The 60,948-nt window shown below is 41.4% G+C and overlaps 3 protein-coding genes across 7 annotated transcripts; 2 read left to right on the top strand and 1 right to left on the bottom strand.

Moving 5' to 3' along the window:
- Positions 1-775: 775 nt before the first annotated feature.
- arhgef38 (Rho guanine nucleotide exchange factor (GEF) 38) lies at positions 776-12,426 on the top strand. The gene is made up of 14 exons (XM_086211651.1): positions 776-1,062; positions 4,662-4,846; positions 5,487-5,604; positions 5,688-5,835; positions 5,941-5,958; positions 6,079-6,278; positions 6,373-6,503; positions 7,159-7,263; positions 7,350-7,466; positions 8,164-8,538; positions 8,634-8,771; positions 9,263-9,464; positions 10,791-11,080; positions 11,766-12,426. Exons 1-14 carry the CDS (start codon positions 846-848, stop codon positions 11,946-11,948), a joined length of 2,427 nt encoding a protein of 808 aa, XP_086067777.1. The 5' UTR covers positions 776-845; the 3' UTR covers positions 11,949-12,426.
- Positions 12,427-12,518: 92 nt separating this feature from the next.
- Positions 12,519-16,033, bottom strand: ints12 (integrator complex subunit 12). Of its 3 annotated transcripts, XM_086211653.1 has the most exons (8): positions 15,928-16,002; positions 15,411-15,482; positions 15,078-15,241; positions 14,812-14,970; positions 14,412-14,593; positions 14,106-14,265; positions 13,794-13,937; positions 12,519-13,331 (listed from the first exon to the last, which is right to left on the bottom strand). In XM_086211653.1, the coding sequence occupies exons 3-8, from the start codon at positions 15,231-15,233 to the stop codon at positions 12,762-12,764; spliced, it is 1,371 nt and encodes a 456-aa protein (XP_086067779.1). In that variant the 5' UTR covers positions 15,234-15,241; positions 15,411-15,482; positions 15,928-16,002; the 3' UTR covers positions 12,519-12,761. The 3 variants fall into 3 exon arrangements, with proteins under 3 accessions (XP_086067779.1, XP_086067778.1, XP_086067780.1); XM_086211652.1 differs by lacking the exon at positions 15,411-15,482 and having other exon boundaries at positions 15,928-16,033; XM_086211654.1 differs by lacking the exon at positions 15,411-15,482 and having other exon boundaries at positions 15,924-16,016.
- A 207-nt stretch (positions 16,034-16,240) lies between these two features.
- gstcd (glutathione S-transferase, C-terminal domain containing) lies at positions 16,241-60,715 on the top strand. Of its 3 annotated transcripts, XM_086210228.1 has the most exons (13): positions 16,241-16,349; positions 16,507-16,934; positions 18,308-18,760; positions 21,174-21,440; positions 24,965-25,058; positions 44,515-44,630; positions 44,974-45,018; positions 45,370-45,498; positions 52,174-52,307; positions 55,287-55,317; positions 57,221-57,290; positions 58,832-58,902; positions 59,753-60,715. In XM_086210228.1, exons 2-13 carry the CDS (start codon positions 16,518-16,520, stop codon positions 59,957-59,959), a joined length of 2,034 nt encoding a protein of 677 aa, XP_086066354.1. In that variant the 5' UTR covers positions 16,241-16,349; positions 16,507-16,517; the 3' UTR covers positions 59,960-60,715. The 3 variants fall into 3 exon arrangements, with proteins under 3 accessions (XP_086066354.1, XP_086066355.1, XP_086066356.1); XM_086210229.1 differs by lacking the exon at positions 59,753-60,715 and having other exon boundaries at positions 58,832-59,144; XM_086210230.1 differs by lacking the exons at positions 58,832-58,902; positions 59,753-60,715 and adding an exon at positions 57,737-58,553.
- The last annotated feature ends 233 nt before the right edge of the window (positions 60,716-60,948 follow it).

Raw genomic sequence — 60,948 nt, forward strand, 5'->3', positions numbered from 1 at the left:
GGGGGCTGAAGCCTATCCCAGCGTCTAAAGGCGAGAGACGGGGTTCACTCTGGGCAGGTTGCCAGTCCATCGCAGGGCCAACACATAGAGACGAACAACCATTCACACTCACATCCACACCTATGGTCAATTTAGAGAATCCAATCAGCTTTGTCCCCAAATTGCATGTCTTTGGACTGTGGGAGGAAGCTGGAGTACCCGGAGAGAAAACCCACAGGAACAGGGAGACTCCACACAGAAAGAGCCCGTGCTTGAACCGGGACTTGAACCTGGAACCTCCTTGCTGTGAGGCCACAGTGCTGACCACTGCACCACCGTGCAGCCCACATAGATGTAATATCTTTCTGAAATGGATTATGTAGTTTGGAAATTTTAGATTCATAGTTCAAGTCATGCAGCAGTAAACATTTATATCTACTAATTTATTCTGTTGATGTATCTTTAAGTTTAAAAAAAAATGTATTGCATCTAACTTGGTTGAGATGTTGTTGCTCATTCAGTTTGAAAAGTAGCATATTCATGACACATGTCAGTAATTGTACCCAGACCAGCTGCAAAAATAAAAATCTAACTTCTTGTCACTGCATTTTATTTCAAGTACTTTCAGTTTTTATCAAATCAAACTTAAGACTTTGGGGGTGGTCATTTCCTCCTGACGGATATATGTTGGTCTAAAGGGAAGAAGCATAGCACCACATTGGAGAGGTGTGGTCACATAACTTTATGTCACACAGTCAATGGGAGGAGCTGAATCACCTGTGCAGAGCAAGCAGTCAGTGCACAGAGAACAGTGCACCTGTGATACCTTCCAGGCTCTCCCCCGCCCCCCTTCCTTCCACCTCACCATGGATCCCAAGGAGGCCAACGGGAATGATAAGGAGAAGGAGAAAGAGAAGGAGAAAGTGATAAAGCGAAGGAATAGACCAGTGTTCCTGCGTTACCTGGAGAGGAGAAGGACGGACACTATTGTTGCTGATGAATCGGCCAAATTTGACATCAGCCTGGGGACACTGGTGAGGAGGAGTCAGTCTGACAAGACGGAGTACAGCGCTAAACTTAAAGGTACATCAGATAATGACTTCCCCAGGGGTCACAACTATGGCAACAATCTATACACACGCGTGAGCCAACACTGAACATTCTTCACATCTTAGGAAAACTTTTTAGACAAATTCATCCAACTATAGATGCACTGTAAGAAGAGTATCCGTGTCTTTCGGACAACCATAATGCTGCACTGCTCTATAGCTGAGGATACTGGGCACCTGTTGTGTTACTATGTGTGTAGCAGGAGATACTCCCACTGGGATGAAGCCACATATGCAAACTGGGCTCCAAACTCAGGCACAGAGGAGTGGCTTTAAAAGTGTTCCAGACCAGCTGGTAAACAGGAACCCGTGACATATGAAGAAGATACTTTATTTTCATCATCTTTTAGTGAAACAGTTTTCAGCTGCATGATCTTTGATATGATTGTGATTTTTATTATCATTATTATTAGTAGTAGTATTAGTAGTAGTATTAGTAGTATAGCTGTACAGAAAGTGCCCAGAAAATTAACCACTGCTTATGGTTCAGCTGTATGTTACCTCATCAGTCAGCTGACAGAGTCACTTCAAAAACTGGCTTCACACGTCCTTAAGAGTAAGTAGCTAGGAATGCTGCACTTCAGGCAAAATGGCTCACAGTGCCAACAGGGGGGTTACTACTAAACATTTGCTTCCCTGTGCTGCTTGTTCCTCGTTTCCTTTTCTATGAAGAATTTATTTCACATGACAGAGTGATAGTGGCACTACATGTGTGGCCCACTTGGTATTCTACTGACAAACACACACTCTTGCCTTATCAGCAGCTTCTCTGTTTACTTGAAATAAAGACACTCTCTGCGCCTTTGCACTTTCTGTTTTGTTGACTAACCAGCATCATGGTGAGCAGGGTTGTCAAAAACACTGGGCTGTTTTCAGTAAACCAATCACCACCACCCTGTTTGACTTAAAGCTCCACACCTGACAAGCGGCATTACATATTTACAGCGGTATTACCATTGCAAATATTGACAGAATGATGACTTCACTGAAAGAGGAAACATGTGAGCTGTAAGTTCTCATCTGGTCATCAGACAGGTTGGGTGAGACACACAGCCATGGCAACATGACATCAATGTGTCTAATTATTTACAGTAGCTCAATTTAAAAGCTCAGATGATGTTTTACAGTTCACAAACTCACACAAAGCATGTATTCTTCTATATATTCAACTATAGTTATAAATCCATCCATTTTCTATTCGTCTCTTCGGGGTTTGTTATGTTTAAAGGATAAATTCTGTGCTTAATTTAAAATAATGCATAAAAAATTAGGAGGCATTTGTTAGACACAATGGATGGTAGCATATATCCGTAAGAATGGGAAGCTTATAGCACGTTTCATACATTTAGAAGTTAAGAAGGGATAAGAGATACAAAGGATAAGACTTCAGTAGTGCAAACACTGTGAACCAATTACTTAAGAGGATATATTGAGGTTTTATTGTGGTACATTCTCTGTAACCTCTGTGACAAAATCCCTCTTTGGTGTGTTGCAAAGTCTGACATGTCATTTTTCTCCATGGCGATACATGATACACCATGCCTTGTATTCTGTTTTGGGGCTTCATCCCATTCAATGGCCTGATCAGTGAAAAGCCCTGTATCCACTTTCATGGGAACTCCCAAGCTGGCAACATAGTTCAGCAAACACAATGCTGGTAAAAGGATAAATCAGCCTACTTCGGATCTAAGGGGTTTAATAGATTTTATTTTTAATAGTGTGAGGTGCTTTCAAGGCCATGTTGCAGCTTTCGCACAACACACAGATGACTCAAAAGACACTTTTGTGATTATCAGTTCATAAGCGGATGATGCACAGTAACTAATAAAATGAGATACTTTATGAAAAGAGGTAAATTATGATTACAATCCATCAAATTTCAAATCAAACATGTCTCTGCAGTGGGAGTTGATTGACCTGATCTCTCATTAAGAGCACTTTTGTCATGGGTGGAGGTTTTCAGAGATTCCAGGGTGTCTGTTCATGATAGCCCATGTAGACACGTGACACTGTGTGATACTGTTGTAACATGAATGAGATACGTTGAGTGACTTTTCTCCAGTGAGTGTCTCTGATGTTCTTTCACTGTCAAAGGTACAAATGTATTTAGAGGGAAATTATTCCGATTCCGCACCCATCAGAATCGTATAATGGAGATGATTGATAAGTATTTCCAGGCTCTAACAAGTTAATGTGTAACTGCTGAGGGAAAAGATATGACTGCACAGCTTGTTCAGCCATATGTCATTCAATATGCTCTACCAAATGCTTTTATTGTGGGAAGTAAATTCAAAAGAGCTGAGATTCTTTTTTGATTTCATACTAAATCATCTTTTATCAAGCAGTAAAATAAAAGTAAGCAAGGACTTAGATGAAGAGGCAGCACAAAAGGTCACTCATATCAAGTATTACAGTTAAGTGCAATTTGTATCATTATTCTAAAGGATATAAATGCTTTTATAGAATGCAATAATCCTTCAGTGTATTACCTCCTAGATGATTATATTTGCTCTTTTGGGAGAGGTAAGGATTCACCTGTATAGGTTTTTATTTTTTTCTTCCCTGAATCTCTCAGTATACAGTGGCAGACAGATCAGATCTCTGTCAGCGAGCCACATGTGAGCACAATCCCCACAGTGTTCACATTCATGAGAGAATACTGGGCAGAAACACAGAAGCCATTCAGTGTAAGGCCCCTACACAACTGGACTGTACCTGTAAGGCTCTGTAAGGCAACTAATAATCTCTACAAACCGAAGAAATGAGCACGAGGCTGTTATATTGCGTTGGTCTTTTTTCTTTCCATTTGTATTCCTATGAAAATATCACAGGGAGATTGCTGTGTCATGTTTAATATCACTTCACCTGCCAAACTTGTTCTCTGTCCTACTTAAAGTGTGGCAACACACAAATAGTAGGTGTAACTGCAAAGGGTGTAACTTGACTAATCAATACCCAATTACTATGTATAGCCAAGAAGTTCTGTGTGTAATTGCATAATTGTGCAAATGTGTGTGCGCATCGTTTGTGAACCAAAGCATGTGTGTGTGTCCTACTTGTATTTGTGTGTTCATCAAAGTGTGCCACTCCCCTCACACTTCCATCCGGAGCAGATGGAATGCCTGTGCATTACATCAGCAGCACGATTAGTGCCGTAACCTGACACGGGCCTCGTAGCCGTCTGTCTCCCCTCCCTCCCTCCACTCTCTCCCCAGAGGAGGAAGGAGTGTGTGGCGTCGATTAGACAGCGAGGAAGCATCCCTCTTCCCTCCGCTCACACACAATCCAGCCTGCCGTGTAAAGCCACATAGTGATTTGGCAGCGGAGCAACAAAAAAGAGCAGTGAGCCTGACTGGCATGTTAAGTGAGGCTTAAGTCAAAATAATTAGTTGACTGTGAAATAACGCTGGCTGCTCCGGCATCAAGGGGATGTTTACCAGCATTCTATCAAAATGTTGGTGGGATTAAATCATCATTTTGAATTTCGATGATGAAGTCATTAGGGTCATTGCTATAGAAGGATGTAAGTGGATTGCCTATGATAATCTTTATATAATTTCCCCCCCCCCCCAGAAAAAATGACTCCTCATGACTTGTCCACACCCCCCTCCCCTGCATTGGACCCAGAGGAGGTTCGTTTGAGGAAGATGAACCGCAGGGCAAAGGTCATCCAAGAGCTAAAGCAGACAGAGAAAGACTACCTGACTGACCTGGAGCTATGCATCAGAGAGGTGGTCCAGCCTCTAAGAAACCTGCAGGTGTTTAACGTCAGAGGTTTTTTGCAGATCACAACAGCAAAGATGTTGAGTGATGGGATTAAATGATATAATCTGATTTGATTACATTAGCTTTGAAACACGTGGCAACAGTAAGTAAAAAACGCATTTTGAAGACTAACGACTGTATCATGATTTAGTCAAGGAAAGATAAATAGATGGCAAATTGCACCAAGAGGAATTTTATTGGAACCCTATCTGTATACAATTGAAGTTTGATTGACAGGTGGATATCATATTAGTTGAAAACATAAATTTACGTCAGCAAGTGTCACAGCAGAAATGATTTGATTTTGCTAAAAACAAATTAGCATTAACGTGACCAAGGAAGTGAACTAAAAGGATTAAAAAAGGCATTTTTATTTCCTGCTCAACATCAAAAGTTGGTGTTGTAATGTAAGTTGGAGGAGGTGTTTTAGATACAGGTCATAAATGATCTCTGATTTTGATAAAACCTGAGCCTGACCAAAACATGAAACAATATCAAGACTACAAGCAATTTAAGCTCAAAGGACTTGCAGAAAGCTTCTAAATAAAGTGTGAAATGATTAAATAGTTTATTTGGTTTTTTTTTAAATTCATTTTTACAATGATTTAAGATTCTGTTTGATGGATACTTCAGGTTGTGGATGTGGACCGACTGTTCACCAACATGGAGACAGTGTGCGAGGTATCTGCTGCTCTCCTCCACAGACTGCAGGAGGCCATCGCTGACCCTGATCCAGAGGCGGTTGTAATAGGTAATAACAAATGTCTGTTGCGACTCAGTTTATTATTTCTCAACTTCCCCACTCAGTGTGACAAAACCTCATGTTTGTTTCAGGGGAAGTATTCATCCAAGCGAAAGCAGCTTTAGAAGATGTGTATAAGATTTACTGTTACCATCACGATGATGCCAACTCGTCACTGAAATCCAATGAGAAAGAGGAAGATATAAAGCAACATTTCACCACATGCGTATTAGCACTGAAGTAAGTCACTTCCTCCAAAGCTTTTCTTTTAAAATGATCCGTAACGTCCTGATATTCTGAATATCATCATTTCACAATCTTTAATTTTCTTGTATTTTATCACAGGAAAATCTATGATCAAGAGTAAGTATCCTGCAATGAAAAAAAAAATCACGTTGACATGGCGCTTATGAAGGCCAAATTAATTTACTGTAATTTGTATCATTATTTTGACTTTGAAAATATTAAAATGAACTATCACAGAGGCAAACCCAACTTGCTGGACATGGGTTCCCTCCTCATCAAACCCGTCCAGAGGATCATGAAGTACCCGTTGCTGCTTGGGGAGCTGTGGCAGACCACACCCGAGGACCATCCTGACCATTTGCCGCTACAAGAGGCCTTCACTGCCGCCAAGATCATAAATGTTAATATCAATGAGTTCAAGAGACGTAAAGATATAGGTAGGACCACTGAAGCCAGCACCTGCAAAACTTTATCCATTCTATGTCAGTGAAAAAACAGGATATTAGGTGTTGGTCTAATCTTGATTTTCAGTTATGAAGTATAAGAATTTAGAAGATGAAGGAACGCTTCGCAAACTTCACAAGTTCAACATCCACTCCATCAGGAAGAAGGGTGATCGGTTTGCAGGCTTTCTCAAGATCCTCACCGGGGTTGAACCACAGGTAAAAAAAAACAAAACACTAGCCCTATTTTCTGGAATGAATTTAGATTAAGAATAATATTGTGCTGAATACTCAGCTTCAGTTTTAACTTTTTTTTTGGGGGGGGGGGGGTTCATTCAATTTGGAAAAAGAGAAAGGTCCCTCTTTCATTCCTAATTTGAGCTCAGAATATCCCTTCTTGTCCTTTGTAATTTGAGCTGGCCTGGAGCTCCCGCTGGCGTGTAATGCTTCAGGTACTAGAAGCTAGCTTGTATCAAATTCATGACAGGAGGAAAAATAAGTGGAAGCTTATCTATTGGTGGTCACTCATGTTGTGTTTTGACTGTAGCACATCTTTTTTACATCCCAAAATACTGTCACAGCTTTGCGATCAATCATAAACATATAGGATGTTGCATTAGAACCAATAATAATTTGACCATATGTTGAAACACGCTTCCACCATCCATTAAAATAAACTGTTGCACCTTTTAACATGTTATTATCGTGCTCTGCTATTTCTCAAAAGATTAGATCAGAATGGAAATCCAAACTACGTGTTAATGCTGCGATGTTATATAATACGGCTTTGTTTGTTTCCTTGATATCCATTTTGAAATGTAGAATCTTGGGAGTGACGAAAAAATGTACGCTCCAACTTTACTCCACACTGCAGGTGAGAGATGAAGTATTTGATCGAGAGGAGAAGCTTTTCAGGAGCCTGGAGAAGGCAGTGAGGCAGCTGGTCAAGAATGTCCAATGCTACCTGCTGCAAACTCAGGTTAGTAAGGCATCAGTGAATTCTTAGTCCAAAATGTACAAGCTTAAATTATTCCTGAGGTTTTTATGTTGTCGTCTTTTCTACAGGAGATGGTGTCTGTCGCTGTTCAGAGTGTCCAAGACATGGAAAACATTGTAAAGGATCCCAACAAAAAGGACTCAAATGGCTCCTCATGCAACGGCAATGACCCCTATAAGCACTTTGTAAGAAAGGACTTTTTTTTTTTGATGGTTTCATTTCTCTTATATAGAACGTATGAAGGGCTAGCATGATGCGTGATCCCTTACTCTTTATTTCTCCTCCTGGACCATGTGTATTTGCATCTGTGATTGCTCGATGTTCCTTCCTGACCTCCGCCCCTGAAGTATGAGTCATCAGTCGTTTGTCTCTATTTAGCTTTTTGTTGCCAGTCCATTGTAGTACAACGTCGTCACCTTCCCTGACCTCTCAGTGTTGTTTCAAGTTTCATTGTGTGGTAGTACTTCACTTCCACAGCTCTGAGGATAATGATAATGTAATAGAAGAAGTTTAAACACAAGAGGCCGGCGATATGATTTTAAAATATCTCTTTAAAACACAAATACGCACGAACAAGATCTGTTTTGCACGATCCATTTTGTCCTCTACACCCAAAAGAACATTCCTTTGCGTGTGCATTAGAACATTTTATAGCGTTTCCCCACTGCAGAAAAAGTTTATTATGTCTGCTGAAGTTTGAATATAAGCTGATAAGTATTGCTACGCCCTGTTAGCATGCAAGTCCAGCTGTAGGAGCTCTGTTGTGTTGTCAAACACAAAGACACACTTTAAGAAGAATACTTAGCAGAGAATACCTCATGAAAATCAATAGACTAATGCTCTTCTGATCATATTTTGCACCTCATTGATTTCCTCTCCCAGAAAGACAGTATGGAGCGCTTGGTCCTCGCCCCCCTCTCCTCCCTGCAAGGCATGTTCACAGCCCCACAGAAGCTCATCCAGAAACGCTATGACAAATTGCTGGATTACTGCAGCCGCCTGGAGCGCTCCTCTTCTTTTTTATCCTCATCCTCGGCGTCTACCACCGCCTCTTCTCCTTCTCTGGTATCAGAGGACCCGCCTGGTCTTGCCAAGAGGGACTATGAAGCTCTCAATGCCCTGCTGGTGGAGGAGTTGCAGAGGTTCAACATGGCCGCTTATGCCATCCTTACCAACTGTGTGGTGTATTTAGTGGCCTTACTCAGAGGGCTGATGGATAAAATACTACAACGTGCTCCATCCATACAGCAGCTACCAGTGAGGATACAACACATAGAACGTATAATCAAACACATTTCATTTTTGGTGTTTATCATATCAAAATGGCATTTCTTTTGTCTTTGCTTTCCCAGGCACCATTGTCAAATATTGCTGAGGTGCAGAGCAGCATCATGGAAGAGCTAAACAACCTGACTTTTGTCAAAGATAACGCACAGAAGCTGATGGAGAGAAAAGTCAGCTTTGAGAGGCAACGAGACAAGAAAGTAACAGTAAGCACGCTATAGTGCAAATTACCGAAATAAGATCGTCTTTAGGTCTAGAATCTGGACTGATTATGTAAACAGCTGTATGATATTTTAGGACGCTAGGTTTAAAATAAAATCCCCCACATTCCTCTGAGTCTTTCACAATGTTCTGAAATGATTCCAAGTAATAAATGAAGACTTATGGCTTATCAACGTGAGACCCAGAGAAGAGCTCCAGGTTGTGTTAAACTAGGGCACTCAGCAACTTATAGCTCCACCAGGTATCAGTCCATTGACTTGTAAATCTTTGTGTGTGTTTGTGTGTCGGTGTATTTATATATGCATGCATACATATAAAACAGAATATCTATTTGAAATTCCTCTCCCCGGGAGTCTATCACTTTTCACCCTGAACCAATATCACACTTTTATGAGCCCACACACACACCATCCTGATGCATTTTGCTACTTCAAATATTCATGCCTGTATTACTTTGTACCGTGTTGCCCTCCAGATGCCGGAGGTACAGCATCAAACAGAGGAACAACGTTCCTGGTTGCTGGCTGAATTCCCTGTGAGCCGTTTGTACCAGCTGAAGAGGAAGTGTAATGGCTGCCAGGAACAGGACCTCAGCCTGTTGGAAGGAGAACTGGTGGCCCTGCTGGAAGACACAGACCCTTTAGGCAGCAGCAGTCGCTGGCTGGTTCACAGCGGAGGCAAGTGTTTGTTTGTTTATATGTGTGTCCATGTTCAAGACAGAGCCCCTTGGGGCTCTGGGTGCAAAGGTGGATTATGTTATCGTTTGGTCTTTCAACTCATAATCATCTGCAGTAGACCTGAATCCGTTTGGGAAGCAGTACATTTGGGCCTAATTTGGACTCCTTTTGATCCTTTGGGTTTAGTTATGGCTCCGATGCAAGTCACATTTAAGCTGTCCAGAATTTTTCAGCCCTGAGGCCAAAATATAGGTGGTATAGCCTTGTAACCTCCACTGTCCTTGCAGATTGAAGGATACAAACTTTGCACACACGTGCTCTCATAAGTCTATCCAATCCAAATTTCAGTACTACTTTAATGGTGTATAAAAATTATGGCTGAAATAATGTCCACCGAAGGTAATGACGGCCATACTTGTAATTAATTTTTCACATGGTTGTTAAGTTAATTATTGTGTTATGGTGAGAAACAGAGAGGGTTTTCTCCTGACAATTTAAGTCATTATCTTGACAATCAGCCTTTTGTTTACATTACAAAATGAGCCTAATCTCTCATTATCTTGAGATAATTTCAGCAATTAATTAATGTCAAGATAACTGCACTGAAAAATTAATTAATTTTTCAAATTCTTGTGGATTGCTGAAAATCATCCTTGGATCCTCGCTTTGGGAACCCAGTGTTGTATAACTACGTCTGTTTGAATGCAAGAAACTTTATTTTCTGACAAGTCAGCACGTAAGATGAATCCCAGGTGCTTCCGTGATGTCATGGTTGCAGGTATCGTTCCCTGCCTCTAGAGATGGTTGCCTCACAACAGGACCAACTCTAGCATGTATCCGTCTCTGCTCTACATCTTGCAGTGCCAACTGAGAACCCAGTGTCTTGTTTGGAACGAGCCAGTGTGTTGTGAGCAGCGCTGGTGTACAAAGCCTCTCCCACTGGGTATTCAAACGCTAGGACAAAGACGTGCTGCTTGAGCGCCTCTTATCTTACTCTGCAACAAGTTCGTTTTTATTATGAGTTCTACGAAGTACATCCTTCACACACTTGTCTTTTCCTCTGGGAGTACAGTGACTCCCAGGAAGGTGCTCTGTTGATTTAAGCACCATGAATATGCTCGCCTCATATTTACACACTCTTGGCGCTCTCCCTGTTACTGGATTCAAGCTTTGGTAAGAATATGCCCTAACTTGGCACTGTAATGGAAGATATGCAGTTTCACCTTTTAATGACATTATGAACATTTCTATTCATGAAACTACTCTTGATAAAGATCTGCACAGATAAAAACCAACCACCAAACCACCCTCCCGTGTGTCTGTTAGGTGCGCAGGGTTACGTCTACTCTACTTTCCTGAAGCAGTACAACCCTTTGAGGGACTCCCAGCGGGCCAGTCAGATGACTAAAGAGCAGCATCAGCAGCAGCAGCCGCCGCCTGCTCTGGTGGATGAGGACTTTGATGACCTCAGCCTCTTTGTGTCAGGCAGTGGCAACAGCAGCCTGCGAAGCTTCAGCCTCAACACCAATGACAGCAGCTCAACCCTCTCTGGCCTACAGGGGGAAACAGAGAGCCCTGAGACCCTGGAGGACACGGCGGACACAGACACCCAACAGGTTTAAACATGGATTTTGTTTTCTTGCAACTTGTGGATATCATTTTTTTTTTGTGTAGACAATCCATTGCTTAGCGTATTTTTCATATAATTCATAAAAATAGTGGCACAGCAAGTCATAGGTAAGAGCATTGTAGGGCCATAAGCATCTTCTTAAGAGGGTCCGCCACAGGTTTGAAGCCTTTTATTGTACATTTATATGAAGCAAATGACAAAACATGATGATGTTACTGTCACTCTGGCTACGACCTCCGTGGTCACGCCTCATAACATCCACCTGAGCATCATCTCAATATGACATCGTTATTGATCTTCACAGCTCATTTATAACAGGAGGGCAGTAAGTTGTAAACAATCACAGTTAATATACAGCAGTTCTAAGAGTCCGTCTGTACAGAAATATGATAAACAGTGCCACCTTCTGGATTTACAGGTGAATGCATTTTGAGCATTATGTCCTGCAATGCAATTTAAGATTATATCTTTGAAAGTGTGAGAGGCAACGTACACACAATTAGCTTGATACCATTTATTTGTGTGCAGAAACCCCCCCCCCCCAAAAAAAAAACCAAAACAAAAACAAAACAAACTAAGACAGGAATCTACCTTCTTTAAAATTGAGTTTTACTTTTAGGGTGAAAAAACTGAACATTTTTGAGTTGTTTTTTTTGTACTTCTTTCTTCAGTTCTATGCCGTTTATGCATTCCAAGCTCGCTGTGACCAGGAGCTGACCTTGCAGGAGTACCAGCACGTCCGCATCCTCCAGTTTTGTGACCTGGGAGGCAATAAGGAGTGGTGGTTAGCGGAAGCTAATGGACAGAGGGGATACGTCCCTGCCAACTACCTTGGCAGGATGTCCTATGCATAAATAGATCTTCGTTTACACACAGGACATCCAGGAACCAGCCTAAGGGACTTTATACAAACCTGCTCACTGGTTCATTGTCAGCTGAAACAGAATGTTCGAATGTGAATGTTAAACATTTCTGCTTGGAGAAAGTGAACATTGCACTAAGCATCACGGGAGCTTACAGCATGAGGTATCTCATACCAAAAGTGTTGAAGTCAAATCTGCTTCATAAAAAGCTCCCCAATGTGATAAACGTGAATAATGGTAGGAAAACACCAGCCGCTGTGCTGAGCACTTTTTGTACCACAGTGTTGTTGAGTTTATTGATGAAGTGATTTATATATGAAGTAATTTTTGTATATGAACGGAGTTATAGTTGAAGAAAATATTTTATGTGAAATGATTTATCATGAAGTTACGTGTTATGTAAATGTGAAATGACCAAATCTATTGGCATTGTTATATTTTATTAATGTCAGGAATAAACGCCCTCTATGATTAAGTGCTATTGTTTTTGTGCTGCATAATAGTGCTCCACCTCCCGGTACCGTGCACACACACTAAATGGTCACGACTGAAGCCATACAGTTCATAAGAATTGGACATTTAATGATGTTTGTAGATAAAATTGTCAATTTTCACGGGTTACATTGGTTCAGACAGAACGAGGCACAGAGTCCAGCAGCATTTATACAAAGTGAGATTCAAGTATTTGAATGGATGGTGTTACTCCATATACAGACACAAAATACAAATATAATGCTCTGGCACACAACCACACCGTTAACGGGTTTCTAGTTTCTACTCCGCTTTGTGTCTTTCTACCACAACTCATTTCTTTAGTTTCTTCTGCGCTGCTTTCTTCTTCACTAGTTGTAAGCGTTTCATGGCATTAAGCTGGGATTCTTGTGATGTCGGTGCTTTCTCCCCTGGAGGAACTTTTGATCCATTTCCATTGTTCCCGTTACCTCCTCCATTACTGCCAGCTGCTGCGTTACCTCCTGCACTAGACTGGGAGCTGCCTGGTGAGCCTGCTCCTGATGTCGAAGACCCTTTCCCTTGGCTTTCGCTGCTCGACGAACGGTTCAGTGACTGCTTACCCAGTGTCAGAGGCGGAGGAGCTTTCAGCGGCACTTGGCTGGAGCCATTTCCGTTGCCGCTCCCAGGTATCTTTGCACCTCCAAGTCCAGACTTTGCTCCGGCAAGACCAGAGAGCCCGACTGGTTTCTGACCTGAGGGAGTGGCCATGGCCTTGTTGCTCCCACTTGGTCCTGAGGAACTCAGTTTGGAGCTGACCGGAAGAGAAGGACTCGTCTTGGCGCCAAACGCAGCCCAACCAGTGAGACCGCTGCCTGATGAGGACGAGTTGCTGCTGGTGGGATTGGCGGATGTTGTGGATGTCTGCATGGAATTAAAAACCAGTTTACTGCAATTAGTACCGTGAATCGCCAATTTAACATAATTGAATTGAGTCTGTGATCAATCTATATATTATGTTTTTTAAAGCTTAAAGCTAATGCAAACTTGAACATGTTTGGACGTTTAAGCAGTTTAAAAGCTTACACACCACTACAAACTTCACAGCTTCTCCAAGGTTTGTGAGCAAATTTGATATTTCAAATGCAAAAGAAACCTCAAATAATTATTCAACTTCACTGTGTTGCAATTTTTTTTTATTCAAGGCAAAAGCACTTTTGGATGAATCAGTCTACAATCAGTACGACGTTTAGTGCAGAATCAGATCTTTACGAAATGGGAAAAGTACCAAATTTAATTCTTTGTTTTTGCGTGGTGAAATAATTCTTCAGGAACCCTTGTACGTGAGGTTGTGCTCACACTGACAGTTGTGATGAGTTCACGTACCTTCACTTCTGTTCTTTTGAAGGCTTGGAAGGTGCTTGCTGTGTCAGGTTTGGCTTTCAGCTCTGTCTTTTTCACCAGAGTGTCTTTTACAACGGGAGCTGAGGATGCAGAGACGGGGGACGGCTTCTGTGGAGGTTTCTGGGCCTGGTGCAAAAATTACAAGAGTTTTAGACACCAGAAAAAAACGAAGCAAAACAAAAACAGGAACTTTTGAAATTCCAACACAGTAATTAGCCTCCTTCACCACATTGGTGACGTTGTGCTACAAAAACACACAAAGTATAGATCTGGAATAGAACTGATGTTTCTCACCATACGTTTCATTTGCCTGGTGCAGCGAGCACAATACCACACGAGCCTCGGGTCATTGACTTCCTTGTCTGTCACTTGAGGCTTGTGACAGTCTTGGTGGTACAAGTTATGGCACTCCTGGCACTCTACCAGCTGGTTTCCCATGGTCACCGTCATTTGCCTTTGAGGAAAATAAAATAAACAAGCAAAGTCACATTGGGTTAATCACAAACCTTCCACACTCAAACGCTATCAAGAGACATCCTGAAGGGCAAGGTCTAACAATAAAAAATGCTTTTACTTAATCTGCGAGTCGTAAAGTTGTACCTGCAAACCACGCAAGCCAGGCCCATTTCCATAGCAAAGTCATCAGCGTTCGTCTCATCGTAGTCACTTATATTTGGCAGGAGGTCCTTGCTGGTCTGTACAGTAATTGGAGAAGAACGATTCTCCTGTTTCTCCAAACGAGGCTTTTTTGGAGTGTCTACTTCTGCCAAGTCAACCCTGACCTGTTTGTAATTACAAGATATTAGTTGGTACAAGACAAGAGAAACAAAGTTATTGTTGAAGTAATAGAAGATATGTTGGTTTTTTTTTTTAATCATTTTTGTAGATAATTTATTTACTTTACTCATGACTTAACTTCTTTAACAGTTTGTACAGCAATAATTAACAGATCAACGCACAAAATAATGGAATCAAAAAGATTCTAAATGCATCCCCGAACCTTCTCAGATGACCTCTTTTCTCCCTCTTTCTTGCTCTTTTCAGAGCTGGATTTGCTGCTGCCGCTGCTGTTGCTGGAGGACGAGGAACTGGAAGAGGACTTGGAGTCTTGTTTACTTAAGATGAGCTTGGACACAGACCCCTTGGATAGCTCTATATCCTGAAGATCCACAGTGAATATTAGTATTTCCTACCAGAGACACCAGCTATACAAACTAACATGCCAAATGATATTGAAGAGAAAATTAACATAGAGAAGCTGTTTACTTTTTGCGAAGTGCGATAAGATGTATCACTTCCTCTAGCGAGGGACTCATCTAGTAGAGCTTTGAGTTTCTCAGCTGAGTCTTTACTCTTGGAATGCAGGTAACTCAGTCCCTTTAGGAAAATGGGATCCAACTCGAGACTGACAGGTCCAGCCATGACAGAAACTAGGATTCAACAAATATGTTTAATTATTTTAAGAGTTTATACAACTTGCATGATGATACACCACTGCAGAGGTAATTACTTGACACATTAACAGAGTTATTCATTGCCCAAAACACAATGAGAACCTATCAGTGGCTGTAAAACATTGAACTGATAACTGATGCTGACTTGTCTCAGGTCCCCCCACAACACTGGAACTCTTCACTGGCCCCTAACATCAAGATACCACACTGTCTGGCACTGAAAATACAAGACATGAATACAGTGTTATAAACGATGTACAGGACCATCGTCACGTACAGACATCCTGGTTCGATGTGTTTATTTGTTCACTCTTTTACCTTCCCTATCTTATTGTATGATCACATCAACGTGCTATTGTTGAACGTAACATGTTCGGAAGTAGCTTACACCTCTGGGTCTGGCCAAAACTACGATGACCATTCAAAGTGAATTCAATCTGAAGTAAAATAATAATTGAGTTGCGTTAACACAGCGCTAATTAGCCTTTTTTTCTGTTCACGATATTATTCGCGGGACAAAATACAAAGAGCACCAACAGAAAATACAATTTGTGCTAAAGTTACCCTACATTCTGGCTGTTAAAAAAAAACCAATTCACAAATCATATAACAATTCCCATTTAGGTTATATTATCTCACATTTAAAGCGATAAAATACCTGCCTGTCACGCCGGTAATTTTGTTTAATGACGTTAGAACACCTCCTACGATACAGCCGGTGTAGCCGCTTTTCCTTCTAACAGCTTATGTGTGCAACGCTTAATAATGTCCGACATCAAGATGAACGGAACTGTATCCCAAAAGGTTTACTCGAGATTACAGAGACTTATTCCACGCTCTAAATATAACACACAGATACACCTCTGTAATAGGGAATAAAAAAAATATATGATTAATAAAAATTAGCATTTAAAAATGTATTTCCGTTTTAGGTAGTTTTCAACGATGGGCAGCCGATGGCGCTGTGGAGCTTATTTTAGATTTAACACAGTGAAAGAAGAAGCAGGATCGCTTGAGCTACTAGGAAGTATGTACCACAACAACGTGGTTTCATTAAAATAGTGTCCATATGATAAAAGCAGTTGTAAGTATTCTTTAATGTATTTTAAAAGACCGAATTAAAATGGCATTCTAGCTAACATTAATCAAGTCATTAATCCTTACATTAGGAATACTGTTGATGAGCAGATTTTCTGAAAATAATCACATATTAACTACCATTGTTTTGTTTTACTCCACAGTACTATTCACAATGAAGCACACGGGCGTAAAGCAGCAGCATCCTTCCCTGTTTCTAGAAGTCTGTTGCCAAAACGAGGAGACCCGTCTTCCGCTGCACACCTCTATTGCTTTGTTTCTTCTGTCCTACTGCGAATGCAGGTCTTTCAAAGTTTTTCTGGTCTTTACCAAACCTGCCAACTCTCAGTCACTAAAAAGCCAGCTACCTGAATCTCTGGATGTGTGTGACATACAGTCGGAGGATCTGCCTCCGCTGGTGCGGGGCTGCCGTCGGCCTGTGGTTCTGGATGAGACTGGGAGTCTGTGCAGGGCTGGATTGGCTGTAGTTTTGAGGCACATCATCAACAAGACCATTGAGGCTGACTCTTCCAGGAATGATGTGCTGGCACTCCTGGGCTTCAAGAAAACATGTCTGAAGGCCTGCGCTGAGGTTAGTGGCATGCAGGAAAACAAATCAGTCTTGTACTGAAAGAAAATGACAGCTTCAGTCATTAAAGGAGTTTTTGACATACCCACTATGCACCTCCAGGGGAAATCATCCCTTTAAGAGTTTGGACTCTGTGCAGTGATTGATATTCATCAAATGATGGTCTCTGAGAGTTCCAACCCAATAGCTATTTGACTTCGCCCACTCCATGTTTGTCTGGGTGACATCACTCTACAAAGTGTCTGCACATAGATTGATGTCAAGCTGAAGGTCAATGTTGGAGGGCACACTTTGATTTTCCACACATTTCCAAGTATTGTGATAAGATGGAGAGTAGAGTCCAGATTGATGGCACCTAATGGCATCTTGCCAGTGTCAAAATTATCACCGGCAACATGCCAGAATTGTGATAGCATTATATTTTATTGGCTTCATAATTTTCTATAATGTCCTTTAAACTGAAGGGATATGCAGCTATTTAAGATTAATGGAAGGAAAATATTGTCATATCGAGTTTTGATTAAAGCAGCTTTGGCAGGATTTGTTCTTTTTCTTAATATGGCTTGAGAGAAGGTGGCCATTTTCTGTTAAAGCCCTGCCTTTAACCTCTCTGCAGGTCACATAGTTTGACAGAAGTTTCCACACTTCTGAGTTAGCTGAGCACGTGGTTCCTTCCACGGTGTCCATTTTTCTCGTGAACATCTTGCAGAATCGGCGTCGTGATGTGCAAGTTGTGGTATAATGACTCTGGCTTTAATGATGCATAGGCATGCCCCCGACTCTCAGTACTCCATCATAATCCATATAATCGCAAGAAAAACAAAGTCTTGGGTCGGTGAACTGCAGATCAACCTAACTTAAAAAAATAAAATAGGACAAATAAAAAACAAAACAAAATCATGTATAATAGCCACATAAATCCTGAATTTTTAATAGGTTTGAAATGAAGCAGATCCTTAAAGAAAAGTCCTGCTTATTAACTCAAAAAACTAACGGAAACCCAATTAATGTTGTGTGTAGTTCCTTCATATTAGTAATATTTGTTATTGTCAGGAAATGTCTAACTCATTTACCCTGTAAATAAAGTTTAAAAATGCTTTTTCAGTTCATTTTGTCTGCCTTTTTATTGTTTCACTTGCTGATGAAGTGTCAATAGTTTACCTCTCTTCTTTCATTTGGTTCAGTTCGTGTTTTCTCTTCGATTGTCACGTGATACAGGATCAATTCAATACAGTTTTGACTACATGTTAATTAAGTTCAGTAGTCATCTTTGCCACAGAAGACAGAAACACTTCTTTTTGCATTTTGAAAAGCTGACTGTTCTGTATTTAACCTTCAAAATCTTCATATATTTCATCCTCCCTCCTCACCCTCAGGTGAGCAGGTGGACCAGACTGTGTGAAATTGGCATCCCCTCTGCTGTTGAAGATCACCTTCAAAATCCCTCAAATCAATACCTGCAGCTGCCTCCCTCCATCCTCACCCTGGAGCGAAGGCTAGCGGAGCCTGTCAAAGTCCACAACGATGACAAAATACGGAGAAAGAAACTCCAAGAGCAGAGACAGAATGAAAAGAAGGACTCCGTTGAAGGGACCACGAACTCTGACCCCCAACCTGGAGGGTTACCTCAGGCCCGTGATGGACTTGAGCTCAGGGCAGCTCTTGCTAAGCTGTCTGTGGCTTCAGTTCCAAGTGTGACCACCAGAGAGAACTCTGAGATCAGAAAAGTGAAGACCACGGATCTGCCTCCCCTGGAGCACGTGTTTGCTGAGGGGCTGTACTTCACGCTGACAGATGTGGTCCTGCTGCCATGCATCTATCACTACCTGGTAAGACCTTAGAGTTTATTTAAACTAACAATACTGCTGTAAGTCATTGCCTCGTTTTGATGAATGAAGAAACGCAGTCATGCTCATTTACTTTATCGCTGCATGTCCCGAATGAGTCTTCTATCAGTAATGTTATACTGCATGTTGTTGTTTTTTTAAATTTCTGATAAGCTGAGTCGGTTTTCTGGAACATCTTCATCAAATTCCAATGTGCATGGAGAGTGAAAGAAAACTGGAAGAGGTCGAAAAGCTCCAGCAGCACTTGAAGTGAATCGAACAACTTCAGTTTTATTTATTGGCTGAGCCACTTCAAGTGTTGCTGGAGCTTTTTGACCTCTTCAAATATCTGCTAAGTAAATAGCTTTTTTTCTGTGTCGAGGAGTGAAGTGCATCCTTGCAAGGATTTGCCCCGCAAAAAAAAAAAAGAAAAAAAAGTAGCAGACGTATGACTTCCGTCATTGAGGCTAAACCACCATTCTGTATATTTACTTGCTTTTCAATTAATGTATTATGATGACTTGTGAAATCGTGCATCGCTACTAGTTTTGACATCCTGGTCACAGTGAGTCGAATGTACTCTCAGATCTTTTTAAATCAGTTCAGCCACAAACGTGAGTTAAGTAGACTTGCTGCATCAGCCTTGGCACCGGTTTTGCTCTCAAAGGTGGTCTCGAGCCACCTGGCAGAGCGTGATAACAGTCTATGCTGTTCAAATGCAGCAGGTTGACTTTATCTACCTCGGGAATAGTTCTCTCTGCATTGGATCAAGAACTGGTGGGCTGCTATGTTGACCTTAAATGCTGCACTGAATGAATAATTACACCGGACTTCAGCAAATATTTTCTGAATATTCATTACAGAAAATGACTGCATATTCAACTAGAAGGCTCCCTCGAAGAGTGCGTGCCTTCACCAATGTTTGTTTAATATTTCCTGAGGAATTAATAAAAATGACTTACGAAAAGGGTTCCTTTATGTTTTAACAAGTTGCTGTAAATGAGTACAACAGTTCCAAAGCACTGGCCTCATCACTGAGCTGAACACAAGAGGCAGGACTCTCGCTTAGTACTCAAATAAATACGTGAGGAAAAAATGGGTTTCAAGTTCAGGAGCTCAAATAGATGTTAGATTGACAGACGTTCAAGTTGGAAATCACCACAGACATCAGATAAGCAGCTGAATCAGCTGAGGGGGTTCAACTGCAGTTAGTTTGGCATGGTGGTGATAACTGCTTACTGCTAATGATTCAGCTGAGACACTCCTCAATTGCAGGCGTATTACTCAGAGAGCAAAACTTCGTTGTGACTGGAGACTCTGCTGACTGCAGATATGTAAATTATTTGTTTTTCTGGTCAGATACATAAGGAATATTTTGTATTCTCTCTTCTGAAAATCCTTATTTCACGTGACATTGGAGTCTATGGAGCAGTTGGAGGTCAGTCATGGCTTTTGGAGGGTCTTGGAACAAAATTTGTGAGTCTTAAAACTTAGAAAGTTACAATGTGTGGAAGAAGAAACATCTGCTTATGTTATAAAATGTAAAAAAAAATTGTGAAAAGTGAAATTGTGGCTGTGAGTAGGAGTTTAACTGGTGATTCGTTTCCTCCAGACTTGTGAATGAGGACACTCACATTCAGATCGGCCCCCAAATTAAAGTGGTTCTTTCCTGGCCCGTATCCCACCATTCCACCAAGTTTCACTGGAATAGATGTGTTGGTTTGTTCATAATCCTGGTAACATCCAAACAGACACGTGTGGAAACATAACCTTCTTGGCTGAGGTCACAAAAAAGTCAAATTGGCTAAAATAACAAACCAGAGGGTTCCAGGGGTGTTTCTGGGACATTGTCATTTAACACATGCTGCACTGTCGTGCTGTAAAGTGGGTCTCAACCTTCTTTTTTACCCTTCAGCCGTCTCCAGCTGTTCCTCAACTATGGGAATGAACTGAACTTCCCACAATGAGGCTCTTAGTAGTCAGCTGTGCTCCAGTGGTTTCCAGTTTCACACTCAGCCTAGCGTGTCTCCTCTTAACGGCCATCACTGTCCACGACACACACACACACACACACACACACACACACACACACACACAGAGCAATGACTGAACTTCTCCTCCACCATCTCATCGTACTGCAGGGTGCCCCCTCTCCCTCTCCTCCCCGCATCCCTCTCTCTCCCCCTCTTTCTCCAACACACAGTCACATACCCTGACACCGTTTCTCTGATCATGTTTCTGTCTGTGTCTTTATCTTCCCCACCTGCCAGAGCTGTTTGGATGTGTGTTTTGTTCTTGGCTGGCCCCTTGTTTGTACAGTATGATGAGTGAATACTGGCAGAACCTCTGTTGGAGGTCATCTGATGAGTCCTGCAGGCCTGTATCTCATTTTGATTCGTCTCTCTTTCACTGTCAGCGTTCCCTCCAGCCCCACGCTGCCAGCACTCTGTGCCAGCTCCCCCACCTCCTGCGTTGGTACAGCCGAGTTCAGGAGGTACCTGGCGTCCTTCGGGCTGCCAAGGCCTGTGGGATAACTCTCTTCATCCCTGCAGCTCTTCCATCCAGCCTCCCAGAGCCCCCAGCGCAGCATGACCCACACAGCCAAGAGGAGCAGGAAGAACAGGAGATGACCACAAATCCGCCCTTCGTCGGTGGCCCCCGTCCTACAATGACTAAACTTAAAGTAAACAAACCCTTTTCTCTAATTTCTGTCTGTGGTCTCTTGACATATTTGCTTTAACCTGATGGTAAATCAGAAACTGCATTAACAGATTTGTTTTTAGCCACTCTGGGACCCTGTAGAAGACTGACCTTTTATGCTGAGGCGGCAATTTAGGGAGCAGTTGCTTATTTACACATCCAACTGATCTGGAGCAGCATTATCAGTCATTTGAAGTTATGTCTCCGTCCACCCGCTGAATATGAAGTCCATTATTCACTTTCCTTTCACTCTGTGTTCAGTTCCTATTCATTCTCGAGGAAATATTTCGCCGCTAACTGTGTTAGTCACTCAGTGCCAAGCACGAAGGGGACGTTGGGTGGAAATGACACTCAGAGTGTTAAGATGTAACTAAAGCAGTTATTTGCAGGCTGAACAAGTAAACAACAAACTGTTGCTCCTTTATTGTTCTTAACAGTCTAGGGGAGTGATTGGGGGATAATTCTCTGTGGGCTCATCACTCTGAACGACACCTCAGAGATTATACGTTGTCATATCATGAATAATATTGATGATAGGCGCATTAACAAGTTCAGTTCCTTTCTACCGCCAGTGGAGGGGGTCGGGAGGCTCCACCTGGTTGTTAACCATTAGTCAGGGAATTGAATTTCTCCATTTTTGCTGACTGTGCCTTTCTAAGGTTTGGCAGACTTTGTTAATTGTAGTACATTTTTTTGTCTTTCAGCAAGTGCTTAACATGAAGTGCTTTCAGTCAGTCAATTAACATTTCAAGAGACTCTTTGAGGGTTTGAGGGTGCTTGCCTTTGTTTGTCTTCTCTTTGTCGAGGTTGCTTGTACAACGCCGTATTTATCAATCATGGTGTTTCGGCAAAAAAATTGAGCTTACGTAACAGACTTGATATATTGTGTTTATGTGAACAGTTCACTGCCCTTGGAGCATTATAAAAAGCAGATTTTTCTTTTCCCAGTACATCTTTTTGCCATATATAACTGTGCAAACAATGCAGATTCATCTTATCCTTATTTTAGATGTAATAAAAACAACCCATTCCAAAAGAAAACAAAGTCTTAGAGCCAGACAAAGTCATTTTCCAGTAATAACTGAAAAAGGTATTGTGTGATGATAGAAGATATACACGCACTAACATAATGTGTCCATAATGTGAAAATGCACATCCCTCAGGATCAATGCACATAAAAAGTCAGACATATTTACAGCTGTCATTGCCCCATCGCTCACTGAATATTATCCTTGCGGCATTTCTTTGGAATAGCTTTTTCAGCAGGAGATAAGAAGGCACAGCTGTTCAAAAGGAGACTCCTCAGACCTCACTAACCTCCCTCTACTGAGTTTTCACACTGTTCTGTTGGCCTTGGTGCCCTGCACTCTCAGCAAAGATATTTCTGCGATTTCCTGCTGGCTAAGTGTCTATAACAACATGACATTAAGTGAGAGGAAGAGGAGAAAGCAGCAGTAAAGAGAGGGAGAATTGGAGAGAGAGAGAGAGATAGGGGAGGCTGAGCCGAGGAGCTGGGTGGTCAGGATGGGATGTGTCTTATATGTGCTATGTTGACGGATGAAATTTAGTGAGGCATAGATGTGCATAAATGACAGTTTTCATGGGAGATTGAAATCAGACATTAACATCGTGAGGAATGTTTGCACACTCACACACACACAATGGCCACCATTCTTACTTGGACTAGAGGGATTAGAAGGATGGCTGTGTGTCGCCACCATCATGTCTGCAGAGCAGCTGCTGCGTTATCGTGGCCAAGGTGCCTGTGCGCGTGTGTGCGCATGCATACGTCTTCATAGATGAACGTGCGCGTCCCAAGGCAAATACATTGAGACCGAGAGGTCTGCCGTCTGACACATGATCCTTCACTGACGCTAACCAGAGGCACCAGGCTCCCCCATACTCGCCACAATATAAAAGGCTCAGGACACACTACCTACCTCTTCCTCACTTCAGTTAACACTCACTGATGCATGCCAGTAAAACTGCCCGAGCAATCATCTGCAGAGGCTAAATCTTTGATGCAGATGTAAATGAAATGGTGGCCATAAAACTACAATTCAAACTCCAGGAAACAGGAATTAAACCCTTTCTCTGTAAGTTGAAATAAACTGTCATACAACGGAGATGCTGACACACTACAGCAGCAAAAAAACCCCAGGATATAATCATTAAAAAAAAAAAGCTAGATTTTTTTTTTTTTTGGTAGCATTTTTCATCCAATTACACGTCAAAGTGCTTTAAAACAAATTGAGTAGAACTTTAAAAATATGTAATAAAAACATAAAATCATGTTCAAGGAGAACATTGGAAAAGACAAGTAGAATCCATATCATGACACAGAAAAAAATGAAAAAAAAATACCAACAAAAAAAACTATAAAACTCATGCAATGAATACAATCGTACAGGAAAATGTAGGAAAACAGGCTGACTTATAAACAAACTGCAAATAGAAATAGAATGAAATCGGAAATATCATAGATAAAGAATCTTCTTAAAAAAATATACACAAACACTATATATGGAACTGACTCCTCCAGATGTCAGAGCACAGAGAAGGAAAGATGCAGTGTTGAAACACTGCCATTGTTTTACTTCACGGGCTGATACGAGACAGAATCTTCTTTTAAATAGAAGTAAAATAGAGTCGTGTGAAATTTGTGGCTGCAGAAGCTTGTGTTGCAAATGCTATTTGGACAGATTATTACTGCAGACACACAGCTTTGTCCTGGACTTGGTTTAAGTCTTTTATCTGCAGCAGGGTGACCAAGTGCTGTCCTCCTTTATGCAGCTTCACAATGTGACTCTGTGGCTTTACTGAAACAGATGTCAATCAGATTTGATTTTATGCAACATGTTTTGGAAGTATTTACGATGGAAGGCACATGCTGTCTCTTCTGTCTGCTTGCCAGCTTCGGTAAGATAACAGGACGAGTGTTAAACATTGTAGCATTTAAAAAAAAAAAAATTCTCACAACATGTGGCGTATCAAGACGAAGTTAAACTGGATCAGAGTCAAGACACGGATAACTAAAGTAGTTTATGTGTATATATATCAGCACTCAGCTCTGAAAATAAATCCAGCACACAAACTTTAATAAGTAATTAGTGTAAAACTTTTTGTCTCTCTTGAAACTTCAGGAATCACAAATCAAGTATCTCCACAAGGTCACTCACTTTCTAACAGTTTAAGACAAGGTCAAATATATTTGTGATTGTTTTCAGCACGAGTGACTCTACTTGACCAGCCTCTTGTCTTTGTAGGCCAGTGCTAATGTGCTTGTAGTTCAATCAGTCTTGTAATGGTGGAAGATGGCTCCTCTGGTCCCTCTCCAAAGTGGATGTGTTGTGTGATCTACTGAGCTGGTGATACATTTGTCCTCTCAGCTTTAGCTTTAGATCAGTGTGAACAAGGTAAATTGCTTCATTACAATCCTTTGGACTGCAGAACCTCAAAGCTCTTTCGGGGTTTCCATGGTAACATTTATTGGTGCGTGTCCCTTAGGAAAATGGCATCGAGGCAGTCTTCTCGCCTCATCCTTGCCCTGCGTGGACCCTCCCCTGGGACAGCTTAGCAGAAGCTATCAACCCCACTGAAGGTATAGTCTCAGAAGTCTCAATTCTCTTTTTTTAAATTTTGTTTTGTTTTGGATTGTTTCTCTTTGCTCGTTCTTCAATTCCTCCATTGTCGCCTCCTCCCGTCTGCATCAAAATCTGTCATCATTTTACCATCCTCGCCTCTGGATCAGTATGCTTGTACATGGCTCTTATCTGCTCCTGCTGTCTTTCACCTTAATACTTAGTCAAAGTCAAAACAAATACTGTTGATGTTGTAGATGTACCAAGAGAGAGGAATGTGCATAAATATTTGCATAAAGCTCTCCCCATGCTCAAGCGTCATTGTAAATTTCAGCAGCACCTTGTCAGCCCCCAAAACATAAATATTAGCCTCTGACATTGGCACAGCTTCCTCCTCAGCCCCAGGGCCCTTTAAAGGGACCTTTTTATGTGGTTCCTTAATTTCTGTCATATATTAAACGCTGCAGTGTCAGACGTTCAGATCTAATGCGGCTATAGTTTCAAATAAAGACGTACATTTTGTGCAGTCTAATCTGCTTGAGCTTTAGACGGTCACATGATCCGAGAACGGCAGCACGCCCGTGCCTTACAGGGATGCTGACCCCTCGCTGGTCGCCTGGAAATCAACCAATCGGAGGAAAGTTGGGTTTTAGTGGAGCTACAATGGCTTTACACACATGATGAACTGCATAAAGGGCCAGTAAATGAGGATTGTTTTGGACTGTGAAGCATACAAAGCTTCACTGTGCCCCAAAATACAAATATACAGCTGGAGATGAGAGTAATATGCCCCCTTTTGAAGAATTCTAACGTGCTCACTTTTTGTGTGTTTACGGCGTGTTGTGACCAGACTCATATTTGCATAGAAACATACACTAACAAGTTATGTGCAGCGTAATAGTGTGCATGGGTTTCGGTGGATACAGATCGCGGTAACAAGAGGATCTAAAAGGCAAGTGGAAAGGCTGTCGGTGGTTGCCTAGCTGACGCTGGTGAAGCTACCGCCTGCATTGTGTTTCTTATTAGTTTGATAAATATGTTGGTCCTAATGGTGTGTGTGTGTGTCAGTCCTAATGGTGTGTATGTGTCGGTCCTAATGGTGTGTATGTGTCGGTCCTAATGGTGTGTATGTGTCGGTCCTAATGGTGTGTATGTGTCGGTCCTAATGGTGTGTATGTGTAGGTCCTAATGGTGTGTATGTGTTGGGGATTTTTTTTCCAGCTCAGGGGTTATGATTTTATTGTTAAAAGAGGGGGTTGATAAATAAGGTCCTATACAATGAATATGAATACTTAAATGATTTGTCATCATTTTATCGTTTGTTTCTGCTTTCATTCGTTTTCCGGAAAATTGTGCGAGGCAGACGTTATTTGCGTGTTTTATTTCCTCCAATTATTAAAGCACATGGTGCAAAATGAAATCCAAACAGCATTTCATCAACAGGAAACCGTAAACACGGTACCACGGGTTCAGTGTTCGTGCCAAGTCTTGCAACTCACCTATTAGCGAACCACAGTATAAATTTGAATCTAACGAACACAAATGAATGCAAACTTGCCAGCTTCATTTCTACCCTGCCTTCAGATTCAAGTTCTATCCAAGAACAAATGAAAACGAAACAGCATAAATAGCAAATGTTCCCCCCCTTTTTTTTTTTACTTTCTACATACCTTGGCAAGTTGGGTTCTGTTTTCAGTTGCTTTTCTGAATTTCTGAGATTTGTAGATTTCACCCATGACTTCGTCAGCTTGCACCAAGAACATTGCACCTAGAATGAGCTCCATCATACCTTGTGCTTCCTTACTGCCTACTCCTAAAATTGGAAATTGGGGCACCACCTGAAAGCACTTAAACCTGGTATTCATGGGTTCATTTCATGTACAATTTCATTGTTTTGTTTTTTTGTATTTATTTTTCTTTTCAGTACAACTCGATCATCTGGTTCCATCCTAAAATCCCCCTGGCATCCAGACGGAGTTAAATTTCCCTGTATTGAGAGCAAGAATATATTTTAGTTGCCCCACTTTCTCGGTACTCTGCATGATAAACGGCGCTGTTGGTATCTCCGTGTGCAGCGTTGCCTCGGTCGGTAGGTAGAAGCTGTGTTTCACTCCTGTGTAATTAAACAGGAGCAGAGACGAAAGGCAGACGATTTGTCCTCGGCCCAGTGCGTGGGCTTTCCCATCTATCTCTTCCCACAGTTTACACAAATGGCTGCGCATACACATCCAGTACTACAGGGAAAATTTCAGCTTTTCCCCCTTACTTATGCATAAATATTTCCCTACCTACAAAACTAGTCCAGCACACAGAAAGCTGCCTCATTTCATCATTTACCTGCTGGCTTCTTTTTTTTTTCCATGTGTGTGCATTTACACTTGAGTGTGTGGATAGTTTTGTTTATTTTCTGCGCTTTTTCTTGTCCTTAATCGCCAAACACTGTTGACCCGAATACATCCGCATACCCGTAAAGCTCAGATTTAGCACTTTAAACTTGTAGTTGTTTAATATAAACTCCAAAGTTCTGCTTGTTTGCTGGATCTAAAAATAGAAACAAACAATAATAGACAGCATGGCAGCACATGCTAATAGTTCCCAAATAAAAAAAGGCACTCTCATCTGGTGCCAGTTCAGTTTGTCCAAAGGCAGGAATGTTTTTTTTTTCCCATCTTTAATCAGAGGCACGCAGCTGAATAAGAAAAGTGTGTGGCGCTGTGAGCTGAGCAAAATGGTGTTAGACCCAAAACACATGCTAGGAAGCAGGATTACCATTAGCATCCTTCATAGTATAAGAAATGAAAGGGCCTCAGTGGAAGGACATTCTAGATTTAGTGGCGTTTCACATAAAAAAAAAAAATCATCAACACAGGAAATCAGGTGTGAGTTTGTCTTATTGGCTGTATCACTCAGCCCCACTGTCCCTTTTATTTCTCTCAGACAACAGAAGGTACTCTTGCTACTTCAGCATCTACATAACAAGAGAAAGATGATCCAATCATGAACCTCTAGAAACACAGTATCACAACTGTAGGCCTCCTCAAGGTCAGCCTCTCACAGTGACCTTGACCTTTGACTTTTTCCCCACCAATCTTTTTTTTTTCCAGGTCATCCTTGACTCCCAGTGCATGTTGGTAGCATATTTAGAGAAATTCCCTCGAGGTTTTACTGTCGCCTGACTGTGACCTTTGACCCCCAAAATCTTTGACTTCATCCTTGCATCCCAGTGGAGAGTTGAGCCAAATTTGCAGCAATTCCTTCGAGGTTTTCTAGAGATATCATGTTGCCGAGGATGGGCCAGATGGCTTTACTTCATGTATTTGCTACGGACAGAACCAATGTAGCAGGTCTGACACACTGCTGCTCAGGTCCAGTATGCACAGGTCATAGGAGAACAAAGGGACCTCTGTGAAAAACTGTTTAGCTTCAAGCCCACTTGTGCAGAGGACCGCTGTGCTAAACATGCAGAGGGCTGTCTGTAGATAGATAAACAACACAGTGAGTGAAGGGGCCGTTGTATACAGCAGCCAATGTCTTGTCTCCTACGCTTGACTTAATCGAGGGAAGAAGGGATGGTAGCAGATGAAGCGGCCTGGAATGATGGAGTGTGTGACAGTGTGAGATTGAGATAAGGATGAGACAGCTTGAGGAGAGACAACAGTTATCTGTGAAAAACAAGGCAAGGTGTGAGGGGTGAACAAGGCCATCAGGGAAAAAGAGGGAGGGCTCGGAGGAAACCGCATAGTTGTCATCGTTGAGACATGCTACTATCAGGTCCTCCAGGGTTGGCATTGTACAAGCAGATGAGTTTCCCTTGCCTTTATCTCTGTGACACCAGTATGACAGAAGTTGAACTCCTGGAGTTAAACTGGCTCCATTTGTCTCCATCGCTGTGCTTAAAGTGTGTGTGAGGAGATGTGATTGAGATTTTACAGACGAGGGCACACTGATAGGGGACTTTGGAGCCCGATACCAACTTGAGAGCAGAAAAACTGCTTATTATCTATATTTGCTACTGATACAGTGTATTCTTGGGCTGGACTTAAAAAACAGACACTTTCTATGTTCGCTGTGCACCAATTTTGTACATAACCATGAAAATAAAGACCAAAATAAAATGGTGAACTAAACAATGCAGAGCGCTCTCTATTGGGCACACTGTGTTACACCATTTTAATATCACCGTTTGTTCTGTGTGTGCTTTTCACCGCTGCAACTCTTATTTCTCCTCTAGCCTTAAGAGTTTGGGCTGAAGGTTTAACTCATTTATTTTGAAATCAAGACCCTACTTTTGGAGTTGTATTCATATATGTGCCGACCACTTTTCATTACATCCCTACCAAATTTGTAATTGATCTGTGTATGTATGTGTGCGTGTGTGTGTGTGTGTGTGCGTGTGTGTGTGTGTGGGGGGGGGGGGGGTCTAATGGCTGGTATGGCTGGAAATTAAAATCATAGGAAATTGGCATCCATCTTAAAGTGAAAATACTGCTTGGTATGTACTATACGCTTTACTGTATTGCAGTCATTTTACATTACACGAAAGTATTTTGCACAACTGAAGTAACAAATAGGAAATGCAGACCCTTTGTAGTTTGGACACAATCACATAACGATTTCTCTCAAGATCTCAACGTCACAAAATCAAGCGTGAAAGCAAACTGTCAAATGTCAGCTTCTTTGCACAGTTAAAAAAAAAAACAACAACAACTACAAAAGGACAAATTATTCACATGTGAAATGCCACTGCACCTGTAACGTCTTTCCGCCAGCCATTGCAGTGTCAAGTGGTGTCACAGCATCTCAAGGACAACCTTAAACAGCTTTTGAAGCACTGTTGCTGCAGCTGATCTGAGACTTGCCATTCCATGTTAAACACGAACAGAAATGTGAACTGGACTAGAATTCTTGGCCCAGGATTCTTCAGAGTTTTGCCTTTTTTTTCCCACACCGTGCACGTGTCTGATGAGTAATTAAACGTCTGTCATGAAACTATTTCATAAAGCGCAAAAGCATTCTGATATTGCGTGGAACTCTGTCCCATTCCTTACATTTGGTGTCCCTGTGTTTGTATTCTCTGCTTTTGTATTTAAAGATGTTAACTGTACACGACTGCAGTGATTTATCAGCTATTTATTAGATTTAGCTGAACGAAATGGATATGATTTCCCCTAGCGGGTATTGTCATAGTGCAATTGGACCTGGATGATAGGTAATTAGCTGCATTTGAATCAAGTCATGATTTATGAATTTATTTTCCCTCTCCAGATATTGACTCTGCACCCAAAGGACTCGGTACAATATCTTTTGGCTGAACCTGCACCTGAGCTTTGTTAACTTTAAATAAAGGAGCATGGTTGTGATTTAATCTTCCCACTTATTCACCAAACAATATTCTTCACTCTTCATTCATGTCTGGCAGGGCGTTATAGTTCACATAGGGTTTTATTTCATGTATAATCAGTGAAAAGTATTTGTGCTACTTCCTCTGCCTAGGAGACACAGTAACATCTGTCCTCAGAGTGAAAGGGTCCAACTGGCCCTCATGTCCAGGTCAACAACTCTGCATTAGTGCTGGGTATTTAACGCTTGGGCTGACGTAAAAGTGTTAAACCAGTTTGAAAGCCTCCCTTCACCCACAAAACTGCCAACAATTCTTGCGACTGTCTGGACAGACAAGTTTTTAACAGAAAAAAAGCCTTACTTCAAGCTTCACGCTCCGCTCAGCTAAAATTATGACAACAATGGTGGGGATAATTCTCAGCTTTTGCGAGTAATTAGCGCTTCACAAAGTCCAACTTACCTTGTTGCAACTCACCTTTATTGTGAGTTTATCTTTATAAACGTCATCAATCTCCGTAAAGAGAAGTGTCACGGTAAGCGAGATGTTCCGTAGGAGGGAACGAGACGCGAGTGCCTCAGTCTGAGCCACGAGTTTGGAGCAGCAGCCTTCTGTTCCACTTACACTGCTGTAAGTTAGTGACCAAAGAGATAGTTCAGGCACAAAGCAGATACGGAAGAAACGGGTCAGTAACTTTGTAGATTTGGGTCACAATCTGATGGTTTGTCCCAGCAGACTTGGTGCACCTGTGCCTGCTGGTGCTGATGTGGCTGACAGTGAGGAGGGGAACAGCGGCAGCAGACGCAGGCTTTTATTTCACTGTTGATTCTTGACGGTACGAAGGATATAACAGAAAGATGTTTTTCAAAAAGTAGCAATTCTCTCGTCCTGCAGTGTTTCAATGTGACAACGAAGGCCATTTTTTAAAATTGTGTACATTTCAACTATGTCTGAATTGTGCTCTCAAAAGTGCTTTTATGAAAATAATACACACTTGGAGTGCTGCTTCAGAGGAAAACTTGTCTGAAGACAGTTTCTTCAAAAGGAATCATCTTCCTGACAACAGTGTTTATGTAAACCTAAAAGCACGAAGTGCTGTTAATTTTACGTTTTGTGATGTATGTTTCAGTCCATCCATTTTCTACCGCTTATCCTGTTAAGGATCGCAGGGGGGCTGGAGCCTATCCCAGCAGCTTTCGGGCAAGAGGTGGCGTTCACCCTGGACGGGTCCCCAGTCCATCACAGGGCCAACACATAGAGACAGACAACCACTCACACTCACAGTCACACCTACGGTCAATTTAGAGTATCAATCAGCCTCGTCCCCTCTTGATGTCTTTGGACTGTGGGAGGAAGCTGGAGTACCAGAGAGAACCCACGCAGGAACAGGGAGAACATGCAGACTTACACAGAAAGATCCTGTGCTGGAGCCGGGGCTCAAACCCTAAACCTTCTTGCTGTGAGGTGACAGTGCTGACCACTGCACCACCGTGCCGCTGCTCCCCTTTAACCACCAAAATATAATTATTTCAGTCCAAATCAACATTTTTTTCCACACCAGGTGTGACAGAGATATACAATGACCTTTAACCACTGAAATCTAATAATTCCATCCTTAATTCCCAGTGGACATTTGTGTCAATACAAAAAACTGTTGATCGAAGGCAGTGAGTTCAAGTCGCCAGTCCATCGCAGGGCCAACACATAGAGACAGACAACCATTCACACTCACTCACACTCACCAGTCACACCTACGGTCAATTTAGTATCCAGTAAACCCGGAACCTTCTTGCTGTGAGGCGACAGTGCTAACCACTGCACCACCATGCCACCCCTGTATGTTTCAGTACTTTGTGCACATTTATTTCATACATTCTGTTTATAAAAGATGTGCTTTTGATGACTGTTACTGCGATATGAAATGTTCGGACAAATTCATCCCTAGCGGGATCCAAGTATCTTAGTTTTGTGCGCCAATTCCTTGAAATTGCAACGGTTCTTCAAGAGCAGATGTGACCGTTAGACCTTAGACATCATTCTGTCCTGCAAAACAAAACCAAAAAAATAAATGTTGCTCCCATAACCTTTCACAACGATGCACATGTAGCACCGTAGCATCCGCTATAGTTGGTGTGCTCCTGTGCTCTCTGTATCTGTGTTCAGGAAGCAGTTTCAGTGTTTTGTAATATGGTTTTTAATTTTGGTCACCGTCTCTGCAATTTAAGTTTCCCATCGGACATAAAAAAGTGAACTGAACCGAGAAGTCCCTGTCACGCGTCCTTGAAGCAAGGCAGCAGATTTTTAGATTTCTGGAAGCAAAGCAAACACTCATCCGAGCCTACGTGAGACTCAGAGACGGCAATGCTGCTCTGAGCCAATTGCTCATGCTGGCGTGTTACCATGTTAGCAAACATCAGCCCTCGTACTGAAGGTTTGGCAAGTATTTTGTTTACCATGTTAACCATTTTAGTTCTGCATGCCGCATGTGCATATTTGCTAATGATCACTAAAGTACACATGAAGCTGATAGGAACTCGATTAGCTCTGCAGGTCTGAAATCAAAGTTGCTTTTTTCATGATGCAAATTTGAGGCCATATGGTGGTGTTAGTCAAGGGATCCCCAAAGTTATTAGTGCCTCACTCTCCTGTGTGGGACTTCAATGTTCGTGCCTCATGTCACCACAATCCAGCCAACAGTTGTCAAGCCTTCACTTCAAAACCGCAATTGACTCGTTAGGGGCGTATTAGCTTTCATCTCCTCCATGAATGTTTATGCGGCTTTTTTTTTCATTGTTAGTTTGGATCCGAGTGGTTAATGTAAATATAAATTCCGATTTTTGGCTTCAGTGAGTCCTTAACTTCTTAATGCAAAGCTGACAGCGCATGTGTATTAAAGGTGGATTGCCTGTTATTAAAACTAGAAATCAAATACTTTTTCCTTTCAGTATAGCATATGTTAACACAAACATAGATGTGATTTCAAAACGTGGTTATGGAGCAGGATGTGTTTGTACTGTGTGTCTGCATTTACTTAACAGCTCATTCCCAGGAGCTTATAACTCCACACAGATGGCTGTGACTCCCAAATCACTCCACTCATTCTCAATTAATTTAACTCATAAGGGTCTTTAAATTGGAGATTGAAAGATACGCAGTAAACTTGGGACCGAGCACAGCTTTGTTACTCCCAATTAGAGGGATAATTGGCACTTTATTTCTACAATTCAAGTTCAAACACATCTCCACTCCCTGGAGGTTTAGCACAGAGCTCCGCTGTTTGCAGTGATGTTTGCGTTGTGCCCATTGAAATGCAGAGCCACTGGCTGCCTCCGTGATGAGCTCCCCGCAAATGACGTATCATGAATATTCATTTGTCTCCTTAATTTTGTTTTGTTGAATAATCTCTGGTGAGGCAATGCAGTGTGAGTGCGGAGCTGAGAGACAATTTACCTAACCCTCAGCCAGCTTTCAGGGGGTTTTGGATTACTCCGAGTTTCTTACGCCATTTCTCTAGACTTGTAATTAATTAGTGATTAGTGTTTTCAGCCCTGAGGAGAATGTAGAACTATGTCTATTTTCTAAAGGTTTTTTTTTTTTTTTTAAACACCGAGAATTCGGGCTGTTTAACATACTTTGACGACTAGAATATATCTGGAATGTGGAGATGATGTTTCCACAGCTGTGGTCAAATAGATAAATGAGGTAATTAATCTGTTGTGGATGTCAATTTTCAAATTTTATTCACAGATAAATGGTAAATACATTTTTTAAATAAATTTTAGATGAGGCATGTTCTGGCTTTGGCATTTATTTTTATATATATATATATTCAATCAGCCTAGTCCCCAATTATAATATATATATATATATATATATATATATATATATATATATATATATATATATACATACATACATACACCATTTAATGGCTATTGTTTACAATAAATGCAATGTATATGTTCAAATAAGGGCTGCACGGTGGTGCAGTGGTCAGCACTGTGGCCTCACAGCAAGAAGGTTCCGGGTTCGAGTCCCGGCTCGGGCACGGGATCTTTCTGTGTGGAGTTTGTGGAGCATGTTCTCCCCGTGTCTGCGTGGGTTCTCTCCGGGTACTCCGGCTTCCTCCCACCGTCCAAAGACATGCAATTGGGGACTAGGCTGATTGGATACTCTAAATTGACCGTAGGTATGAATGTGAGTGTGAATGGTTGTTCGTCTGTCTATGATGGACTGGTGACCTGTCCAGGGTGGACCCTGCCTCTCGCCCGTTGACGCTGGGATAGGCTCCAGCCCCCCCGCGACCCTTAATGTGTAGGAATAAGCGGAAGATGACGATGGATGGATGGATGTTCAAATAATAACTAAATATAATTCAGTACAAACTGAAAGACCTCAGATAGCCCATACCTTCACCAAGGAGGCTGCGTAAATAGAGAATATGAACATAGTCGCTTCAACATTGGTTCAAAATCTGTCTTCCAAACTGCCAGAGATCTTCAGGATCCAGTTTCTCCACTTTGATCCTGATCTCTTCCAGAAGTTTCTCAGCTTCTCCTAGAATATTACCTATTTAACAACAACAACAAAACACCAGCATCCAAATCTGTCAGTAAGTTTTTAGTGTTGATCACATTACCGCCACGGCTGAGGTAATATAAACAATATACTACACAATAAAGTATTATACTTTGAATTTAAGAAAGTAAGTAATATATTGTGTTTGTATCCATAGTAAACAATAGATAACAGTCTGTTTAGAGGTAGAATGGATATTCAGGTACATTTAGCACTCATAACCTTCCATTCATTCACACTAATGAATAAGATGCTGGGACTGGTTTCCCCACATAAACAACTCAGTCAAAAATAAGAACCAAGAAGACTAATTAATACTGTATTTGGAATAAAAATGTTCAGAAATGTTGTACAAGTTCACTTCACTTCTTGTTAGTTTTCTTCCCTCATTTCTCGTTTATTTTTTATTTACTTCTGTTTATTTCCCCTCTCACTGTGGTGTACTTTCTTCCACCATCCTTCTTCTTTGTAACCCCCTTTTTTTTAAACTTTTTTTTTTAAGCCGTTTCACGTTTCACCCTAATTTGTAAGCCATCAAAGCCTTGCTCTGACATAAAATATGCCACACACACACACACACACGCACAACTTTGGACGGCTCTTCCGATCCATGATGAGGGATACAATTGGAATTCCTTGTTTTGTTCCAACAAAGGTGCAAGTCTTATTGTCTGTATGGAGACAGGGATATAATAGAGGATGTGTCATATTTAGTTTCATGAAATGTGCTTCTATTCATGCAGAGAGACCCCCCCCCCCCCCCCCCACCACCACCACCACCCGAGTTCCCACATTTCATTTAGATCCAAAGAGGTTTGTGTATGGACTGTGGCATGCGTGTTGTCTGACTTCTACATCTTTTCGATGGTATCTCTTTCTGTTTTTTTTCCTCTCCATGTTTTTACACCCTCATGGAGTTGCCTTACACTGCTAGGGGTGAGTTGTCATTGTGTATACGTGCAAGACGGGGTGTGTTTGTGTGTGTGTGTGTGTGCGCGCGCCCGCGTGCGTGCGGGCATTTTGTCTTTTTCTGCATCTGCAGATCATTTAACATCACACATAAATCTCACGTCGCCATTCCTTTTACGTGCTTTTATTCCTTCTCCCGGCCCCAAGAGATTTGTCTAAATAGCTGACATATTTGGTTGTTTAAAGGTCAGCATTCCTTAGCATATTAATGACATCAGTTGATAAGTATTTGTTGGAAGTGAAACCAGAGAAACTTGGCCATGTTTAAGAGAAATTGTAAGAACTCGAGAGTGATAGGAATATTGTTTCATCTAATTCCTGTCCTAATTATCCAAAGGGCACATGTTTGTGGCCAATGTGTCCCTCGATTCCTGTCCCATTTTCCCACTTAAGAATATCCTCACAGTTCCAAGACATTTATATCGGATACATACAGTATTGGGACCGAGTGTAGACTTTCTATTGCTGAAATGAAAATATGCAAAACAGAAAACCTGGCTTTCGGGAGTATTTTTCTGGAAACTTACAAATACTGCAAGTTAGCTTCTACAGTGACAGTGTAAGCTTAAAAATGCAGGGTTGAAGGGAGAATCCCTTTATGTTCCTCAACAGAGGGGCCCTCACTTTGACAACCCAACCATAAATGTTTCTGAAAGAAAACTAGGAGGAGTAGAGAGACCAACTGGCTGCAGTCCAGCCAGCCTTTATTTATTCTTGAGTTGGCACTGTGAGGCTGAGGCTAAAAGCCACACCGGCTGGAAGATTTTACAAAGGTGGCAGGCCAAAAAATGTTGACACTGTCTTCCAAAGATGCCAGCACTATGCTACTTACTCCCTGACTCTGACAGCTCTGACAGAGTGCAGCCAGCAAGGCTAGAGGGGGAAGAGTGCGCACTGAATAAAACCAAACTACTTAGTTTGAAGAGACAAAATTTACAGGAGACATAACCACAGGAAAAGTTGGAATTAAAAGTTCCAGTATTTCCTGAAATGTCCATTCATGTTTTTATTAGAAATACACGAAATACGATATTTTTACTTTTGCAGTTTAGTAAGTTTCCGTCTGCTCAGGGATCACATTTCTCTCAAAACGTGCCCACAAATGTGTTTATGTCTGTTATCAAGAATATCATCTTCACTAAAATAATCCATCTCCTGCGCGGGTGCACAATTTCAAAAAAGTCATGATTTATACACTGGTACAACCAGCTCAACAAAAATCTAGATGTGTCGACCTGTAGAGGACAAGGTGGCATTTCAGTCCTGCAAATTACTGCAACTGGAAAAGTCCTTTTTTTTTTAAATCATGGAAGCCAAGTTAAAGTAAAGTGTTCCGCCCATTTTAGTCCGCAGACCGAGCAACGTCCGATGCACTGTTGAGAACGTGGTTTATCGTTGCGTCTTCTTGGGGGGGGGGGGGGGGGGGGGTGCGGCTTCCTGAGCTGAGCCGTAAATGTTCTGGTCGGTGTGGTTCTGTCATATGAGCACACACCATTTTTTTTCCTCCACCAGTAACACGTCCAACTTGACTAACTTAATGGATCCTAAAATCCTTCACAGTAAAAGCAGAGGAGTGTAGGGTTTTTTTTTTGTTACACCCACTTCAAACAGCATGGTGAACAGGACTGAGGAGACATAAATGCTAGACACTATGAAGCCTACGCACTGAATGGTAGTCAAAAGGATGAAGGTCCTGCTGCCTGCTGCACGTTGGCTAATAGACTGCATGGAATATCACAGAAAGGCCAAATTATGTTGAAATATGATGAAGTTTTAGAGATGCTGTGTTGAGTTCACTGTGCCGGTGTATTACAACTCCCAAAACGTCCAGATTATCTAGAAAAAATACATATTCTGATATGCATTTGTTTGTTTTTTCTTGTGATCATCTGTTCATTGTATAAGATATAAGTTTGCAGAAAGCTTAAGGTCTGTAAAGTATTGTAATAGATGTCTTCTTAAGGTGGTCACAGGGCGTTTCGCAAAACTCGACAACTTCTAACTTCTAATTAGTTCAAAGCTTGAAAAGTTGTAAGACCTTTGTGCTCCTGAATTCATGAATAATTGTTAGTTTCCAAACGAATTTCCATGGGAATTTAAACCCAGAATACTTACGTTTGGGAAATTTTTATTTTCAGTATGTTTTCCTATTTTTTCGTCCTCATTTGACATGGAATGTTTTGAACAAATGACTGTTACTGTTACAACTAGATTCAACTCATTCATTCTGTATCATTTTTAAGAAAAACAAGCAAATATTGAATTTTTTCAAGATCCGGTTGGTGGAATCCTCACACACAAACCTAACTGATCGTTCACTAAATAATTTCAGCCCTACCAGAATTGATAATTCATTTAAATATCGTGGCACAGTTCTCTTTCCGTATGTGGTGGGACGTATTTAAGAGTAAAATTGATATCTCGGTTGGGTAGAGTGTGGATTGGCGACGCCGTGGTGTGGGGAATGTGCTGTGACCTGTATGAGCAGCCATGGGAGTCTTGTAATTATGCAGACCTCTCGCCTACAGCTCCGTCTGGTCATGTTTTGACAGACATTCCAAAGCTGCTGAGGGATGCACAATGGGAAGTTTATTCCTGTTCTGTTTGTCTTCATTATTGCTCATTTTTCTTGTCACCGCCGTCTTAACGCAAATACACGGAAGAGCCTCAGTGTCTGTAGCCGTGAAAGCAACTGTTTTCTTTTTTCTAATTTCTCAACAGGAAGCCGTCAGAGAATGTGTTTCTTTTTTTTCTTTTTTTTTTCTGGCTTCTGGCTGGCCCAACAAGATTATATGTAGTTACTGCTTATTGACTGCGTTCCCCAATACCTTCTCAAGATACCTCGCAGTACAATTTTAAGCAACGTTGTGTCTTGTTGCAGTATTTCCCCGGTGGTTCTCACAATATTCAGAACGCTTGGAAAAATACTACGGGTTTAGAGTTTTCACCAGTTATTGATTACCATCTACTGTGCAGAGATGTGCCAGAGTTCACTTCCTTGCCATTTGGTGCACAGATTTCTATAATGAAGAACATACAGTTCAATGTAAATGCGCTGCGCTGGTCCATGTTCATTTCCAAATGCCAGCGAGGCACTTGTGAAGTCTAATTATGAGAAGACTGTACAAGTTTGCCAACAGAAAGTCTTTCTCCAGCTATGAACAATGTGCTCCTTCTTTTCGGATCAGTGATTGCAGCATTCACAAAGAAAGAAAACTGCTGCACGCTGATTCATTTGCAGCCTTTAGTCGTAATTAGAATCAAAGAAGACAAAGGCGTAAGACAACTGCATATCGCCAAAAAAGGGTAGGAGCCCCAGGTTGTGGTTTAATATGGGAACGTTTTCATCTTCAGACATATCTGCGTTCTAGATATCTGAGCCAGCATCACTGCTCATATTAACTGGGTCTTTATAAAAAAGCTCAAGATGCGAAAATATACACAAATCCAGCCGCTTAGATACCATTTTTTTAAAAAAGCAACATAAAAATAACTTTAACTGTCTTCTAGCATGTTTTTTGACTGTTCCCAGAAAGAGTATTTCAGAAAGAAATAGTCCTTTATCATAGAAAGATTACTTCCAAGGTTGAGTAATGATTGCCATGACCTGTTAACATACCTATTAATAAATTCTCATAAATGTTTCAAAATTGTTGCGATTTTATTTTTTCACTACTCGTACGTTGAAAGCATCTTTGTCCCCTTTCATGCCAAATATTTCACAATGGATTGAATTCAATTCAATAATCATCCTTGAAATTCATAAAAAAAAAAAGTTACAATTCCGATTTGTACAACTATCAATACAAAGGTTAGGTCTAGGATACTTTAAACATATCAAACTAACTCAATTCATATTCTATCAAGGGTTCATTACCTCAGTGGAGGAGTTTCTGTCTGTCCGCAGGAAAGTAGCGGCCGAGCCCCACGACATTTCTCACAGAGGAAGAGGGCATCAAAGTTCTTGTAAAATTTGGCGCTCTTCAGAGTAACCCTCAGTTTCTCTTTCACGTTTATTGAAATCTTACGAGAACAGCTTTCCAAAAACATTCTCTACTGGTGTACTGTAAGTGTTTAATGACATTGGCCTGAATTAAGAGGATATTTGTAAGATGAATCCTCGTTTTGAGTCTTTTCTTTTGTGCCTTGGTTTGAAGATGAGGGGCACTGAACGAAATACAAGAATTCAGAAATACACCATTTAATAGCCGTCAAGTTTATAACCTCTACGTCACATGAATAAAGTGCTATATTTATCCTTTCATCATAGTTTTGTTTGTTTTTTTGCAGATGCATACACACACACACACACACACACACACACACACACACACACCAAATTCTTGGAAGTAATTTATTCTTCTCACCGGTAACATTAGTATTTTTAAGACCGCCTCTCCAGGCAGGCTGTCTGCTAACATGACATCTTGTGACACCCCACTCTCGCTGGTTGACAGATGACACGGTCTAGACAAGGCCAAAAAGTCTGGAGACGCTTTCCACCTGTAAAGAATAGATTTTTTTCTGTGGCAGCAAAACATGTAACGTGAGCCAGAAACTGTTGAAGGTTGAACTGTACTTCCCAGACAGTTCTGGAGCTGAATAACTCTGAGGCTGCAAATAATCCACAGAAGAAGCTTCTCTTGAAGTAACAGGCTCCAACACAAGAGGTGGAACTTGCTTTATTGAAAAAGAAGGGGATGCACGAGTGGTTTGTAAATACAATGAGCTTGCATTTTAACTTTCAACAAAAGAGTATCAAGAACAAAAACAACCTTGACATCGAGCTGATTCAGTCCAAGTATTCACAACTTCAACACGAGCTTAGCTTGAATCGTCAAGCAGCACTGTCTCCTCGGCGCACCATCATGTCCTCTGGGAGACGGTAGCTGTCGGATCCTGCAGGGCACAGAGGCCCCCTGCGTCTCAGTGGTGTGTTTACATTCTAATCTGTGCGATGGACCTGGTTGATAAGGCCCAGGGCAGTTCTGCAGCATCGGGGAAACGTGGGCAATCAGGGCTCACTGCCAGCAGCACTAGAGGACACACAGGCTAATGGATCCTCAGTCTTCCCAGATGATGCAGCCGCAGCAGGAGACACGTCAATGCAACCTCAAGCAGCCTGATGGAAGGAAAAAAAAAAAAAAACAGCTTTCAAACATCAAACATTACTTTGTCATGTCTGGCTGTGTGTACCAGCGGTTCAGTGGCATGGTGGGACGGTGCCTGTTCCCTTCTTCACAACCGTCATGAACATCAACGTATTCTGCTTTTACATCGGCCTGTGGGGATGAAAAAGTAAGCGTGTGTCAAAAGAGAACACCTGAGCCCACCAGAATCCTACCAGGGGAACATGTCAGCAGAATACATTCAGAGGTCCAGGAAATGTTTGCTGGAACATGAGAGTAATTACATTTCATCTGTAAAGACAGATTTGTGTAGCAGCCAGCCAGTAACCTTGATAGAAATAAAGGTCGTCCTCACTCTACCATGAATGGAGAAATTATTTTATTTGAGTGTTTTGCCACCCGGTGACCCATCCCCTCAGGAGAGATGTATAACAACTTTTCAGCACGCAAATAACATTTCTTCGAACATTTATTTAAAATAATACTGTATATCTTCCAGTGCTGTTGGTTAAATCTTCAATTGAAAGTGAATGCGTGAGTGCAAGTACAGGAATACACACATCTAGATCTTTGAGTCATCGATATCTAATTTAATGAGTGTTAAGGTGCGCTTTTATACATACTTGGTTCAATTCCAGAAGACAAACGTGGCTCCAAACCAAATTTAAAATCAAAAAAACAAAAACAACCACCGGAGCACTTCATCCTTGTGTGTTGTGAATAATGATGGAGTGAGGACGTTCTCTTAATGTCCACCTGACAACAGTGTCCCTGGTAGAGGATCATGTGAGCCTGGTTGGATGACAGCGACTATTAGTTTGTCATACGCTGAGTATGAGGAAATACCTGACTCATTTCTAGACATCTTTATTCTGTTCATAATATAGAATATTTCATGTACCTTTTTCAAAGGGCTTAGCTCTCTGAGTGCTTTTCTAGTTGAGTTTCAGTCAGACGGGGTGACCTCGAGCTTGACATTGATAAATCTCCTCCCTTCTATGGTGTCTTCATACAGGAACAGAAATTACAGCACATTACTGCAGGAGACATTGCAGCTGCATCAAATTGATTTCCACCCTCGTTTTTCTAGCTAATCTAGCGATGCCACTGTGTTATTTGTCATTAAACATTTATGAAAAGATTCTGTATTCTCCCAGTGTTCTCCCTTTTTCTTTTTTTCTCCTTTATTTTGTAGTTGGTGGCTTTTTTGACCTGTCGTCTGTATGACACACACTTTGAGCAATTACATTGATACAGGTTGTGAACTTTAAAGACCTCTCTCTCTCGCAGTTCCTCTTTTTCGCTGAAGGGACATTAAAAAATGAAATTGTAAACAAAGAGAGGTTGACTAGGTGAGCTGTGCTCCACCGCTAACACACTCGCTCCTCTGTTACTTGTGGGTTTGAACTCTGGCTAGGTGGTGGCCTTTCATCAAACGCATCTTGTTTGTGTAGAAACACTGGATGTCAATCGTAGGAAGACGGAATACAAAATCTATGTAATACACTGTGTGTGTGTGTGTGTGTGTGTGTGTGTGTGTGTGTGTGTAAGAGAGCGAGAGAGTGACCCGTCACATTTTTCTGCCTGAAGCAAATATTTACAGCTTTTAATTAATGTTCTCATCATATGCAAAGCAAATTATTTGCAGATTTGCAGGATGAAATTGCATATAAAGCAAAGATGCGCTCATATGGTGTTACAAGTTCACAATAACCAGCCTTGCTCACCGCACACTCCAGACCTGAGTCCTAGATGCCTTCGCTTCGTCCCCTTGTGCATGATTGCCTTTGATGCATAAAACAATGATATGTTGAGTGGTTGTGGTATTGAGCTGAATACCCTAAGATTCACTTCATAATAGGTTTGGGTTGAGTGAAACCTCCTGCCTCCGAAGTGTTCAACAGAAGTTCTCTCACCAACCTGCTGGGGTGCGTCCATCACCCTGGTTTTCCCGGCTGCTCCGTCTTCCTCCCACAGCTTCGCGGTTGACTGTGACCCTGTACTCCGATCACAGTCGATGGGCTCCACGCTGAGGGTCCGCTCACTCTTTCTAAAAATGCACTGCAGCTTATTTACGGATAGATTCATTTCTCCCCACTGGTGTCTCAGTTCACCTTCTCTACTTCTGCGTGACTGTACAATACAAATTTAAACGTGGTCAGATGTATTAAGAGGTCTGAACGGTTTGACTTCTCCCGAGCCTGCGCAGATAATGATAATTACTCATCCAAATGAAGAACTGAGTCTTACCAATGTTCTTTTATGGTTTCTCCGGATTTAAATGCGTCCCTCCCTTTTATTGTTCTTTCCTGACAACAGTGATCGGCACAACAGCCAAGATGACATTTGCTAGTTCCTGCTTGCCTGAATAAAAGGTCTCTACCATCTTTGCTCGCCTGTTTCAATATTCATGGAATTGTAGTAACATTCAACACAAGACCCAAGGCTGGATGTTGTCCAAAAAAAATCTGTGTTCTTGGTACTTTTTAGACTTAGAAAAACTATTTAAACCACATGACATTTATTTTACATGTTAGACTGCGTATCTTTGGTTTTAATTGTCTGCTCTTTGGCTTTTATACGCTTAAAACACTTTTACATCATCAAAGATTAATCAAAACTTTGAGATTTACTTCTCAGGTGCTTCAGTTTGACATTGCATCTTTCAATCCTTGATTGATTTTTTTTTTTTAATAATCCTGGCAACAGGCAGACTGACAAATTGCTCAGAAAGCATAACCTGCTCGGCAGAAGCTATAATAATAATATTTAAGCAATGAATCAGAGGTAAATGAAACACTCATCACTCTAGATTTATGCACCTGATATGGCACGGGCACAGTTCATCAATGACACGCTGCCGATGTGGCACGCTAGAACACGGGTGGATGATGCAGGAGGCTGAATTGTGGTTTCAGTTAATGGAGTACGCACAGCAGCAGGACTCTCAATTCTGGCCTGGAGGCTTGCTTGTGATGATCTTGAAAAATTGTTTGCACTCCCCGGTTGGCAAATGGCTGAAAACCTGCTCGTGAGAGACTAGAGGCCTTTTCATCTGCGTGCTATAACCATTACCTTAAATGACTGGTTGTAAATCAGAATTCGAGCAGTTAGGGGAAGAACCGTTTGCTTACTGACAGCCACGGAAAGGAAGACATTAGGATAATGAAAAATGTGTTGTGGGATTGTTTAACAAGCATTCTGACATCTTTTTGGTTAAAGTTGAGGTGTTTGTTACGCATCTCGATATTTATTGGAATCAACCAGGCTACAAAAACGCCTTTTTGTAGCCATAAAACAAAATCGATTTCTGTTTGATAGCTTCTTTCTATGATGCAGTTTTTTTTTTGGAGCTTTCAAATTAATATGTTAGAAAACAAAAATGTTGCTTTCCATGATGTGCTCAGATGAATTGAGAGCTTGTGGTTTGTTTGTTTTTTTGTTTTGTTTTGTTTTTTGCAGGGAAAATGTCAAATATCCGTGCAGACAGGAAGAGGCAACAGCTGAATAACTTGGTTGCCATGGTGACAGAGCTAGCCAGGCCGGGATGCACCATTGTGGATTTCTGCAGCGGAACGGTAAATGTTTCCATCCATCAGTCCAGCTCTGCATGCAAATTAATGACAATACCTGACCACGGCTGTATAAGGCTGCCGCCGCCGCCGCCGCTGCTGCTGCTCCATTAGCAATTGTATTTTTATCTACTTCATACATTTGAATCTACATTTTAAATTTTGTTGTTAACTGCTGACGTTCTTGTGATTATACTTATGAAAATGTTGGGATAGTGCAGGGGTGGGGTGTCGCTCGGGTAAAAGGTCGAGTTGCTGAAAAGGGCATTCATATCCATTGACCCTCTTTCTCATACGTGCTGTTTTTCTGTTTTGAACTTCTGTTTTCCCCTCATCTTTGTGCCTACAGGGCCACGTAGGGATTGTTTTGGCTCACGCTCTCCCTGATTGCCAGGTAACGTGTATGTGCACACTGCAGACGTGACAGTTATTAATTATAAAGAAATAATGAACACACGAGCTGATTATTAGTTATCTCATGCCACATTATAATTAATGGTGCCGCTTTGTGTTGAATAACTTGATTTGATTTTCCACTCTAATCAAAACATGCTACCTTGTTGTAATTTCGCTAGTTTTCATTTTAATTAATTTCTTCTTACCGGATTCAGTTAATGATTTAGTGACATTAAAAACAGTCGAGTGTAAGTTTGTTATAGCTCATGCCAGGTCACCAGAAAATGGAGCAATCATGCACAAATGTAACTGCCTTTTTTGTTGCTGTTTTGTTTTCATGTTTTTCCAGGTCATCCTGATAGAGAATAAAGAGGAGTCTTTGATCCGGGCGCAGAGCCGTAGCGCTGAGCTCAGCCTGGAAAACATCGGCTTCATTCAGGCCAACTTGGATTATTTCACTGGACCGTTTCAAATTGGGGTGAGCGAAGCAAATAAAACTTGATTTGATCTTTGTGCCAGTTATGAGCGCATGCATTTATATTTCCCATCCAATTCAATGTAAAAATAGTATCTTGAATTTTGTCACAACCTTGCTAGCAAAATGGACCCTGTCACGCCAGCGACGGCCGTGAGGCTGAGGTGTTCAAATTTGGAACAAACATCCGCCGGAACTCAAGGATGAACTGAATATTCTGGTTGGCGAAAGATGGAGGTCGTTGTGTCAAGCACACGTATTTAGAAAAGCAAAGATTTAGTTTCAACATTTAAAAAAACAAAACAAAAAAAACTGTCATCAGGATACAGCGTCAAAATTTAGCGGGTGATTTTTACTCAAGACAACAAGTCAAATATAATAAACGCCCCAAAACACAGCCGTTTCTGTGGCTTTTGACCATAGAGGAAATGATGACCTCCTCATAGGGAAGCTTATTATGCCGCTAGATTGCAGAGATTTTCTTTTTTAATCAACAATTCAATTACATGGTATCTTAACCGCACAAAGATTACCCAATAGCCACATAAAAAAAAAGGATTCTTTCTGTCAGAGAAATTGCTATTGATCCCACAACTTTTTTAGCAGCTTCAGTTTTAGCTTTAGTATCGAACACACAGTTGTTGTCATGGAAGATCTTTTCTGATAATCACCTCTGTACATATGCGCTCTATTCTCTTCTTCTTACACTCAGTCCCAGGATGACTTGAGGAGGAAATAATTTCATTTGTTAGGATTATATGAGATCATAACTTCCTTCCTGGTGAAGCACTGAAACTGAAAATGGCACCTTGTAATTTACGCTGCATGAACATTACGTGACTTCCTACCTACTCTGTCACTACTTAACGTTGGTGTCTGCAGGTGCCTGAGAGTTGCATCCTTAGTTTTGAGAGGCACCGCTGCGCATCAAATGCATTGAGACGTCATCTCCCTCATCCATGCAAATGCCAACTGAACTTACAATTAGCTTTGTCAGAGCAGCTGAGATTGCTTCTCATTTCCTGAAGTGGAGCTTTTAATCAGAACCCTTTTAGCGCTTTGCACTTCACTCAAGCTGAGTATGCCACCGCTCTTGCTTTGATTATTGGAGTACCAAAAGGTAGTTGCACCCTCCTCCTCAAAAAAAAAGAAAGAAAAATAATGTCTGGGTTTAACCGTGTCTTTCATGGAGTGGAGAAATGGCTTATTTGCCCCTTTTTGTTCTTGTTTACTTGGAAAAATGTGCTATACAAACATATTTCCCGTTTACTTTCAAGAGCACGTTTCCAAGATCTTTAAGATTTGTGCTCTCTAAAGGTGTTGGAAGGGATCATCTCTGGAAAGGCTTAGTCATAAGAGTAAAAAATGCTCGCCAGTCATATCAGGTTTTATACAGGCAACTCGCCCATGTCATCCTTTTACTTCTATATTCATCACACATTTAACACACTGTCATCTCTGCCAAGACTGCAGTTCTGCTTGTGTATGTTGAGCTTAAAGACTTAGGGCCGGCTGTATAAATGATGTGTATGCACGACCACCCTGCATACCCCCCCTACCCCCCACACACACACACACACACACACACACACATAACATTTTTTTTTATTTATAATGAAGAATGGACAGTGAGAACATGTGTTTGATGTCACCTGTTTTTTTTCAAAGTTTTTTTTTTTTTCTAATTCAAGCCTGATATAAAGGACATGGGGAACAAAAGTGAGATAGAATTCAAGCAATACATTCAGAGCTTTCATTTGTTATTCTTATCCTTTTTTCTTCTTCTTCTCCAATGCGTGACCTCCATTTCCCCCCAAAAATGTCCTACCTTGAAGTAAATAAAAGTACACACACACACACAGGAATAAACGTAGAATTTACCTTAAATAAACGTCATTGTGAGTACAAACATCATCAGAATTTTGAAGTCGTCTTGTTGTGAGTGTGGTTGCTGTCATGTGACCTGAAGCCCCCTCATACTTTCTCGCCTACCGACTTGATGGGGAATCAGAATCTGTTCACGGTTGGATATGCTGGTTCAAATCAGGTTTGCGCGTGGGTGAACAATTGCACAATAATTTGTAAAAATAGGATCATTCAATGATTTCTAAATCTGAAGGGAAAAAAATGCATATTTCTGCTTTGGTGCATGTACAGTTTTAGTTGTGAATCAATACAGATTTATGCATCTCGCCCCTGGCTTGGTTCACTTTGCAAGGCAACAACAAGTTTAATATTTACTAGCTTTCAAACTTAACTGAGCTAAAACAAACAAATTCAGCATCCTCAATGAAGTGGAAACCCTCCTGGTCCCATTAAAAACACCCACCTCCAGCTGCAGAGCTCTCGACTCCTCAGACGACTGACTACTATCAATTAAGATCAAACAGGTCCTTAATGTGATTGTTTATCACTTTGACTGCCTGAAAGAGAACGTCTATCCTTGCCGTTTTCAAAATGCTTTCATCCTCTGTGGAATGGCATTTCCATTTTTAACATCTTCCCATCGTCTTTACCCTCAGCATCACTTTTGATCATTGTCATTATTCATGTGTCTCGGGTCCGGCTCTTTCCCTCTAAACATGTTGGTGTGGTTAATCTTCCTGCCAAGTGCACTCAGGGACAAATAGGAATGTAAATGTACCTGCTGTAATTAGAACTAGCTATTGTTCTAGCGTCATCGCTCCACCGGGACCAGGTCCACTTGCTGTGAAACAAACAGCACAGATTATAGTTCTCTACAGTGCGTGGGTGTTGTTTGCTGAAGTTTATGCACGCACGCATTTATTTCTTCACACAATACAAGAATGCAAAGATTTATTTATGAGTGTGTGCTTAGATTTTATCCTATCCTGCATTACTTTCTGTTTTTAACATTGGCTTTAACTGCTGTTTCCTCCTGTGTGATAGATATTGCTACCTGCCTGAGTCAGCTAGCGCATTAGCTTTAATCATGTATAATACATGGCCCTATTTTTAGCCATGTTCATTTAATCAGGGTAATTGAACTCAGGTGTCTCTTTTCTTAGCAAGTTTGTGCTCCAGTTTTACTTTGGTATTCAAACTGGCTTGTATAAAAACTATATTTAATTTGTATCTTATCTCTTGTTACATAAAAGCCAAAACACACCTCAGAGGCTGGAAAAGATTTGAAGCTTGAAGTTGTTTAAGATTTTATTGGAACCCGGTCCGGTATTGGTTCTGCTCGAGGCTGTGATGGTTTGCAATTGATTCCTTCACTAAACTTCATATCTCAGAGAATAAAAATGCACTTCTTGTTGCTTGCCTGGAGCCTTATGTAAAAATGACTATTGATCAGTTCCAACAAAGCTTAATCAGGTGTAATTCCAATGCCAATGCAATTTAAAGATTCCACTCTGGTCCACAAAAACAAGGCCACACATTTATACAAAGACAAAATACATGTTAAATTTCTTGCTGATGATCAACAGTGTAAGGTAGTATAAAGTGTGCTACCTTAATAAAGTCCGTGCTGGAAAATAAAACTGAACTGATGACGTTTGGTCTCCCGTTTAGTCCAACCTTCCGAGGGGCCGAGGCTGAAAATTGACTCATTAACTCACATTGATGGTAGTCAAAGAAATAGAGAGGCAGAGGAGAAGGTGTGGTATCTTCACCATAGTGACACGTTAAGGACACATTTTTAAATGGAACCCACATTACAGGGAATATAAACAAGATTTAATGACAGGGTGAAGCGAGCAGCTGTGACTCAGGACAGAAAATGGGTTGTCTAGTAATTGGAAGGTTCCTGGTTCGGAGGTCCAGGGGCCTTGAGGAAGACCCTGAAGCTGTAACCGCTCCTGATGCCATCTCAAACTCTGTGTGTGTGTGTGTGTGTGTGTGTGTGTGTGTGTGTGTGTGCGCGCGTGTGTGTTGTATAGCTCATGAAGTTGTCCGTGCACGAGTCAGGAGTTATCTAAATGCAGGAACCCTGGAAGAATTCTGCAGTCACCACGAGGTCACACAATGACAATAAAAACATCTTAGTTCAAATCTTAATGAGCCGTTAACAGTCAAATTGCTTTTTTGGGTGAATTATCTCTGTAATGTTCCCCTCTCGTGTTCCTCTTTGATGCAGTTGACAGGAAGTTTACATTCAGTGGTGAAAGTGCAAATTTTCACATTTATCGTTCAAAATCTTATTTTTAGAGGCAGTCACACTCGTATGTTTTGTGACTTATATATTTACATAGTATATACAAGTATATACATTATAATATAGTATATACAAATGTAATGTGGACCTTTGAAGTCCTCCAGTGAGTAGTGAGAGTGGACTTGGTAGAGACGTAGGAGACATCTTGGGTACTTAAAATACTTGTATATTTATGTTATGTGGTAATTATCGTTGTTTACTTTGTAGAAACAAACCATCAGACACACATGATATTTAATAGTATTTTTTTCAATACCTGTTTTGAGGTTGTTGTTTTTTTATCTCTGCCACAAACATAATGGACAAAAAGGGATAAATAAAAATAGGACAATAACTGATTACCGTTATAATTTAGCTGTATTTATTCGTTTCACTTTAGTGGGCGTGTGTGTTTAGTCAAGGTTATAAAATGCAATTATTATTTAACAGAGTGTGACTAATTTACAACACTGAGTAGGAGGGTTAAAAAAAACAAAGATATTTCTACATCTATTGTTATTATGATCTTTTGTTATTATCGTTGTACTTCAGATGTTGCTGAGGTAATGGCACCGAATCCTTGATGCCCCCCCCCCCCCCTTCATAATTGGAAGTCCCACACTTGATGGTTGCTTCTTATGCCAATGAGTACACTTCAACTAAAATGAATAAATGCAGAATAGAAAATTTGGGTGTTAAATGGACACAAGACCATCCGAATCGAGACCATTTTTCTTTTAAATCAGTGTGCTTGTCCAAACGGAGTTCTTTAAGAGGATAATAAGTAAAACTTTTTCTTACGGGAGGGTTTGACTGTGTTTGGTGTGCCTTTTTGGAGTTAACTGGCTCTTAGCTTCCGCTGCGCTGTTGACAAGGCAACATAACAATAGTTTTAGACTCCCGGACGCCAAGTGACAGATTCTTGGAAGGCGAGCTGCTTGAGGTGGATGAGTTCATTTCAGTGCACCTGAGTAGATGACATCACATCGGACTGTTGGTGTTGCATGTCGTGATGTTTGAGAGAAAAATGTTCTCTGTACATCCATGTTGAACTCACTGCCTTCGATCGACAGTTTTTTGTATTGACACAAATGTCCACTGGGAATTAAGGATGGAAATATTAGATTTCAGTGGTTAAAGGTCTTTGTATATCTCTGTCACACCTGGTGTGGAAAAAAATGTTGATTTGGACTGAAATAATTATATTTTGGTGGTTAAAGGGGAGCAGCGGCACGGTGGTGCAGTGGTCAGCACTGTCGCCTCACAGCAAGAAGGTTTAGGGTTTTAGTCCCGGCTCCAGCACGGGATCTTTCTGTGTGGAGTCTCCATGTTCTCCCTGTTCCTGTGTGGGTTCTCTCTGGTACTCCAGCTTCCTCCCACAGTCCAAAGACATCAAGAGAGGACGAGGCTAATTGATACTCTAAATTGACTGTAGGTGTGACTGTGAGTGTGAATGGTTGTCTGTCTCTATGTGTTGGCCCTGGGATGGACTGGGGACCCGTCCAGGGTGAACCCCAGCTCTCACCTGAAGCCGCTGGGATAGGCTCCAGCCCCCCCCCCCCCCGACCCTAAACAGGATAAGCAGTAGAAAATGGATGGATGGATGGTGGTTAAAGGTTGAGTTTAAGTGATTGCACAGAACAAATAGTCCGGGCCGTCCATCCATCCTCCATCCATCCATCCTCCATTTTCTTCCGCTTATACCTGTTAAGGGTCGCGAGGGGCTGGAGCCTATCCCAGTGGCTGCAGAGGCGGGGTTCACCCTGGACAGGTCAGCAGTCCATCACAGGGCCACCCCATATAGACAGACAACCATTAACACTTACAGCCACACCTACGGTCAATTTAGAGTATCAATCAGCCTCGTCCCCTCTTGATGTCTTTGGACTGTGGGAGGAAGCTGGAGTACCAGAGAGAACCCACACAGGAACAGGGAGAACAGTCCGGACCATAACTCTGGAATCTATACACTGTTATTTATGACAAAATCTCACACAAATGTTAAATAAAATAAAAAGAGGACATCTCACATTCAAAAGGTCACAAGTGTGACATTATGGTTTCCCCAGAAATACAGCTTTTCCTGCCATGTTCAATGTCATCTCAGTAGTATTGGTAAATCCTGTTAATCCCTGAACTATACACGGTGTTAACAGGACTGGTTAGCAGTTCTCCCAGTTTCGCATAGACAAAAGAGTTCTATGGAAAAACATCAGGAGTCCAGTTTAATGATCAAGTGTAGAAACAAACAAACCCACAGATGGTTTACCCTCTCACTGGGTATTCTGATTGACTCATGCTTCTTCAGCCAAAGCACTAATACCTTACTCCTTCTCCTCCTCCTCCTCATTCCTTTGGAATCACTCCTTGGAGAGCAAAGATGCACTTTACAGCAGCAGTCACATGAAATAATTGGTGCAGTTGATTGCATTTTTCAGTTGTTCCAATTTTCTTTTTCGAAACAAGATTGTGTTCACCTTACATTTTCTTAGATGAGAAATTCTGTTTTTGCGCTTCAGGTTGCTCTCCATGCATGTGGCGTTGCGACAGACATGGTGATGGAGCATTGCATCCAGGCAGGAGCCGCCTTTGTCATCAGCCCTTGTTGCTATGGGTTCATCCAAAACGCAGTCAAGTTCACCTTCCCCAGGAGGTGGGTATCTACTCACTGCCTCTCATTCTGATGTCACCCCTCTGCATCTTTTCCTCCCTAATGTTCCTGGCCTTGTTTTCTCATTCGACCCCTGCTAGTATTGATGTGTCTCTTCTACTGTCTCATTCCAGGTCACGCTCTCCTCCATTTTCCGAGTCATTCTCTCATTCACACACACACACACACACACACACACACACACACACACAATCACAATCTGTATCTCCCGTTACTGCTTTTTGTCCACCTCCTTCCTCTTATCGTCACTGCCGTCCGTATCAGGCAGCAATGTCACATCACCTTCACCATAGGCTCCGCCTCTCTCTTTTTTCCATCTCAGCCCTTTATTCTCAGAGTGACTTAAAAACCTTGATGGCACAAACAAGAAAACCAGCTCTTGGTGGAAGAACTTTTACTACAGATGTGGTGATAAGAAGAATTAACCATTCCATCTGAATCCTTGGTGACTGAAACGTAATGCTGTTGGTCTTGATTGAAGAGACCAAGAGCAGCAGGGATGGAAAATAGGAGCTGGAAACTTTAATGGTGTTGATCCAGTTGCTATAGCAGCACTTAAATAATGGTACTCTAATTGCTCCAGAATCATTGCAAGGGAGTTTACTGCTAAAAGACAAGAGGTTTGCCTGACACTGAAGCATCGGTGCATGGGTGTACTGCTAGAACAACGCTGGAACGCTGAAGGTGTCAGAACAAAGCTGTTGTGTTCAGGGTGTCTGTTTATTCATGCGAAGAAAGAAATTGATAACAAGAGAAATACAGTTTTAAATTTAGCTCATTCCCAGTAGTTTTCATCTTGGTGAAATTGTACTCAGCCTATTAACTGCTCTTATTTTGGAAATCAGTCACTTGATAAGCAAGGAGTTAATGCATTTATAGCCATATTGTAAAAACCTTCATATTCTTTTGTAACATCAATCATGCTAATCAAATGTCCACACAGAAAAATGCCAAAAAGATTGAAGCCAAAGTTTGAACAGCAGTTTTGTCTGAATGCTGAGCTGAATGTTCGTAGCAAGGGTTCCAAGTGTCTCAAAAATGATATTTAAAACCCTATCAATCATTGATAAATCACAGAATGGTCTCCAAACCTAAAATACATTCATGATTTTCTGCATTTAATCAAGTAGAGCTGGAGAATTATGTGCCTCATTTGGATGCCAGTGTGGGATCTTTAAGGCCAGGAACAACCCCTGAGAGTAAAGAAAGATGATCAGTCGGCCATTGTTGTCGGCTCGAGCGTTGCTGGGAGAACTGAGACTACAGAAGTGACGTCAAAGCAAACCAGTTCTTAGAAGGTTTAAGAGCTGAACCAATTAGGAACCAGAACTAGTACCAGCCCAGAACTAGCACCAGCCCAGAACTAGCACCAGGTCAGAACCAAACAAGGTGAAGCAGCTCGTGCTTGGTTGGGTCTCTACCTGTGGAACCAACCCTCCTGCCTGCGTTCCCAGTCAGCTCACTTAAATCAACATTTAAAACACGGGCTGTATTTATGTGCTTGTTTTTGTCTTTTGTTTCAAATGGAGTTTTAATCTTTTCCTTCATGCCTGCTTCTTAATGTATGCCTATGCTTTTAGTGTCTTGTTTTTAATATATTTTAATGTCACTGTAAAGCACTTAAATGGGCTGAATGGTGCTATATAAATAAATCTGCCTTGCCTTGACTTATTGCAGACATTTTACTGTTCTCCCCCTGAGGGAAAGAGCCCTCGCTAATGTGGACATTTGTTTGAATCTATCAGACTGCTTTTGCCCCCATTAGACTTATTTTGTAGCCGTTTCACTTACACTCCCAGATCAGTTGTAATAACTGAAACTGCAGTAATACCGTGTAATACTCACAGCGAAGAACTTCAGCATGTATTTTGGTACAAAAGTGATGAGAAACAATCAGACTGCTTTTATTTTTAGTCTGGTACCAAAAGGTTTTGCAGTCCCTCTTATGGATAAAATGAATGTTTGTGTTAATTTCATCAGTTGTTGAATGGTATTGGCAGCGCAAAGTAGAAATATTGTTGCTATGGTGACCTGGAATTTATAGACGGTGGTGTAGAGCTGTGGGTAAACTGTGGACTGCTTCTGTTACCCCTGGCAACAAATAACCAACAAGTGTTTTCCATGGCTACTATAATACTGACCCCATAATTGTGCCTTTGGGTGGGCCCTCACTGTACACTATCAATATTTAAAGTTCTTTTTTCGTCCTCTTCTCACTTTTGCCAACTTGACACCCACAATAACCCCCTCTCCACACACACACGCACACACACACACACACACACACACACACACACACACACACACACACACACACACACACTCACTCACTCACTCACTCACTCACACTCACAAATTTCTCATAAAATATTAAAGTCTGACAAAAAAAAAAATTTTTCACCAGTGTAATGTACAAGAAGAAGCTGTTTTTTTCTGTGAGGCAGTTATGCAGTATGTGTTGGGGCCCTCGCGCACCTGACGGTGTCAATCTTCGTCTTGCTACTTTTAGTGTTTCCCCCTCAGGTCATGTTCCAGGTACTGGCGCTGAGATTCTGCAGGTGTAGACATTCCAGGCAATTCACAAGTTTTTATGAGCTGTGAAACTTAACTGCTCATTTCATTAAGGCCCTCACAGCTCGACTGAATCGTCTCCATCTGACCCGACTGGCCCCCGAAGCCTCTTTGTGTTGATTTTTAATTAGCTCCCACAATGATCCGACCATCTTTAACCACCACAACAACACCGACTTTGTTCTCATGCCAGAGGAAAGCTTTCCTCTCTGAGCCGGATTCGTGTGATTTTAGTAGAAAATACATGTTTGTGTCTTTGATGAAGTGATACTCCTAAAAACCAAAATCCCTTTTGTAAAATGAGCCCTTGAGTTAATATGAAATACGTTTACTCTGATTTCTTAGGTTTTGTGCTGTTAAATTGAAACATCATGTTTCTGTTTCTTACAGCGAAAGGTTCCAGGAGACTCTGATTTATAAGGTAGGCTTTAAACGCGATACAGTCTCACAATTGCATGTATTATTCAAAATCTCTGGGACAAAACAGCAAGGGTGGAATATTAATAGTCTCTCTCTCTCTCTCTCTTTAGATAGTTTTTTTTTTTTTACTTGTATGCATATATCTGACCCCATTATATCATGGGTCAGGACGTGTTTTAAGATATGTTGTTTGTAAGAGTCGTACAAAGTTTTCCTTTCCCAAACTTTACTTTTAATTAATGTACTTCGTTGTCAACAGGAGTATAATGACTCTGAAGTATCTAGTTTAAAAGCTCAAGATACACCCACGCACACACACGCCTGGAGCTGGAGTGCAGTGACCCAACAAAGGGTGAAATTATTTTCTCATACCACAGGTGTCAGCTCCTCATTAGATTTTGGCAAATGTTTCAACAAATGACAGATTGACAAGAAAAGACTCACTCAGATTTTGGTTGCACCGCTTATTCATGAATATATGAAAAATCCTTTTGAATTTACTTTGTACTAACGCCATTTAAAGATAAGAGTCTCGCTGAAATCCAATTGAAAACTTTCACTTATTACTTATGTTCAGTAAATAGGAAGTCACTTAAGATTTTCTCCTTATTAAAACTTAAAAAAAAAAAAAAATTTTAGGGGGGGAAAACAAAACATTCAGCTTACAAACTATTTTTATTGGGAAGTTTTGATTCAGAGAACGTTTTTAAATGCCAGAATTACATTGCATGTCCACAAATGCTGGCTTCCAGGTTAATAGTATTCAAGCAGTTTGGGATGAGGAGGAAGTTTAGCAGCAGTCATTAGACAACGAGGTCGTTCTTAATTAGAACAGCGTTCGTAATTATCGGATGTTTTTGAGTAAAATAACTTCAAATTCTTCCCGTATGTATTGTATAATCATCATTATTGCTGTGTAACTACAAAAAACATCATTCTTACCTAATTTTGAAGAATCTATTTTGCTCTTTATAATCCTTATCTGTTGTGTACTTTCAGCATGCACAATGTTAAATACACAATATACATAGACAGGTGGTCTTCCTTCTATGTTGTAATCCTCGAGTTATGAAAATGAACAAAACGCGAGGGGCAAACCGATTCAGTAACGCTCACGCTTTATTTAGGCCTTGTTGTATTATTCTACATTGGTTTTATTTAACCGACAAATGAAATAAATACAGCCATAACTTTGTTTTGCTCGGCTTGTTTCCGATGAGATCACCGGAGTCTTTTTCTTTGTCAGGAACACAGATTTGTGACACCGTTACAAGTAGGAAGCTCTCGCCCTCCAGTCCTCTTATCTCTGAGCACAGACCCGGCTCTGTACCCTGTTATGATGTATGGGAGCTGTCAGAGCCCCCTGGGGATAAATCTGTGCTGCAGGTCCTAACCATGGCAACCTCAAGAGTTGACAAGTCTTAACATCAGACCACCTAACTGCTGTTTTTGTAGAGAGAGAGAGAGACAGATTTTCACTGACCGAGCTTTTGATGTACAGATAATTAAGTGATATTACAAGAAATTGCTTTGCGGGTAGGTTTTTGTTTTTTGTTTTTTTTCTACCTCATCTGTCAAAGTCCGCTGGCTGAATAACAAGCGCGTTCTAATGTTCGCGTCATAGGTGAGCTTCCTGGTGGTTTAAAAAGAATAGCAGCACAATAATAAGTGGTGTGTTGCTGGAATAAAAGGCAAACGGTGTTAGCCAAACTTCACACCTGCTCCATAGCCTCGCATTCAGTGTGGAGGGAGGGAGGGAGGGAGGCAGTGTGAGCACATTCTAGATGACCAGCCTCACACACTCATGAGTCACTACTTCCTCAAACCAGCGAGCGAGGCCACAGGACAGAAAAATGTTCTCCTGTGGTAAAAATGGAGATTTTATTGTCTTTCATTTGTTTTAGGAACACATGATTTTGTGCCGCTTCGCAGACCAGACTGCTCCCCAGCTCCCCCCCGAGAGGCGACTCATAGGTACGGCACGCTGAAATTGTCCGACGTTTTGTATTCGTCAATCAGCCAAAACATTACAGCCACTGACGGGGCGGTATTGAGTACGATAGAGCCACGTGGAGGAGGTGATTTATTTCGAAGGCTGTTGAACTATTCTGGCTTTTACTGTGACTCATATTCTGTCCATCGCATTTATATGAATTGAAATATTAGCAGCAGCTTGCAGTATAAGCCGGCACTCCAAATTACAACCTCCAAAATGACAGTTAAAATAATTAGCATGTCTCTCCAACAGATTCAGTAAAACCTGAATATTATAATCCTCACAAGTGAAGGATTTATTTCAGCGCACTTGTATTGTACTCAGTACAAAACCTGTCAGTGGCTTTATTACTTTGACTGAGGGGATATGTGATCATTTTTTTCTTGATTTTTTTGTTGTTGAAATTATTATTATTATTATTCAGAATCAAAGAAGAAAAAAACCCTCCAAACTGTGCCAGATGAGCTCCAGCTTGACGACGTATCAACAGGATCTCTTCCCACCTAAATAATTTCACAGTGCATATTGATGTTGTACAAACCTCAGAGATTTACTACAACATGACTATTTTTGAAAGGTCTAGACGTTTCAGGAAGGTAAATAATGACAAACAGCTGCCGTGAACAGTTGCTAGATCGGCGTTAGATCCAGAGGGAAGTGTTCTGTCTGACTCCAACCTCCTCCGGGCCTACGCTGAGGTTTCACTCGACAGTGTTTGATTGTGTCGGAGACCGGCGTCGCCTCTGATAGCTCGCCGTCATGTCAAAGGTCCCCCGTGCCTCGTCAGTCCAGGAGTGTTTCACATGCACCTGGTACCCCCAGTTAGCAGAGCTCAGCTTCCCCCACCAACAGTTGCTGATCATGATTCATCTCATCTCCCCACAGCCTGTCGCTCAGCCCATCAATGCAGACCAGAGCTAGCATTTAAGCTAGCATTTACCGCCGCTGTTGCCTGCTACGTTACTGCTAACATTCATGCATTTGAATTCTGTCACTGGAGACATAATAACAGGAAACAGCTTAAAAGTTGCCCTAAAACAAATAGTGTTTTGTAAAGTTTGATTAGACAGACACGTTAATGGTGTTTTATTGTTATTGTCGTAGACATATCGGAGTTCACAGATGGATGCAGCTGTTTTGTACATCTTCTTGTGTGTAAGTGGCTCCAGATGTTTGTGGGAGTATGCAAGTTTGACATGTTCAGAAAATCTATTAATGTAGGAGAATTTAGCGCTGCAGTAAATAAGATGAACTGCAAACTGCCTCAAACTTCTTCAGTTATTACTAGTAGTGGCAGGAGCACATATCAGATTTTTGGGAGGATTTTTGCGACTGTAAGAATTTTTTTTTTTTTTTTCCCTGTTCACTCGATGTTTCTTGTTCTTGCCTCTTTTAGAAAATCTCACCTGATGAAATAAAGATAAATCAATTTAGATGGTGGAATCCCCCCATATTAAAAAAAAAAAAAAAAAAAGCTCGATAACGTGTCTGTCTTTTTCTAACTTGTGCATTCCTCCAGGTAAGCTGTGTATGGGTCTGGTGGACCTGGACCGTTCGTGGGCAGCAGAGACTCGCGGCTACTCGGTGCGGGTGATGACCATGGAGCCTGAGAGTTGTTCCCCGAAGAACAACATGCTGGTTGGAAAACCTCCACAGCTGAGTGGACCATCAGGACTCCTCGCTGGGCCGGGACTCTACTGAGAATATAACTTACTTTTTCTTTTTATGAATTTGTGACAAGCTCTCATGTTAGAAGTGTAAAATAAAAGGTGTTTGCTTTTATTTTCAGGCAATGGTGCCTTGATTTTTCAGTCAATAAAAATGGGAGCGTCCTCTTCATCTCTTCATTGACTGTGTTGTAGTGGTGGGTCGAGTTTGCGACAGCCAAACTGTGACTGAAACACAAACATCTACTCGTTCACATAAGAAAGAGCGACTCATCCGAACTTTGAGTTGACTCGGGGAAATCATCTACCTCTTTGCTTTAAAGAGGAAGAAAAATTGGATCCAAACTCATGTTGTGTTACAAACGGCATTCGTCACGGTTGTACTGAGAAACTGATTATTCCTCATAAAGAATGAATGTGAATACGCTATGCATCCTCTAATACATTCAGCAGCAGTGAATATTTTATGATGCTGGCAAAAAGGTCAGTGTGCTTGATTAGATGCTCGGCGTTTGGAGCCACATCGCTGAACCCCCCCCCATATACTCTGCATTTCCATCCCTGTACCTTGTAGACACGTTCGAACCCCTTAAGCTTTCATTCTGCCAAGCGAAAGCAGTCATCTGTTTCTCAGACAAAATCTTGCCCGTGTCATTTGAAAGTGTATCACAGCGGCTGGAGAAATCAGGGGAGGGTAGCTAAAGAAGCAGGTTTGCGGCTCGCGCTGAAGGGATTGATGAAATTGATGCTGACTTTTTCCTTTTTTTTCCCAGCGTCAAGCTCATCTGAATTCAGTCAGTAGAGTCAATCTGTCCCGAGGTGAATGGCCACAGACACACATCCTTCCAAGGGCTGGAACGGTTTCAACTAGAGACATCAAACTCTCTGTTCATGCTTGTGGCGCCGTGCAAGTGCATATTACGATCATGCATCTTCTGGTACAAGGGAGGAGATGGAAAGTAGAGGAGGTGCAAGCATGAGGGGGGAGAACATGGAGGCGTGAAGTAGGCTGAGTCAACCCAAGCTGCAGGGCGACTGAGCTTGTTTGTTTAAACAGAATAGGTGAGCGAGCTGAGGCCATTTCTATGGAAATGCACTGTTGTGCTTTTACTGGTAATGAGTTCGGTTCATGACGCTTTTCTTGCGCTACAGCAGAATGTTGTGATTCACTGGGCCGACTGTCTCCTGCTCTGTGGTATTAACTCACTGATCGACTGGGACTGTGAACCACAAACAACAAAATATAATAAAACACAAAAAAGGTGAATACTGTGACAAAAGATGAACCTTTCCTGGGAAAGTGTAATGGAGGTGGAGGGTAGTCACCCCGCCCTGGTCTTGGAACTGGTCTACGGGGCGCAAAACATGCTCACTGACCTCAACACCGAAGAGCCAGACTCATTGCCATGGCAACTAGAGTGCCTATTTAACCATGGTGATGAGCATTGGTCCCAATAGATGACCTGTGGGCCAATCAGCAACAATTCTTAATATTCTGGTTTCTTTTCTTTTTTTTTTCAGTTCTTGATTCGCAGAAGTTGTTTTAATTTTTCATTCAATGTGTCGTTTTCCTTTTTGTTTTCCTTTTTGCTTCGCAGCCTCGTCATCGACCGTCACGAGGCCCTTCAGTATGTGAGTGAAACGCTTTCATTTTAAAATGAATTTGCCACTGATCAACATTTTGTTTCCATTGCTAATAGACAGCTTTTACTTGTAACAATAAAACAAATCAAAAACATCAGCAGTAAAATATTAGTCCCTTGTTTTTGCTAAATATGCTTTTTGATTTCTTTACAAAGGTTTTACTGTATATTGTTGTCGTGTGTCAGATATGAAGCCACAGCCAGTAGCTAGTTAGCTTAGCATAAAGACAGGAAACAGCTACCTACTAGCCCCTCTAAAACTCATTACGGGCAAAACTGTGTAATATTTATTTCATCCTGAAAACAAAGTGTAAGACTGATAACAA

This window comes from Aulostomus chinensis, chromosome 8 (assembly GCF_037954235.1).
Source record: "Aulostomus chinensis isolate RoL2024-O1b breed Wild chromosome 8, RoL_Achi_v1.0, whole genome shotgun sequence".
Taxonomy (NCBI): Eukaryota; Metazoa; Chordata; class Actinopteri; order Syngnathiformes; family Aulostomidae; genus Aulostomus; species Aulostomus chinensis.

Excerpts from the sequence above, each read along its gene's own strand:
- gstcd (XM_086210228.1), top strand. The coding sequence starts at position 16,518 with ATGAAGCACACGGGCGTAAAGCAGCAGCATCCTTCCCTGTTTCTAGAA. Across the intron at positions 25,059-44,514 it reads AGCTATCAACCCCACTGAAG|GGAAAATGTCAAATATCCGT; the intron begins GTATAGTCTCAG and ends TGTTTTTTGCAG. Across the intron at positions 58,903-59,752 it reads CTCGCGGCTACTCGGTGCGG|CGTCAAGCTCATCTGAATTC; the intron begins GTGATGACCATG and ends TTTTTTTCCCAG.
- ints12 (XM_086211652.1), bottom strand. The coding sequence starts at position 15,233 with ATGGCTGGACCTGTCAGTCTCGAGTTGGATCCCATTTTCCTAAAGGGA. Across the intron at positions 14,971-15,077 it reads CTTATCGCACTTCGCAAAAA|GATATAGAGCTATCCAAGGG; the intron begins GTAAACAGCTTC and ends GTGGATCTTCAG. Across the intron at positions 14,266-14,411 it reads CTGGCTTGCGTGGTTTGCAG|GCAAATGACGGTGACCATGG; the intron begins GTACAACTTTAC and ends TTTTCCTCAAAG.
- arhgef38 (XM_086211651.1), top strand. The coding sequence starts at position 846 with ATGGATCCCAAGGAGGCCAACGGGAATGATAAGGAGAAGGAGAAAGAG. Across the intron at positions 7,467-8,163 it reads ATGACCCCTATAAGCACTTT|AAAGACAGTATGGAGCGCTT; the intron begins GTAAGAAAGGAC and ends TTCCTCTCCCAG. Across the intron at positions 11,081-11,765 it reads CGGACACAGACACCCAACAG|TTCTATGCCGTTTATGCATT; the intron begins GTTTAAACATGG and ends TTCTTTCTTCAG.